This window comes from Quercus robur, chromosome 11 (assembly GCF_932294415.1).
Source record: "Quercus robur chromosome 11, dhQueRobu3.1, whole genome shotgun sequence".
NCBI classification, from domain to species: Eukaryota; Viridiplantae; Streptophyta; class Magnoliopsida; order Fagales; family Fagaceae; genus Quercus; species Quercus robur.
The window spans coordinates 22,250,433-22,322,521 of record NC_065544.1 but is presented as its reverse complement, the minus strand read 5'-3'; the positions used below and the strand labels follow the sequence as shown (position 1 = coordinate 22,322,521).

Genomic DNA, 72,089 nt, shown 5'->3' with positions numbered 1-72,089 from the left:
AGAAACTAGAATGCCAAGAAGAAATTTTTTTAAATTATTAAAAAAAAAAAGAATAAGAAGGGATAGTAAATGTTAATGACAATGAAGAAAATTTTAATGAAGAAATAGGTTTGCAAAATTTTAAACATGATGATGGCATTGACTTTAGATGGGGTTGATTAGCCAATATAATGAAAATAAATTATTATTTTTGGGTAATTTGTAATATATTATCACTTTTGAATTTAAACAATTTGAATGTATATGTTATAAACAGGTGCTAGTTTGATTTATTTAGTTAGCTTGCTAAATATTATTACATAAGTGATGAATAAATTAATCATTAGTTAAATATATTCAAAATTTATAATGAATATACCTTTTATATATGTATATCTATTTTTTTTTATAAATTTTATTAGTGTTTGTGTATCTTTTAATACACGATACAATATGATACATGATACAAAAAAATAAAAAATCGATTCACAATACGATTCACGTTTTGACAACTATGATCGACTGTTTCATTCAATAAATTGATTGTATTGTGTTATTGGGCCTTTATTTGCCAAACATATTCAAATATATATATATATATATATATATATGTATGTATATGACATGTTCAACATTATTAGAGAATAATAACTCAAGTCTTCTCTCTAAAAACATGCCTTCTCAACGCTCTTCTTAGTGAGTTATATTATTGTGCTTTAAAAAAAATTGTATATGTGAAATTGAAAAAATATTCATGAATTGCCAGTAAATTGTTTATAATATTATGGGCTGTACTGTAAGCCCCAATGAAGTAATATTTCTAAATTTTATTTATGTTTTGTGGTTAAATCTACAGCCTACAGAAATTATTATTATTTATAAAATTCAATGTGTTTATTTATTATTGTCCTGAGGAACAATACAACAACTTAAAAGAAAAATATAATAATAATGGTCAAACCATCAATGGCAGACGAAAACCACGAAACTTGATTAGAAAAAAACAAAGTTATGATCTTTTCTTGAACATGTGACCAAACAAGACACAGTGATATGATTATTATTTGTATAATAATATATATATAATAGCCATAAATGCGTAATTACCTAAAACATTCAACTTTTTTCATTGAACAGGCGTAACCATGGCAACAAACCCTTTATTCTTTCTTCGATTGACATGGAATGCTTCGCTGCAATAGTTGTTTTTCCCTTTTATCTAGGCCAAAAAGAAAAAGAAAGCCAAAAAAGAGAAAAGAAAACAAATAGCTAATAGGAAAGAGTAACAAATCTGCCAAAATTATGTGATCTGGATAGAACCTCTACCAATGGAACCAAAATAGTTGAACTGGTAAACCCACCTTGCGAGATTGTATGCGGCACTATTTGCAGCTCTAACTAGGTGTTTGAGATTGTTAAAAAAAAAAAAAAAAAAGAATTGAAACATATATAACTCTAATATCCTGATAGAAGTATAGAATTGTTATTGAGATTGGGATTGAGATTCTTAAAAAAAAAAAAAAAAAAAAGAAGAATAAAAGAAAAAAAAAACAATTTTTGTTTGAATTATTTTTAGGATTAATGTTACATCAATTTGTAAAGTTTATATTGTAAAATTTATAATATCTCAGTGACACTCTTCATTTATTATAAACTAATGTGTAATCCCGTACATATGCACCGATACATTTAAAAACAATCACAATTACATATATATAATTTAGAATAAAATGAGATCTAAACTCTTTTGTTTTTGCATTCAATAATTTAGTTGCCACAAAAATTAAAAAATTAGATGGAACATATGTGCAAAATTGAACTCTAATTAAAATTCAATTTAGAATCTAATTGAATTTAGACTCTTTAATTTTTGCATCTAATAATTCACCTGGCACACAATTAAAAATTAGATGAGACACGTGGTGTAAAATTATACTCCAATTTAGAATTTAATTGGATTTTCTTTTAACTTTGGCTATTAATATATATATGACTTATAAACCTTTTTTTTTTTTTTTTTTGAGAATCATATGACTTATAAACTTGAATTGTTTTTATTTATAAAAAAAAATTCATAAATATAAAATCATTCAAAAATATATTTTTTATGCTTGACTTATGTTGGACTTCTCATTTTTTAAAGTAAATTAACTCATTTGACACAAAAATTAAAAAACATAAATTAGATGGAACACATGGCACAAAATTAAACTCTAATTGAAATCTAATTTTTACTTTGAATTAACTCTCTTGGCACAAAAATTTAAAAACTTAGATTAAATGGGACACATGGTGTAAAATTCGATTCTAATTTAACTCCAATTTAAAATCTAATTGAATTTTCTCTCAGCTTTACTTATTATTATATACCTAGATATGGGTAAATTACAAAGTTGATTCCTGTCGTTTACATTAAATGTGAATTTAATCCTAACATTTTAATTGCGTCAATTTGGTTCCTGACCTTTTAATATTGTGTTAATTTGGTCCCTGTCATTATTCTTTAGATGAAAAAAAACTGATGTGTCAAATAGAATAAAAATAAATAAATTTTCATGTTACATCCATATTTGTCAAAATGTGAATCGTATCGTGAATCGATTTTTTATTTTTTTTTTGTATTGTGTATTGTATCGTATGTGTATCGTAAGATACACAAATACTTAATAAAATTTATAAAAAAAATATAGATATACATATATAAAGGGTATATTCATTATAAATTTTGAATATATTCAACCAATGACTAATTTATTCATTATAAATTTTGAATTTAAGCAATTTTGAATATATTTAACAAGCTAACTAAATAAATTAAACTAACACCTATTTATAACATATACATTCAAATTGCTTAAATTTAAAAGTGATAATATATTAGAAATGACCCAAAAATAATAATTTATTTTCTTCATATTGGCTAATCAACCCCATCTAAAGTCAATGCTATCATCACGTTTAATATTTTGCAAACTTATTTCTTCATTAAAATTTTCTTCATCGTCATTAACATTTATTATCTCTTCTTATTCCTTTTATTTTAATAATTTAAAAAAATTTCTTCTTGGCATTCTAGTTTCTTTCACTTATAACAATATTGACAAAAACAAAAAAATTATTATATTTTTAATTAATATCTTAGTCATAGTATAGAAATAAATTTGTAAATATTAAAGTGAAGTGTAAGTGTGTACAACATAGTCCAAATTTTATAGAAGAAAGAGAGGAGAAAAAAACTTATGAATATGTTATTTTATTAGGTTAAATTAAGTAACCTAATAATTTGATGTTCAAAACAAGTCTAACAACTTGTTAAATTCAAATAAAAGTACAAATTTTAATAAAAAAAATCTCATTTTAAAGCATTTGTGTATGTATCATATAATACGTACGATTTTACGACACAATAAGCTTCATACGGCACACATACTGTATCGTATGATTCATGAGCATTTACAATACATCGATACAATATGAAACTTTTTACACACGATACGATACGTATCATGTATCGTACGATATTGACAACTATGACAGGATCCTACTGTTGAGACTCTTGTCGCTCTTTTTGTTTTCTTCTTTTTCTAGTTCTGTTTCCTGAGGTTGCTTACCACGGAGTTGGCTGTCTTTGTACAAATTCAAGATTATGGGACCTGTACTCTTTTTTCCTCTTTTTAATATATTTCTATAGTTTAAGTCAAAAAAGGGAAAAGAAAATATAAATCCAAAATATATATATATATATATATATTCTTTGGAACCTTTATAGAATAGTGATATTAAGGATATTATAAAATTTACTATCTAAGTTGTACAAATTAATGTCACAAATTATATAAAATTTATTTAAACATTTATTTATTAAGTGTTGAGGTTCACCAATCACTTTCTTTATCACGCCAATTTGTAAATATTTTGTAGTAAAATTTGTAATAATTATAACATTTTCTTTTATAAAAATAAAAATAAAAAATTTTCTTTAATATATGTTTTGTTAAACTATACTGCGTCAGAATAAATTATACATGGAAACAAATGGAGCCCAAGTTTAAATGAATGCGAAATTTGTCATTCTTCCACAACGATCATAGTAAAAAACAAAAGGACGTTTTATTCAATATTTCAACAACAGTTTGAAACATGCAGCCAATGCAAAGCAGCTGTTAATACTGCATTTTTTTTGCAAAATGGAAAATCATAAACGTTTTTATACAACCAACACTTATTATTTTACGCATATTGCATATTACCTTTTGTTTTTAGAAGAATTTTACACATATTACCTAAAAACTAAAGAAAGGGTAAATCTCATATCTTATGTTGCAACTCCCAGTGACAACTCTTCCTCCAATTTTACCATTACAACAATTCGGAAGTTCACCAATTATACCGTCAAGACATTTGAAGCAATCACTGTTAGAAAGATCCCTGGTTCATTGTACCAAACCATAGAGCTTATTTGAACCACCAACTGCTACGTCTAGTTCTCCAACTGCATAGAGTTCTGGGGTGAGTGTTGCTTCTACAGCTAGAAGGGTCAAGAACTCGCTTGTTTGATTGGTAAATGTTGTGGAATTGCTGGCGTTTTGAGGGTTCCACATTGAGAACTGGTTTTGATTATCAATTTGGTGAAAGAAGTCAGTGTTCAAGTACTTCAAAAGACAATTATCGTACCATATAATTGCACCTTTATTATACGGGCAGAGGAGAGGAATTTCACTGCTAGCCTCATTAACACAAGTCTGGCAATCTGTGGCACTAAGATCACCTCTACAAAGTGAAAGCCCATAAGCTTGGTTTGGAGAAATACCAACTGAAATGAGACCAAAACCCTGTGGAGGGGTTTGGTTGTAAAGATTTCCCAAGAGATTGTTGAGGTTTAATTCATATGAGCTATTGGAGGCGAAGTTCCCAGCAGAACTTGAACAAATATGGAAGATAGGGCTAGCTCCAAAAGTGGTTTGTAGAAAGAAAGCAAAGGTTAGAAGGCAGATGGAGAAGGTGAAGTGTGAGGAAAACATTTTTAGAAGGAAATGGGAGGACGATTATGAGTTTAAGGTATGGAGTCTATGGAATATGGATCACGTAGCAGTTATTTATAGTAAATCTCAACCACAACCTAATAGGAAAATTAATATCATATGGATTCTAAAAAATTATTACATAACTAGTTAATTTAATAAGTTGATTAATTGAGTTGTAAAATTAACGAGAGGTTTAAAAATAATTTTTATTCGGAAAAAATTTAGTAACAAAATTAGTTGTAACTTAAGGTTATAACTTTACTTAACATTTTTTTTATTAGACATGAATTTTGACAAATCTACCATTGGATTACTTATTCTTTTTATATCCCCAATACTTGAAAAACTTCTAAAAAATTAAAGATTAATAGCTATGCCATTAATAAATTATTTAAATTACAAGTTTTTGTAATTTAAAATTATGCATAAAATATAAGGTTATAGATAAAATATAAAATTATAGATCATATAGTAATATTTTTTACTTAATATTTTTATATTAGACATGAATTTTGACAAATTTACCTTTAGATTACTTTTTTTTTTTTTTATATCTTCCATACTTGAAAAACTTCTAAAAAATTAAAGATCAATTTTACTTAATATTTTTTTTATAAGACATGAATTTTGACAAATCTATACCATTAGATTACTTCATCTTTTTATATCCTCCATACTTGAAAAACTTCTAAAAAATTAAAAATCAATAGCTATGTCATTAATAAATTGTTTAAATTACAAATTTTTGTAGTTTAAAATTATTTATAAAATATAAGGTTATAGATAAAATATAAAGTTATAGATCATATAGTAATATTTTTTACTTAATTTTTTTATATTAGACATGAATTTTGACAAATCTACCATTAGATTACTTTTCTTTTTATATCCTTCATACTTGAAAAACTTCTAAAAAATTAAAAATCAATTTTACTTTATAATTTTTTATTAGACATGAATTTTGACAAATCTACCATTGGATTACTTCTTCTTTTTATATCTTCCATACTTGAAAAATTTCTAAAAAATTAAAAATTAATAGTTATGTCATTAATAAATTGTTTAAATTGTAAGTTTTTGTAATTTAAAATTATGTATAAAATATAAGGTTATAGATAAAATATAAGGTTCTAGATCATATAGTAATATTTTTTACTTAATATTTTTTTATTAGACATGGATTTTGACAAATCTACCATTGGATTATTTCTTTTTTTTATATCCTCCATACTTAAAAAACTTCTAAAAAATTAAATATCAATAGCTATTTTATTAATAAATTGTTTAAATTGCAAGTTTTTATAGTTTAAAATTATGCATAAAATATAACGTTATAGATAGTATAGGGGCTCAAATTCGTAACGACCCCAAACTGATAGTGGGCTCGTACATAAAAGGCCCAAACAATATAATTTGTAGAGCGTGGGTTTGAAAGGCTAGACTTTGGTCACCGGACGGTGGTTTGGGTGGCCTCGATCGGTGAATCTCGTCCGAGGAGTTTGTGAAGCTTCGTGCTCTCCATATCCTCTTTTTTTCTAGGACTCCATCGCCTGGGAGACTGGTTGTCCCCCCCTTCTTATACTGCCTCTTTTAACTTTTTATATGGGCATTTACCCTCTCGCCAGCGTCCATGTGTAAGCTCAATTTTCTAGTGTTTAAGACTTGTCCTGTCAGCCCATACCTAGAGTGATTAGGGGGTGATTGCAAAAGCTGAAGAGTATGGTCCTGTCAGGTGCAGAATGCTTTACCGCAGTACTGGCAGCCTTTTACTTGGGCTGTTTCTGCACTGTGCTCACTCTTCCTTTTAGGGGCATTATGGGATGCCGAGCACAAGTTCGTCCTCGGCCATTTCCTTAGGCCATCCTAGACTTCCATGGTGCGTCCTCGGTATTATCTCTCCTCGGCACAGGCCTTGGGCCTTAACATGAAATGGGTCGAGGTCATAAATTCTCTGACTCCACAATAGCCCCTCAAAATCTTGCTGTCCGACCTCTTAGTCGAAGAGGAGGGTTTTGGTGATGCCACGTCTTTATTACGGTCTGCTTAACTCTACCCTTCATCAATGTGGGTGTCTCTTCATCTACCTAGGAAACACGCCGAATTACGAGACATTCTTCTAGATTCACTCACGATGCGCTCCTACCGTTTCAGTGTTCGAGACGCGTCTTTAATGATTTCCCTTTACGAGACCATTCAAATCCGACGGTTATTGACGGCGTTAGGAAGTGGAGTGGGTATATTCTCGTTTACAGATCTTCTTGGAAATTTGTATAGATTAAATGCCACCCATCTTGCCTTCCATATAAGAAGAAAGGCAAGAGGTTACTTCCTTCACATAGAGACCCCTTAGCTCCTCTAAAGTCTTAAACTTCTAGCTTCGCCCAAAGTTTCCCTTATCCGCACACTCAAACCTTGGGTTGTGATATGTCTGAGGTAGAAGCGGGATGAAAAGGCCACATCCTTCCCAGAAGCATTATGTCCCTTCGAAGCCTAAGATGGCTCGGTCAAGGCAGGGTTGGCAGAAACTCAAGATACTTCTTACCCTCCTTCAGCCAGAATCTGAAGCAGGTGCTAGTCGCATCAAGCTTTTGGTGCGACTGAGCTGGGGTTACCCATTATCAGTACCAGCCGCTCTCTTATGAGCATAGCTAATATGGCACCAACGTGTTAGGAGTCAGGGCTGACGCAGGGACAAAGTGTCCCTGCTTCTTCCTCTCTTCCTTCACTGGTGCCTCATTTTGCCTCCCCTTCTTCTTCTTTCCCATCACCAGATCCATCTTGGTGCTTTTACTTCTTCCTCTTCTTCTCCTCTTCCATTAAAGGGGGTCCTCCTCTCAATATGATTGCTACTGGAGCAGAGTTTAGAAAGACTTCTTGTTTTTTTTTTTTTTTTTTTTTTTTTTTTTTTTAATTCTTGCTTTTGTAATTTGTTTCCTATATAGGCTTGTTTAAGCCCTTCATTGTACGCTGTACTACCTCTTTATATTAATAAAAGTCGACATTGCTTTATTCTGTGTATTCTATCTTTTCTGCAATGGTTATGCCGTGAATGGATGTACTACCATATGACTTCTTTTTATTTTTTTATTCTGAACGATGCTTAGGGCCGAAATCCCTGTTAATAAAAAGACCTTACTCTGTGCTTATTGAAACTATCCGGCACAATAATGCCGACTTGAAAAAATGATATCTAGGGCAGAGGCCCTTATTAAGAGAAAGGTATTATTCTGTACTTATCGAACTATTCGACTCAACAATGCCGACCTGAAAAAACAATACTTAGGGCCGAAACCCTTGCTAAGAAAAAGATGTTACTCTGAACTTATTAGAATTGTCCGGCACAATAATGCCGACCTGGGAAAACAATACTTAGGGCCGAAACCCTTGCTAAAAAAAAGATGTTATTATGAACTTATTAGAACTGTCCGGCACAATAATGCCGACCTGAGAAAACAATACTTAGGGCCGAAACCCTTGCTAAGAAAAAGATGTTATTATGAACTTATTAGAACTGTCCGGCACAATAATGCCAACCTGAGAAAGCGGTACATACCCCAAACTAGCCGAGATGAAAGCTGAATGCTCGGTGCAGTGTGGGAGGTAATCATCCGAGGACGGGTAACCCAAAATAAACTGTCCACGCGGGTTGCCAAGTACTAAGGTGCTTTGCCGCTTTCCCGATGACTTTAATAGTTTTAGCCTTTTTTGGCATCCGATCCGAGGACTGAGGTACGACCGTACCAAACTCAAACACTCGTTTTCACCAGTTCCCTTAGAACTAAGAACCTGAGGATAGGTCGGGATCTTTACTCCGTCTAGGGTTTAACCCGACTTTTAGCGAATAGTCTTCCCGTAGGACCGAGCAATCTAAAATCCTCCTTAAGTGGTAGGACCCTGCAATACCTCGGTTCCGTCCAAAACTTAGTTTTTTTAAGTAATTGGTTTCCCCATAGGTTTGAGTCCGAAGACCATACAGTACCTTGGTTCTGTCCAAAACTTAGCTTTCTTTTAAGTAGTTGGTTTCCCTATAGGTTTGAGTCCGAGGACCATGCAATACCTTGATTCTGTCCAAAACTTAGCTTTTTTTAAGTAGTTTGTTTCCCCATAGGTTTGAGTCCGAGGACCATGCAATACCTTAGTTCTGCCCAAAACTTAGATTTTTTAAGTAGTTGGTTTTCCCATAGGTTTGAGTCCGAGGACCATGCAATACCTTGGTTCTGTCCAAAACTTAGCTTTTTTATGTAGTTGGTTTCCCCACAGGTTTGAATCCGAGGACCATGCAGTACCTTGGTTCTGTCCAAAACTTAGCTTTCTTTTAAGTAGTTGGTTTCCCCATAGGTTTAAGTCCGAGGACCATGCAATACCTTGGTTTTGTCCAAAACTTAGCTTTTTTAAGTAGTTGGTTTCCCCATAAGTTTGAGTCCGAGGACCATGCAATACCTTGGTTCTGTCCAAAACTTAGCTTTTTTAAGTATGGGAGGGGTTAGCCCCCTGGGGGATTAGCCCCTCGGTCAAGGCATAGGACATTGATCCAACGTTGAAAGCCCCTAGAACCGTCTGCGTTCCTAACGTTTCGACGCGCAACCCCTAGTGGAACTTTACGTTAAGACACAACAACGGTCTGCTGGAAATGATGGAAGGACTTCTCGTTTCGCCGCCTGGGCCAACGCACAAGAATTTCCTACAGACGGTGCCAATTGTAGGGGCTCAAATTCTTAACGACCCTAAATTGATAATGGGTTCATACGTAAAAGGCCCAAAAAATATAATTTGTAGAGCGTGGGTTTGAAAGGCTAGGCCTTGGTCACTGGTTGGTGGTTTGGGTGGCCCCGATCGGTGAATCTCGTCCGAGGAGTTTGTGGAGCTTCGTGCTCTCCATATCCTCTTTTTTTCTAGGACTCCATCGCTTAGGAGACTGGTTGTCCCCCCCTTCTCATACTACCTCTCTTAACTTTTTATATGGGCATTTACCCTCTCGCCAGCGTCCACGTGTAAGCTCAATTTTCTAGGGTTTAAGACTTGTTCTGTCAGCCCATACCTAGAGTGATTGGGGGGTAGTTACAAACGCTGAAGAGTATGGTCCTGTCAGGTGCAGAATGCTTTACTGCAGTACTAGCAGCCTTTTACTTGGGCTGTTTCTGCACTGTGCTCACTCTTCCTTTTAGGGGCATTATGGGATGTCAAGCACAAGTTTGTCCTCGGCCATTTCCTTAGGCCATCCTAGACTTCTATGGTGCATCCTCGGCATTATCTCTCCTCGGCACAGGCCTTGGGCCTTAACATGAAATGGGCTGAGGTCATAAATTCTTTGACCCCACAGATAGAATATAAGGTTTTAGATCATATAGTAAGTGACATCCGATTGGCACTAAAGTTGGCATGTATATTAAGAGTGTAAAGAACATGCATCTCAACGGTTAAATTTTCAAAATATGTAGTAGTGTTTATTTTATTGAGTAAGGTTGTAACCTTATGATACAAACAATTTTGTAGTTAAATTTTGTCATTTTTATTTTTATTGAAATATTATGATACACAATTATTACATTATGAACTTGATATATACTTCATGTGTTGTTAGATATGAAAGAAGTTTATTTACGAAAATGATGAATCATGATAAGAAACTTTACTGGTGGATACATGTGTGCTAAATGTAATTATTACAAGTTGTATGACATAATTTCGCTTCATGACTTATTATAAGTACATTAAAATTATTAACATAGTTTACTATAATTGAAAATTGCGTAGGCAAATTCTTGAAGATCTAGAAGTCAATTTGTATTGATTAAAAGTCAATTGTCAATAGATTCAAGTTAGCTCAATTGGTAAAGTTTACGATGGTTGAATAAGGAATTTGAGGTTGATCGAATCTCTATATAAAAGAAAGAAAAAAAAAGTCAATTGTCAATAGTTTTAAGATATTTAAAAGGAATTTCATTGTTTATTTTACATTATTTTAGAAATCTATAATAATCTTTATTTTTTTAATTAAAAATATTTTTGACTTACATAATGTGTATTACATCATGTAATTAAAAATAATTTTTCTCTTTTATTTTCATTTTCAATTTTATTATTCAATTTTAATTATATAATTAAATATATTTTTAAAATTTACATATAATTCCCATTAAATATGAGGAAGGTATGAGAATAATACTAGTTTACTATTCAAAATTTTCTATTTTGGTTTTTAGAGTTCAAGAAATAAATATCAAATCCTTAAATGTTGTAAAATGTTCCAATTCAGCGCATAGGCAAATTTAAATGTTGATGTATCATTTGATTGAGAATATTTATTTAAATGTTCATGCGCCCATGCGCCACTTGATTGTGCATATATATAAGTAATTCACTTTCCGATAAGGGTGGTGCCAATGGAGATAAGAAGAAAGACACAACAAAGGAAGTATCGAAAGGCTTGGGTAGAGAACGCAATACCACTATTACCAGCCAGAAAAGAATATATATATATATATATATATATATATGTAGTTACACTTGATGTAACTCTAAACAAATGTTACACTACCTAAAAGCCTGTTATAGAATTCATATTTTGAGAATCCCACCGTTGATTTATATGTTCTATATGTTCTTAATATGCATGCCAATTGGATATAATTTACCATTCGATCCATAAACTCAACTTTTATGCATTATTTTAAACTACAAAAACTCAAATTAAAACAATTGATTGATGACATTGTCATTGATCTTTGATTGTCTTAAATTTTGCAAGCATTGAGAATATACAAAGATAATGTAATCTAACGGTAGATTTGTCAAAATTTACATCCAATTAAAAAATATTGAGTGGTGTAACATTGTTTAAAGTTACTCCATTGTGTCTCTAATCTCTTTTTAATTTTGGTGCCAAATGAGTTTTTCAACACAATTTACGAGGAGTTAATTTAAAAAAAAATTAATGTATAAATTTACACCATTGTGAGAACCGAGGGATTCAACATGTTAAGACTTCAAGAGAAAGATATAAATTAGAGTCAAAGTTTAGAGAAAATCTAATTAGAATTCTCAATTACTGTCCAATTTTGTGCCATTTGCCTCTAATTTCTTCTGAATTTCAATGCTAAATGAATTGTTCAACACAAAATATGAGGAGTAATTTTTTTTTTTTTTAAATTTTAATGTATAAATCTACAACATTTTGATAATTGAAGGGCTCAACACGTTAAAACTTAAAGAGAAAGATATAAATTGAAGCCACATCTAAGAAAAAATCTAATTAGAATTTTCAGTTATTTTCCAATTTTGGGTCATGTGTCTCTATTTTCTTCTTAATTTTGGTGTCAAATGAGTTGTTCAACACAAAACACAAGGAGTTATTTTTAAAAAAAAATTTTAATGTATAAATTTTCACCATTGCAAAAACCGAGAGGTTCAACACATTAAAACTTAAAGAGAAATATATAAATTAAAGTCAAAGCTTGTAGAAAATCTAATATTTAGAATTCTCAATTAGTGTCCAATTATTTGTCATGTGTCTCTAAAATCTTCTTAATTTTGGTTCCAAATGAGTTGTTTAACACAAAATACGAGGAGTTAATTTTGTTTTAATTTTAATGTATATGTTAGGACATATGTGTTTCACTTGTTAAGAACATATGTCATGATTTTATATAATTGGCTTATCCTTTGACGAAATGCACTTTACTTATATTTGGGTAGATTTAGGGTGTTTTAAATACTTCAAGAAACCTTGTTTCAAGATCACGTATTGAAGCTTTCAAGTCTATTCAAGAAAACAAGTTCAGAGTGCAAAATCATTAAAGCTCGACAGCTGGTCAACAGCTGCATCTATTGATCTTAAGGAAGCTATTCTTCATTCGGTGTACTTGACACCTGCTCGACAGCTGCTATCTATCGAGGTTTAAGATTTTCAGAATTTCAATATGATTTTCTTGGGATCCGTGAATGTATCTTTGGGCTTTCTTTTCTCCTAACCCTAGACATATAAAAGGATCAGTTTAAAGGCTGTCAAACTGTTCACAAGTTGCACAAGCTTTGAGCAAACTCTGTTTAAGCAAATTGTGACCGAAGATGAAGTTCTTGCCCTAGTTCATCTCTTTCTCTTGCAGAAGTTGCTGTGTATGTACACCATAGGGTTTTGTGACCAAGCATCTTCTTGATCTTCATTGTTTGGATGAACTGAAGAACTTTGCGACCAACAACCTTCTTAGTTGGTGATTGAAGTTGCGTACTGGGATCCGCGTAATTGGTTAGTCACGTACTAGGAGTCATGCATCTGAAAAGGGAACTGTCACTACAGAATAAGTCTAATTGGGTATTGGGCAAGGTTTCAACTGTAGGTTGGTAAGGTACTTGGATTCCTTTACTTGTAACCGCTTGTTATGATAATAGTAGAGTTTCGAGAGTGGTGACCTGAAAATCACCCACTGGGGTTTTTACCGTTAAGTTTTCTCCATTCATAAAAAAATCACTGTGTTATTTATTTTCCGCTGCATATTTAGTTTATTGGTGATTTGTTTACGTTACCACGCGTTTGCATGATAAATTGATTAATTAACAACTTGAATAATTAATTAGTTAATTTCTATCACAAGAGGTCATTCAGTTTGTCGCCTATCAAGTGGTATTAGAGCGGGCACACTCTGATTAGGGTTTAATCTTTGCTGTGTTGATCCATTGACCCCTGTTTGTTATGGATAGAGGATAGTCATTAATCATACCTCTTTTATTTGATGATACTAACTATGCATACTGGAAAATACGCATAAGAGCTTTCTTGTAGTCTTTAGATGAGAAAGTGTGGCAAGCTATGAGTTAGGTTGGACCAAGCCTATAGAAGCGCCAGCCGACTAGGATGATGCCAAGATTAAGGCGGCAAACTTCAACAGCAGAGCTTTGAATGCATTGTTCAGTGCTGTCAGCAATGTGGAGTTCAAAAAGATATCCTCCACTGAAACTGCCAAGGAGGCTTGGACCATTCTCCAGACAACCTATGAGGGTACTAAGGTTGTCAAAGACTCAAAACTTCAGAGGCTCACTATAAGCTTTGAAGAAATAAAGATGGAGGAGGATGAGTCGGAGGATGAGTCTTTTGATGAGATCTATACCAAGCTAAAGGACATAGTGAACTCAGCCTTCAATCTTGGGGAAACCATTCCTGAACCCAAGATTATGAGGAAAGTGCTCAGATCTCTGCCCGAGAGATTTCATGCCAAGATTACAGCAATAGAGGAATCAAAGGATATTGACAAGATTCCTCTAACTGAGCTGGTTGGAAACTTACAGACCTACGAGCTAAGGTTGACAAGAATAGGCAAGTTGGATAAAAGCAAGAGTATGGCACTGAAGGCCAAGAGCAGTGAAATAGGTGAATCTTCTGATGATGAAGATTCCAAGATGAAGTCCTACATCACCAGGCAGTTCAAGAAGTTCTTGAAGAACGCCAATGGAAAGGGTTTCGACAAGGATCCCAGGCAATCCAATTCTTCTAAATTTAAAGGCTAAGACAAAGGGAAGAAGGATGCTAAGGAAGACGGTCAGTACACTGTTCCCTCATGACCTAAGTGCTTTGGGTGTCAAGACTTCGGTCACTTGAAGCATGAGTGTCCTACATACCTCAAGAGCATTGGGAAGAGCAAGGCACTTGCTGTTACCTAAAGCGACATTGAGCCTGAGGATGATTCCGATAATGACGATGATGGAATCTTAAATGCCTTCAAGGCCACGATTAATCCTACTGATGGGATTGTTGAAGATGTGGTTGAAGAAGAGGAACTGGTGGAATCTAAGTTTGAGAAGATGGATGATCAAGATGACATCCATATTGCCTATGAGAAGCTGTATAAGCTTTTTGAGAAGCATGAGAAATTATATAGGCTAACCACCAAGAAGCTCAGTGATGTGGAACTTGATTGTGAGGAGCTTTTCACAAAATTTGATGAAGCCAATCAGACTATTAGAGCACTGAGATTCGAGAACAATTTCTTGGCTGAGAAGACCAAGAAGCTTAAGTGGAGCTGTTTCAAGTCAAAGCTCAATTGGAGAGGACTTCAAGCACAAAGCCAAATGAGATGCTGAGCATTCAAAAATTTGCTTCAGATCGAACAAGTTTAGGGTATGGTCTTTCTTCTTCTAATACTACTTCTTCTAGTACTACTGTTTTTGTTCCTCTTACTAATAATGTTAAAACTGAGAACAATGAGATTAAAACTGAATTAGCTAGTGAGAACTTAGATAAGGGTAAATCTATCTTAGGAGCACCCCCTAAGCTTGAGAAGAAAGAAGTTAAAAATCCTAGTGCTAAAAAGGCTAACTCTCAAAAGCCTAAACAAAAGAAGTAGCATCTCTCTCATCATTGTGGCGCTGCTAGTCATACTCGACCAAATTGCTACAAGTGGCTTGCCACTCAACAGAGCAACGGCTTGATAGCATCTGGGAACTAGAATCAGCTTCAATCCTCTTTCGCTCCCCTTGGTGATCTACTCAAAGCCCTCATGTTCCTTTCGAACTTGAATGGGTTTAATTCTTCCCTTTCGCCGCTGGTTCAAGGGTTTGCTAGACGGAAAGGTTCTTCCAAGGTGTGGAAGGAAAAGGGCTCCAAGTGATTCTATCATTTTTCTCTTTCTCTTTTTTGTGTGCATTACATGTGTTTGGCTTTCATGTTTTGAATCAGTCTAGTTTTTATGCTTTGTTTGTTTAACATGTTTTTGTTTGGTTATTTTTCAGTTTTTGCTTTGTTTTGTTTTTCTTTATAAAAATAAAAAAAATTTTGAAAAATCAGAAAAATACAAAAACAGTGTGTGTTTTGTACATTGGTACTTGTGTACCTTGGATGGCCATTGAAACAAAGTTTTTTGAACTTTGTATCATTTGTAGCTTAAATGAGCATCTCTATGTACAACTAAGCAAGTGAGCTTTGTGGCTCATGTTTGTGATGAGTACGATTAAGTTGTCTCTTAAACTTAACATGCATATCACTCTTTTTGACGGGAAGGACTAAAAATCCTGAGAGAAAGCATAAATAACCATCTCACCACTGTTGCCCGCCAATCATAATATGACACCTGTATGCTTCAACATAGCAAAAGTGCAGTGTCAATGACATTTGTGTGCTTAGGCATAGCAAAATTTGAATGTCAAATATCATTGAGTATTTATTTTCTCTCTCTAATAAGCTCATGCATGATATGTTTAAAAGAAAAATATGCAAAGAAAATTAAAAGCAAAAAGATCAAAAATGCTTTAAATATGATTGCAAGTATGTATTCTAGGAGATGTGGGAGTTATAGGATGTACCTCAAAGGTGATAGTCCTCATCAAACAATTATAATTATGTGTGAGTTAAATTGATTTTCTCATATATCAAATCGTCGTAACATGCATACACTTATGCAATCTTGCGATGTTCTTCACATATAACACGCAATATTCTTTGCTACTCTTGATACATGTGCAAGTACAATGTGATTTGGCCATCACGAGGTTTTACATGTATTAATGTATGCTCACTAAACTGTCTAGACTTGTTTTTGAAATATAAAATTGGTTAGACTTGTTTAGTATGTGTGTATGTTTGTGGAGATCCATGTGCTTAAATTTTCATTTGAGAGATGATTTTAAGAGCTTAATATGTTGATTGGATCGTTGGCTGAGTTGCATGTTGGATTACATTCATGTTTGTGTTTTTCACATCTCGAAAAACTGCTTTCAAAAGCTGGCTCGACACCTCCTCAATAGCTGGCTATCTATCGAGTTTCCTTAAGCTTTTTCTTATCACAATCTCGCCTGCACCTCGATACTTGGTGGATCTATCGAGATTGGATCTGTATGCTCAATAGCTTCTCGATACCTAATGGATCGATCGAGTTTTTGTTCTTAAATTTGATGTGTTGATCCTCGATACCTCCTCGACACCTCAGTTGTCGATGTGTATTTTCTTGACACCTCCTCGACAGATCTCTCAATACCTGTCGATAGTTGCATTTGTCGAGAATTACTGGCTTTCCTATATAAAGCCCATGCTTGATCCGGTCTTCATTTCCATCGATCTCTCTCCCAATACTTCTCTATTTCTCTCCCAAAAACTCTCCAATCTCACTCCTATCTTGGTTCTCAAGGATTTTCCAAGGTTTTTCAAGTTTTTCTTCACTTGGTAAGCTTCTAATCCTTTCTCATTTATGCATTTCATGTTTTGAAACCTAGGATTTGGGGTTTTTGGAAATTTTTGGGGTTTTTCAAAATTGATGAGATTTCGTTAAAATTTTGTGTTGGAGTTTCACTTAAATGTCTTTAAAACCTCATACATTGCATCACATTAGCATTATAATGGTCTTGCCATGCATTTAGATGTGTGCTATATGATTGTGTGCTGGTAGATTTGGATTGGGCTGAGCCCATGATGAAATTTCTTTTGCATGTCACATGTTCATGCATTTCCCATGCATATGTACTTCTTTTCAATATATTTGATATATTTGAAAATGTTTGGGACTTTTCTGATTGTCTTTCTTTTTCTCCCTCTCTGTTATTTAAGTTAGTTGTGTCTATGGCACATAGGCATAAATCCACTTCAACCCGGAACCCTCTTCATTCTGGTGATTCTTCTTTGTCTGATCCTACCTTATCTCATATCCGGTTCCGTGATGATGATGCCTTTAAGGCATTTTCGGAGAACTTCTCTCAACGAGGCATTCATTTGGAACACCAAGTCATCTTGTCAGATTTTGCTGACACCGACCTTCCTTCTGTCATTTACAGTAGGGGATGGGAGTCACTGTGTGACGCCATGGTCACCTGTCCTCTTGTGCTGATCCAGGAGTTCTACTCCAACATGCACGGGATTGATCAGTCTATACCTCTTTTCTTCACTCGCGTTCGAGGTACGCACATTCCTATCACATCGCAGCTAGTTGTGGATGTACTTCGGGTTCCTAGGATAGAGTTTCCTGATTATCCTGGTTGTGAGCGTCTGAGGGCTATGTCCAGGGATGAACTCATGTTCGCTTTTTATAAGTGCCCTACTTCTTGGGGTAAGCATCCTTTTACCCTATGTCGACTTTTTACTAAAGGTCCTAGATTCATGAACATGGTGATGACTTTTGTTTTGCATCTCCTCTCTCACTATAACTCCATCACAGAGCCTTGTGCTCGGTTTTTGTTGTCTCTTCTTGAGCATCTCACCATAGACTTCCCTTCTCATTTCATTCTATCTATCATAGATGTTCATCTGGATTCGGCAACCCGTGATAAGCTCATCTTTCCTTCCGCTATCATGAGGATTCTACGCCATTTTTCTGTTCCTTTTCCCTCATCCAACCATTTCACCGTCATGTGTGCCATAGATTATGCTACCGTTAAATGTAGCGAGGCCCAGCTTCGATTGCGGCAGTTGAATTTAGTGGCTCCTTCCTCTCGTTCCGCTCCATCCTGTTCGGCTCCATCCACATCGACTCCTCCTTCCTCTTTGAGCGATGTGTCTCTAGGAGATATTATGGCACAGTTGCAGTGCATGGATGCTCGCCTCGATACACTCTCTATGGAGTTATATCAGGTGAACGTTTGTGTCGGTTGTATTGCTCGACGACAGGCGTCTATGGGTGGCTTTGCTCCTGAGGCAACTCCTTCACCGCCTTCTCCTGTGGCTTTTGCTTCTGAGGATGAGGATGATGATGATGGTGATGACGATGATGCTTCAGATGAAGATGATAAAGATGCTAGCTTTGCCGATGAGATATCTACTTGACACTCTTACCCTTTGTCATTCGTGATAAAAAGGGGAAGTAGTTTTGGTATGAGAGTAGTCTATCTTAGGGGGAGAGTTACCATAGGATCATTTTGTTAGGGAGAGTATTGATACATTTTTGAGGGATGTAATAAAGGTAGTATGTATCTTTTCTTTTCTTTCTTTTTATATACATTACTCTTGTACATGAGGTCTTGTAACAATTTCTAGACGTACATTGTACTTATTTCCTTATTTATATTGATGTATGTTTTTCTTTCACCTACCCCTTCATGTGTTGTTTCTTTTCGCTCTTTATACACATGTTTTTTATAATTGTATGCAATCTATTATTTCTATTTCACACAAAAATGCCTTGATGAGTTTTGTTTAAAGTATTTCAGAAATACAGGTTGTCAAAGTTTACTTGTCATAAACTCTCTTCTTGCAAAGTTTTTCAAGAGTTTATGTTAGGATAGATTTTATTGTAGTCAACAAGTGAATATGAGTTGAGTGATTTGTGACTTCTCTCATATGTTCATTTGTTTGTTGTGGTTTTGTCATGGATTGCCAAAGGGGGAGATTGTTAGGACATATGTATTTCACTTGTTAAAAACATATGTCATGATTTTATGTAATTGGCTTATCCTTTGACGAAACGCATTTTACTTGTAATTGGGTAGATTTAGGATGTTTTAAATACTTCAAGAAACCTTTTCAAGATCACGTATTGGCTTTCAAGTCTGTTCAAGAAAACAAGTTCAGAGTGAAAAATCATTAAAGCTCGACAGTTGGTCAATAGCTGCATCTATCGAGTTTAAGGAATCTGCTCTTCATTCGGTGTGCTCAATACCTGCTCGACACCTGCTATTTGTCGAGGTTTAAGATTTTCAAAATTTCAATATGATTTTCTTGGGATCCGTGAATGTGTCTTTGGGCTTTCTTTTCTCCTAACCCTAGACATATAAAAGGATCAGTTTAAGGGTCGTCAAACTGTTCACAAGTTGCACAAGCTTTGAGCAAACTCTATTCAAGCAAATTGTGATCGGAGATGAGTTTCTTGCCCTAGTTCATCTCTTTCTCTTGAAGAAGTTGTTGTGTATGTGCACCATAGGGTTTTATGACCAAGTATCTTCTTAATCTTCATCATTTGGATGAATTGAAGAACTTTGCAACCAACAACCTTCTTAGTTGGTGATTGAAGTTACGTACTGGGATCCGCGCAATTGGTTAGTCACATACTGGGAGTCGTGCATCTGAAAGGGGAACTGTCACTATAGAATAAGTCCAATTGGGTATTGGGGTAAGGGTTCAACTGTAGGTTGGTAAGGTACTTGGATTCCTTTACTTGTAACCGCTTGTTGTGATAATAGTGGAGTTTCAGGAGTGGTGACCTGAAAATCACCCGGTGGAGTTTTTGCCATTAGGTTTTCCCCATTCGTAAACAAATCACTGTGTTATTTATTTTTCGCTGCATATTTAGTTTATTGGTGATTTGTTTGTGCTACTACGCATTTGCATGATAAATTGATTAATTAACAACTTGACTAATTAATTAATTAATTTCTATCATAAGGGGTCATTCAGTTTGTGGCCTATCAGTATAAATCCTTTCCATTATAAGAATCGAGGGGTTCAACACGTTACAACTTAAAGAAGAAGATATAAATTAAAGTAAAATCTTAGAGAAAATTTAATTAGAATTCTCAATTAGTGTCCAATTTTATGTCATGTGTCTCTAATTTCTTCTTAATTTTGGTGCCCAATTTGTTGTTCAACAAAAAATACAAGGAGTTAATTTTTTATTTAAATTATAATGTATAAATTTACACCATTGTGAGAACAGAGGGAGTTCAACACATTAAAACTAAAAGAGAAAGATATAAATTAAAGTCAAAGTTTAGAGAAAATCTAATTAGAATTCTCAATTTGTATCAAATTTTGTGCCATGTGTCTCTAATTTCTTCTTAATTTTGGTGTCAAATAAGTTGTTCAACACCAAATATGAGGAGTTATTTTTTTAATGTATAAATCTACACCATTGTGAGTATCGAGGTGTTCAGCATATTAAAACTTAAAGAAGAAGATATAAACTAAAGTAAAAGTTCAAAGAAAATCTAATTATAATTCTCAATTAGTGTCCAATTTTGCCATGTGTCTCTAATTTCTTCTTAATTTTCGTGCTAAATGAATTGTTCAACACAAAATACAAGGAATTAAGTTTTCTAATTTTACTGTATAAATTTACACCATTGTGAGAATCGAGGGGTTCAACATGTTGAAACTTAACGAGAAGGATATAAATTAACATAAAAGTTCAAAGAAATTCCAATTAGAATCCTAATTTTGTGTTCAATTTTGTACCATGTATCTCTAATTTCTTTTTAATTTTGGCGCCAAATGAGATGTGTGGGTGCCTAAGGACCGAGGAGGGATTTGAAGGGTTGCAATATTATTGTGAGGATGTCATAGTCCATGGGCCCAAGGAGGAAAGATGCCTGAGGAAGGAAGGAGATGAACCAAAGTATTTTAAGGGGTTCCAAGTGGGTACGAGGTTCTAGAGAGAGAGAAAGAAAATCAGTGGCTATAGGGGAAGTTTCTAGCTTGGGGTAGCTTGTCTCCTCTGCATTAAATGGTGGGCAACAGTTTTAGCAGCTGCATTGATGAGGAAGTGACCTAAACAGTGCAAGTCATAGCTAAGCAAGTTCCTTCCACCATCTTCTTCAAATGTAGAAGAAGACAAGTGTTAGGAGAGGAAGCTAGTTAGGTAGGGATGGATGGTTGAGATAGAAAGAAGGGAGACGTATATAAAGAGAGGGGGTTTTGACAGAAAGGGGGATCGAGACACAAGTACCAAAAAAAGAAAAGAATAGAGATTAAAAGAGGACAAAGAGTGAAGAGGGCCTTTTCTTTTTATGTAACATTGCCTTCCTCAGGCCAACTGAGAAGAGGAGATTGGCTTATCCATTGAATAAGATTAGCCCTCTCCCCTTTTTTCATCCTCGGGCTGAGCCCCCCTCTTGTTGTTTGTTTCCCTCTCTTACAAAATTCATTGATTTAGGCCTAGGCTAGACTGCATAACTCACTAATTGAAATGGGCTTGGGCTATTGGTTACTTCGGTCCTTACAATTGGCACCGTCTTTGGGAATAACAAGTTATGGTGGATCCGTCCTAACTACTTATGGCTAACATAGGTCAAGATAGGGAGGAGTCAGTTGGCTCCCTGAGGGAGAACCAATTTGTTAACTTGGACTGTAGGGGAGATAGGCAACATACACCAAGAGGAGTGGTGGAGTCTTACCACACTGAGCATACTGAGCAGAGTCAGTCAAAGTCTAGGAGTCATACCTATCATGATCTGGAGACGCGGAAGCTACAACAGGAAATAGACCGCCTGCGTAGCAAGTTGAGGGAAAGAGAATGTAAAAGGAGAAGCCCCTCTCCCCCACTAAGTGATGGTTCTAGAGGAAGCAGAGATAGTTCTTACCACTACAGGTCTGGCACTCCATCTAGTGAGTCCCATTCAGCTTCTTTGCACGAGGATAGGTGGGAGAAAAGCAGTCATGAACGTAAGAAAAGAGCTTCTCACCATGGCCTGGGGAACGATGCAATGAGTAAGGCCTTACAACAGATCTCTAAATCACCCTTCATTAGAAGGATCAATAGTGCCAGGCTCCCTTATCAGTTTTCTTAGTTGATGTTCGCCATTTACAATTGGAGGACTGATCTCGTGGACCACATCAACCACTTTAATAAAAAAATATGGCGGTTCATGCCAACAATGAGGCCCTTATATGTAAAGTTTTCCCCTTTAGTTTCAAACCTGTGGCAATACCCTAGTTTAATGCCTTGGGGGAAGGTTCAGTAGGGTCTTTCGAGGAGCTGACAAAGGCGTTAAGGCTAGATTTATAACATGCAAGTAGGGTCCCCAAACCACTAGACTCGTTGCTATCTATGTCCATGAGGGAGGGAGAGACCCTCAAGACTTACTCAGATAGATATTAGGAAACATATAATGAAGTTGATGGAAGCTTTGAGGATGTGGCTGTGAGGAATTTTAAGGTTGAGATCCTTGCCAAGAAAGAGTTGAGGAAGTCGTTGACGATGAAATCTGCTTCAAACATGTGCCAACTCATGGATCACATAGATAAGTATAAACGGGTGGAAGAGGACCAAGTGCAGGGATAAGGGAAGGCCAAGATCTTTCTAGAGAAAAGGGATCCTTAGGGAGGTGGATGCCAGGGTAATCACCCCCAAAGGGAGTTTTCTAATCAAACGTCACCCTCAAGAACTCAATTGGTCAACTCATTGTTTAAAGAACCAGTATATCACATATTGGAGAAAATTAAGAATGACCCTTATTTCAAATGGCCCAATAAGATGGGCAGGGACCCATCCAGAAGAAACCAAAGCTTTTATTTCCATTACCACAAAGATCGAGGGCATACTATGGAGGATTGCAAAACCCTACAAGATCACTTGAGTCAGTTGGCGAGGATAGGGAAGCTCAACCGATTTCCACATCAGCCTTCAAGGCAGTTCGGCCATTTAGGAGAAAAATTTCATAAAGGTGGTTCCCCTTCACTAGCACAGGGCACTATCAACGTAATTCTTGCTAGGCCAAAGAACAATGGGACCTTGGGCACTGAGATTATGTCAGTAGGTATTGGTTATGACATTGAGGCTAATGATCAGGCTCCCAAAAGATCAAGGGTGATAGTCACCCCTAACTTGGGTTTTTCCAAGGAGGATAAGTAGGGAACTCTCTAACCATATGATGACGCTCTAGTGGTTACTGTTAGGATTGAGGGCTATGATGTGAAGAGAGTATTGGTTGACTAGGGAAATAGAGTAGAGATTATGTACCCAGATTTGCACAGGGGGTAAACTTGAGGCCCGAGGACCTAGACAGTTATGATTCACCACTGATGGGCTTTAATGGTAGAATGGTGGTCCCCCGAGGAATGATAAGACTACCCGCACAAGTTGGTGACGTGGAGGTCCAAGTTAATTTCATAGTAGTAGAAGCGTTTTCCCTATACACAGCTATCCTGGCTAGACCCTGGCTTCACTCGTAGGCGTCATGCCCTCAACATTACATCTGAAGGTGAACTACCTTACTCAGGGGAGAGTGGGAAAGTTGGTAGGTGATCAGGCCATGGCTAGGTAATGCCTGGTGTCAGTAATAACGCAGCAGCCCTTAGGTCCTGCCACGGTGACTGAAGATCTAGTCCCATAGCAACTAAAGGGGCCTGCAGGGGGATAGCAGACCGAGACATCAGGAGAATTACCTGAGGAGCTAGAAAAGGTGATAATAGGGCTGTTGTGAAGTTCCTAAAGGTAAACATTGATGTTTTTCCATGAAATGCTTATGACGTTCTAAGAATTGATCCCAGGTTGGCGTGCCAACAGCTGGACATAAATTCCAAGGTTGTACTGCTTAAACAACCTCCTCGGCGATCATCCAAAAATCACGTCGAGGTAGTTAGGATAGAGGTAAACAAGTTGAAGCAGGTTAGGGCCATTAAGGAGATTTTCTACCCTAAGTGGCTAGCCAACACAGTAGTAGTTAAAAACAAAAATGGGAAATGGCGAGTGTGCATGGACTTCACGGAATTGAACAAAGTCTGCCCAAAGGAAACGGCCTTTTGTGCTCCCAATGGGAACTATCATTATCAAGTGATGCCCTTTGGCCTAAAAAATGTAGGATCCACGTATCAGAGAATGGTGACATGGATGTTTGAATCGTAGATTGGGAGGAACATGGAAGCATACATTGATGACATGGTGGTTAAGAGCAAACAGGTAGAAGAGCATTTGGCCGATTTAAAGGAGATTTTCTCAATTTTGAGAAAGCATGAACTACGCTTGAACACATCTAAGTGTTCTTTTGGGGTCAGCTCGGGAAAATTTTTGGGTTACATGATTACTCACTGTGGAATTGACCAAAGCAGATTAAAGCTATTAACAATTTGCATCCTCCTTGCAATCCCAAGGAGGTGCAAAGGTTGACTGGGATGGCAGCAGCCTTAAACAGGTTCATCTCTTGGTCTATAGAGATGTGTCGTCCTTTTTTTCAGTTGCTTCACAGGTAGAAGGATTTTCGATGGACCAAGGAATGCATAACGGCTTTCGAGGACCTTAAACAGTACTTGTTTAAGACACCAATACTTTCCAGGCTGAATAAGGAGGAAGTGTTGTATGTGTACCTAGCAGTCATAGACTACGTTGTTAGCCTCATCCTGGTCAGAAACGAGGAAGGAATTCAAAGGCTTGTCTACTATGTTCGCAAATCCCTACAAGAGGCTGAGACGCGCTATCTTCCCTTGGAAAGGGTAGTGTTGGCCATAATGCATGACACTAGGAAACTTCCTCATTACTTCCAAGCCCATACCATTGTGGTGCTCACCTAGCTTCCATTGCAAGCTCTATTGAGGAAATCGAATTATACTGGTAGGATTGCTAAATGGGGAACCAAGCTGGGAGCCTATGTTGTCAAGTACATGCCTCAAATCACCATAAAAGGATAGATCCTAGCAGACTTTGTAGCCAAGTTCACCGAGGGTGCCCTTGAGGAGGAGAAGGCAGTTATGGGGGTATTGGTCATGTTGCCCACTGTTGTTCCCTCGTGGAAAGTTTATATGGATGGAGCTTCCAATCGAAAGGGAGTAAGAGTAGGGATTATGTTGGTCACCTTCGAGAAGCTGATAATGGAGAAATCGTTACGATTGGGATTCTTAGCCACCAATAATGAAGCTGAGTACGAGGCCCTACTAGCAAGAGTAGCTATGGTTAGGCAACTAGGAGGAGAAATGGTTGAGTTGTACTCGGATTCTAGACTAGTTGTAGGCCAAGTCAATGGAGACTTTGAAGCAAGGGATGAGAGGATGTAGGGGTTAGGGGTGTGCATGGGTGGGGTTGAGGGGATTTTTTGACCTAACCCACCATGGTTGGTCAAAAAAAATTCAACCCAACCCAACCCAACCCATCACATAAGTCCAACCAAACCCAATCCAACCCAACCCACATGGGTCGGGTTGAAGCTATGAGTTTGACAAATTTTTTTTTATTATTAATAAATTCAGTAAAAAAAATATAAATATTAATATATTAAAAAAAATCTAAAGATTAGTATCAATGTAACTCCTTAAAGGCAAACAACACTAATGACTAAATAACAATAGTAATTTATTAGGGTTTGTGTGAATTAATTTGCTTTTATATAGGGTAGGAAGAACTGGTTATTTAAAAAAAATTTATTAATTATATAATATTATATATATATATATATTAAATTAGTATTAGTAGAAGGAACCCAGATATATATATATATATATATAAGTGCCCCACAACTGATTTAAAAAGAAATTATTAAATATATATATTTTAAATATATATTATATATGGGTGGGTTGGGTCAGGTTTGTAATTTTATGACCTAAACCCAACCCGACCCGCTATAATTTTTTTTTTGTAACCCAACCCAACCCAACCCACCAGGCCTTCAAAATCGACCCAACCTGGCGAGTTGGGTTGGGTTGGGTTGGGTTGGGTTTGGCAGGTCGGTGGGTTTTCTGCACACCTCTAGTAGGGGTACCTTGCTAAAGTGCAGAATGCCAGGACTTAGTTTAAGGGTTTTATCTTGAAGCAAATTCCTAAAGGACAGAACTCTCATGCAGATTCTCTAGCAATGTTGGCCACTTCGCTGGAGTCAAAGTCTTCCTCGGGTTGTTGTTGTTGAAGACATGAATAGCTCAAGTCTCACAAAGGTATCCTTGGTTGGGATGTATGGCCTCCATGTGGGGATGAGCTGCATGGACCCCATTGTGACCTTTCTAAAGAGAGAAGTGCTGCCTAAGGACAAGTATGAGGCAGAAAAGCTGCGTAGAAGCACTCCTCGCTATTGGTTATCTGAGGAGTAGAAGTTGTACAAGTGTTCTTACACGAGGCCATATTTGCTGTGTGTGCACCCCGAGGCAGTGGAGCCTTTGTTGGAAGAACTACATGAGGGCATATGTGGGAGTCATACATGAGGTAGGTTGTTGGCCCATAAGGCCCTGACTTAGGGATACTAGTGGCCTCGCATGTAGAAAACCTCCTAGGATTATGTGAAGAAGTGTAATTAGTGTTGGAGGTATGCCCCAAACATTCATCAGCTAAGGGGAGTCCTGAATCCATTATCTAGCCCTTGGCCGTTTGCTTAGTGGGGCTTGGATATAGTAGGACCCTTTCCCCGAGCTATAGGAAACTAAAGATAGCTCCTCGTCGGCACGGACTACTTTACCAAGTGGGTGGAAGTCAAGCCTCTTGCCAATATCAGGGACGTGAATGCTAAGAGGTTCATCTGGAAGAACATTGTCACCAGGTTTGGAGTGCCTCACACCTTGATCTCAAATAATGGTCTTCAATTTGGCAGTAAAGCCTTTAGAAGATATTGCGAGGAGTTAGGGATTAGGAACGGGTATTCTACGCCTGCTTATCTTCAAGGGAATGGGTAGGTCGAGGCCACCAATAAGGTTATAGTGTCTGGGCAGAAGAAAAGGTTGGATGATGCTAAAGGAAAATAGGTGGATGAACTACCTCACGTGTTGTGGACTTATCGTACCACACCTCGAAGATTAATGAGGGAGACCCCTTTTTCAATGACTTATGGGGTAGAGGCAGTAATTTCCCTTGAATTTGGATTCCTAACTATGAGAACTGATCAGTTCAATGTTGAAGAGAACAATTATTTACTCCTAGACAGCCTGAATGTGGCTGAGAAAAGAAGAGAGGTGGCAACGGTAAAAATGGCACATTACCAACAGAGACTTAAGCAGAGGTATGATAAGGTGGTGAGTTCAGGCCATTGGCTCCCGGAGACTTGGTTTTGAAGAAAGTGGTGAGGATGACCAAGAATCCTGCTTAGGGCAAGCTGCGTCTTGACTGGGAAGGGCCATACAGGATCACTTCCGTTGCTAGCATTAGGGCCTACTACTTAGAAGATTTGGATGAAAATGTAATTCCCCGCCCTTAGAATGTAAACAATTTACGACGTTATTATTATTAATAATTTTTGTTACCATTTATATATTGCTTGGTTAATATCTTATTATAGGTGTGTTTGCTAAGATAGTTAGTTTGTTAAAAATTCTAAGTGTTAAACATTGCAGAAAAAATTCTAAGCCTAGGGTAAATTAACATTGCAGAAAAAATTCTAAGTGTTAAATAGAACCTAGGCCTTGTCTGGCTCCTCGGGTCACAAACCTAGGGTAAATTAACATTATTCAAGAAATGTCCTAAGTGTTGAAATTCTTCTCCTCAGGCTTTGGTACCCTTACTAATGGTTTTGCTGTGAGATTCCAAGTTCAAGTTGAGGTAAGTATTAATTGAATCTCTTCCTAAAAATTCTATAAATCAATCCAGATTATGTAGATGGATATAGAAATTCCCCAAGTAAATCATAAGTTAATACACTGATATTGTTATTAAGAAAAGGCAGTCACACAAGATATAAATTGACAAGTATGAATTGACTAAGTGAAGAAACAGTAAATAAAAATTCTGGGTCCTCTTCATTAATTTGCAAAGAATTAAACACAAAAATGGGAGGCATCATATGTACTTTAGCCTATTAAAAAATTAACCATGTATCTCCTGGTCCTAGGCTACGTTACACGGAGGGCTCTTTTTCCTTTGCTCCCTTTTTCTCCTATTCCCTCTCTTTCTTCTTCCTCTTCAATTGTGACACTTCGGTCACTTCTTCTTCAGTCTCCACATCCAGCTTCTCAGTTGGAGGTGGCCATTCTTTTTCCTGTTCTTTGCCCTTAGCTGGAGTGGAAGAGGGAATGGAGGCAGGTTGGTTCGAGGAGACGGGGGAAGCAAATGTGGGATCTGCTAGAGGCTATTGGGAAGCGGGTGCCAAATGTAATGCTAAGGGGTAGTAAACCTTATCTAGAGCCCTAAGCTCTGATTCGATACTGACCCCAGTGGCGCTCAGAGCCTGGCCCCACACCTCCAGGCGGAAGGCCCGAGCAATATCCCTAAGTTGGACAGTAAGACTTTCAGTGGTCTTAGTCATGCCAGCATCATAAGTTACCTGCTCGACCTGGGCCATTTTAGCAACTTTCCAGCTTCTTCTTTGTTTGCTTAAGCTCCACCACTATCACAGCCATTTTATTTTTGTCTTTCTTCTAGGCCTCCAAGGCGTCAACCGCCTGCTTTTCGTAGCCCTTAAGGGTGGACTTAGCATTTCTGCAAGCCTTCTCCATTTCGACAAGCTGGGCAAGAGTCTCCTTGAACTTCTTGTCCACATCCACGTGGGCCCTCTCGGCAGCCTCCAACTTAGTCTTGGCATCCCTAGCCACCTCCAGGGAATGGTCCACCCATTCCTTGGCCATGAAGGCAGCTTGGACAGACTGCAGAAAGGAAAAACGCATAAGTGTTATACAATTGTAGAATTTTGTCAATTAATCAAATGAGAGCGGTCATGTACCTTGGTTAGATCTTATTTTAAGGCGAGGAAGACTTCACGCTTCCTGAAAGATCTCAGCTCCTCCATGTCCTCTGGCAGACATAGGGCCTTTTCCAAACACTCAGCCACTAGGCCTTAACTACCCTTTATGGGATCCCTCAAGTTGGCATCATCCAAAACTGGATTGCCTAAACTTAGAGTCGGCTCTTGGAAATAGAGGAGCCTAGAGGCTAGAGGGGCTAGAAGCTAGGTGTCCTGAGTCCCTTCCGAAGGAGACTCAGATAGCAAGAACCCTGTGATTGCTACGTCGATTAAAGCCAAGCGAGGGTCCTTGGCTCTAATAATGTTCTTTGAACTTTGGAAGCATTTGGTGGATTGCTTGTACCTAAGGATGACGTGAGCTGCCCTAAGCTTTCCGTCCTTATGTAAAAATATCTCTGACCTACATAGATATATGAAATGAGAAATTATGGAAAATAATTAAAAATTTCTTTTATAATTATTATTTTTAAATGATCCAACTAGTATTTTGGGCTAGTGTATGAGATTTAGTGGTAATATATATTCCTTTTGTCCACCAAGTGCAAGAGTGATATTGAAAAAATATATGTTCATATTTTTATTAGCTATATGTGTTGTTTTGAGATGGTGGGCAGGTTTTTGAAAATTTGAAATAAAAAGACCTTGTAAATCCTAGTATAGTACATAGTAATTTGGAGGATTTAACATACCCAATGACTAGAGATGGTAAGAGTTTTTATGTAATCTTTGTTGATGATCATTCATTTTTACTTAGCTTTGTTTATTAAGAACCAAAGATGAGGTTTTGAAATTTTTTATAAAATATAAAAAATGAAGTTGAAAATGGCGTAAGCTTAACTTGGTATACCTCAAATTATGTGGGTGGTTGGCTAAGATGTTACCCAAATCTAAAAGGAGAATACCTCAAAGTGTGGGGCTACTTGCCTAAAGTCATGCTACATGAACCTAAAAGGAGGAAACTTGATTCTTAGATATATGCTTGTGTGTTTATTGGTTATGTTTGCTATAATTCATGATATAGAATTATTTTCATCATTAGTGATGTATTTAGAATTTAATAGTACTAGCGTTTAACCTGCGCAATGCGCGGGATCATTTTATGAGTTAGAAAAAAATCAACATAATATATTATACTTAATGTGACGGTAAAATATGGAAGGGGGTAGATGCTTAGTTGTTTAGATAATGATGCTAATGTGCAGGTGCTCTTCTAAAAGACAGACATAACCTAGCATCAACACATAATCTAGAAAAAAATGTTAATTGAAATCTCATAAGATATAACTAATTGGTTCAAGGTTTTTTTAAAGGTTGTGGGTTCGAGAGAATAAAGTTATTGATGTATGAAATAAGTAGGAGAGAAACTTGGCTAATAAAGTCAATCTGTAAAAATTTTCCTCTTGTATTAAGTGTTGTCCTAACAACATTTATTTGAAACTTAATCTCTTCCCTTGGTATCTCTATCACATAGGATTAAAAATTCTTAAGTTAGATAGCATTCATTATTCCTAGAATTGGTCCAATATTTTCCAACAGCTTCACTTTCAGTCATCACAATCCAAAATTTGGTGGTATTTACAGAGGAGCTTGACAAATTACATTGAATTAAAACAGATATGTCTTTTCACAATTAGTTGGAGCCAAACAAACTAACCTTTGATGCAATATAATCGCAATCATGTTGAAATAGTCTTTGAAGGCTAGAGTTACAAAATAAAACTTGAACATAATTAAATCAACGGCTAAACTCGTATTCACCACCAACACCATTGCAATTTTTGTGCATAGGTGAATCTAAATGTTCAAAAGTTCTACACATTCATTTTGTCACATTTTTAACCCATGGTACTAACAAAAACAAAAAATACCAGACATAGAATTTCATAAATTTAAAAAATCACAAAAAAAAAAAATACATATAGAATTTCATAGACTTGATAGAGTGTGTTATCATTCAAATTAATGCATATAGGTTGAAACAAAGACACATTTTTAAACCCAACCAATATTTCTTGTGATTTGTGACAACTGTGTAACAACAACCTGCCATTTGTCAATATTTATCTATAAGTTGATTTGGCTGAAAATATAAAACCATAATATTAGTTAGAATGCCACAAAGATGTAATATTAGCCCAACAAAGATGTAATGGTTTATGGGATATTAGCACTATGATTTAAGTCATTGGTGTTTCAAATACAATCTGATAGTAAAAACATAAAGTAAACTTAGAACAAACAATTATCAATAGAAATCTACCAAGAAAGCCACTAAATATGGTCTTTTTTTTTTTTTTTTAGTGAGTAACTAAAATATAATATAGGTTCTGCTAATGACAAAATTCCTTGTAATCCTTAAAATATCATTTGTTGGAGTAATATCAAGACACATAAATACTTCTAGGACTTATAAATGTGATTCAAACTCAGGATGATTTTTGCAATTTCTATGACACCTATAACAACTATTATTTTGTCTACCCTTTAATTTTTCATCTTCTTTTTCTTTCTTTGACTTTCCCATATTTGTTTTTTTTTTTTTTTTTTTTCATCATCTTTTGATTTTCGCAATTTTTGACTTTATTAATAATCAAAGAAATGGAATTTGTGACCTAGGAATAAAATTATATAACCAATTGCTACACAAAAATGAAACTAGCAACGTCATCTTTATCTAACACATATATTAGGTAACTTTAATGCAATGCTTTATTATGTTAATAATGAAAATCTATACAATGCTAACAAAAGAATTATAAAAAAGACAAAGAAAAAGATAGAGATAATTTAGTAGAAAACAAACCCGAAAGAGAAAGGACTTAAAGCAATATCACAATCAGAGTAAATCTTTTCCTTTCACTTGTGGCTCAATTGACCTGAAATTTCATGGAATCAAATAGCTAAACATAGTGATAAGTTACTGAATTTCATGCTCTTTCTAAGGATGACACCATCATTGCCCAACATTTTCATTAATCTTTGACCTATATCATAGTCAGAGTTAGTCTCTCTCTCCCACCCTCTAATTTCATAGTGATTACAAAATTAAGAAAACAATTATAATATATGAAGTACATTACTAATTGCATAAAAACAAAAGGAAAATATAAAACAAACTAATACAAGCCCGAAGGAGAAAGAAGAAACGGAACAAATTGGCAGATTTTTAAGTGGGGAGTTTTCCTACATGTTGCAATGGCCTTAATTGCAAAGAAAGGTTTAAGCCCCCCTATCATTGGCCTTCTTAACCAAAATTCTCAAAAAAGAAACAGTACTCAAGGCAGTTTCATATTCTTAAACACTTCTACCTTTTGCACAACTTTGATTTTTTTTTTTTTTTTTTTTTTTTTTTTTTTTTTGGTTGAGCTACCAACCATGGTGCTCAAAAACTTTCAAAAACTACAACATGGCCATACAAATGAACTGCAAGCAGTAGGAAGGGGTAATCACAAATTTTAAAATAGTTAATTTTTTAAGGACCATGCTATCAATAACTTATCAAGGAAAACTCATAGCAAAATGAATTGCATGGTTAACATTGGGAATAAGGCCAAAATCTAACTCTAACATTGGTCCCATAGGCCATGAATTCAATCATGTAGGCCATACTTTGTAACTATTAAATCAACACATATAGCTAATTACGTACATACTTTCAGATCAATCCTCATGCCCCAATTATACAAATATAAATAACCATATATCTTAGGCAACAAGCTTAAGTGGACCTCGAGGCAGCTTGTACAAAACTTGAACATAAGTCCATTATTAGGACCTAACAGTTGCATCCACTGCAGAAATGCCTATGTTGGATAAGTTTGATTGGATCAATTTCAAGCTTAGTTTTTCTTCCAATTAAACACTAACAATCTATTATTAATCCAATAAGTAAGCATTTCATGCACATACTAATTTGATTTCAAAAAAAGTTGTAGAGAATTACTACAATAAGTAAACCATTTAGCAAAATATTCTACATAGTATAATCTTTTCAAGGCAGGCATTTTATCAAACACACATCATGCATTATTGTTGCAATCGCTGCTGCATATAATCTTATCAAAGAACTACCTACAAATACATTCAACTCAAAACCCAGCAACTAAATCCTTTGGTAGACTAAGTTCTCACCATCAAAAACTTTCAAGGATAAAAGTAATAAGGCACGAGAAAATGAAAACCAACCATCTCCGTTGCTTTCGCCAGACAAATGATAATTAAAAAAATTACAAAATAAAACAATGGTTACAAACTTACAAAGCTGAACTATTTTGGTTTTATTTTATTTTAAAATTATAGATAAATCTGAACTATTTGGGTTAAAGAAAAAGAATATGACAAGTATTAGAATAACATGTTATTATCGACATCATGTGTGATAATTTTAATTTGCAATCAGTTTTACATATATTAAAAGTTATAATTTACAATAGGTTCCAAAAATGTAAGAAATTTCAAGGAATTAAATCAATTTATATACTCAAATAGATTCATATTCTTCTTCTTATTAAAAGAAAAAAAAAAAAAAGGATTCATATTCTTAGCTATCTTACGTGACTATGGTCATACTATATCCCCGTGACTAAGTATCAAATTAAAATGAAACTAGTTTCGTGCCATTGTATATCTCCTATTAGCTAGGTCTAGAAACACAATAGGCTTTTAATGCCCAAAATAAAACTAGTTTTGATACTAATGTATAGTCCTCATTGGCTGGGTATTAGAGTATAGTAAGATAGTTCAAAATCATATATATTAAATCATAGTTCAAACAAAAGTATATATCTCTTTCAAATATTATATACACTTGAGCCTAGTTTGTAAAATATAGAGTTTATGAATAACCAAGTAATTCAAATACATTTATGATGTTTATTCTTTACTTTAAGTCAATATAGCTAAAACATGAAATAAATTTTGTAATAAAAAACAAAGGAATTATTTAATAGCTAAAATAAGGTTGCTTATGCAAAATATAACTAGCTAGGAGAAAGGTTAGCTCTATTGGCAAGCTAGAATGATACGAATGCTTCTCTCTAAACCTTCTTCGTAAGATCCACAAGTCCCACCTAAATCGATTATATGATGACCCAAAAGCATCAGTCCATTTAATTGACAATATTACCTAGCAATTAAGTAACAAATGTAGTTTCAAGTGTGTAACAAATGTAGTTTCAAGTGTGTAACTAAAAATATCTAATGCACTAAACGGTTGCTACTAGAATAGGTTTTGGCCATGAACCTACGGAAGGAAGTATACAGTTCTCACTCATAAAATGCCATGAATAATTTACACCCATGGTCCCAAACAACTATTATCAATTATGGTGTAAGGATTCCCTAACTACTAGAAGATCCGGTCTTTCAAAAGAACCCAACAATAAAAGGATCTCTACTTAGTTACATTTTTTTTTTCAAGAAATAAAACTAAAAGTGAAAAAAAAACCCTCTTGTAGTAATTGGATTTCATTGAAAAAGGAATTTCTTGGGTTCTTACCTCATGAAAGTTTTCCGTCGTCTTCTTCTTCTTGAAATCCTTGAAGAGTCTCCTCCTTTGAATATGTGGGTAATAGTGTAATGTGCTTAAGTGACAAGTCTAATAACGGCTAGGTTGTTACAATTTTTTTTTTTTTTTAAGAAATATATAAATAGCGGTAAATTCGAAACGGTACACTGGTATCAATCGGTATCGAAATATTTCGTTCTCCAGTCCAAACCGAAATAGCCTTTGGTACGAAATTGTCTTCAATCCATACTCGATTATCTTCTTGAGTTAATAGAGCTTATTTGTTCTTGTAGACGGCCTCTTGAACTTGGGGGTTTTAAGGAGACATTTTCAATTTTAGGGGAGCTAGCTATGAAATTTTTATATTATACAATATCAATATGATAATTACATTGAGAAATTTGATGGGGGGATGCATACTTTCCTAGTGAAGTGGAGCCAATTTGAAAAGGCTAAGTTGTTTAGAGTAAGTAGGGTTAGGCTAGCTCTTCAAAAGACACATTCTTAGAACAATATGACTATGATTGGAGTTCATTTTTCTTTAAAAATACTAATTACACTTTCGGACATGTACTGAGTTAGTTACTAAAGGTCGCTATTTGATTGGCCAAAGCATAACAAATTACTCTAATTGATAAAGCTAAAGTGCTTACAATTAACTACTCTAACAATTAATTAAGAGCATTAGCATTAGGTTTATCCAAAAACAAAAAAACAAAAAAAGAGCATTAGCATTAGCCTCTCCAAATTAGTTTTTCAGCCAAAATATATAGCTAAAGCCTCCCATAACTCTTGTGCATTAATCTCACTATTTGGTCCTAAAAAGTTACAAATGTAGTGTCCTCAATACTATTGTTGAGACACTATTAATTGCCAAACCAATTTTCTCAAATTTTATATTTGTTCCTCTCTCTCTCATCTCCCTCCATTAGACCAAAACTCTAGATCTTGCTTGTGCCGCTGTTTTTGAAATGTTTCTCACTCTTTATTTTGATATGATTTATAGGTTGTGATCTAGTTGGTGGGTGACGGAGGGTGTGTGGGTTTAGTTGGTGGGTGATGACGGAGATGGGGTGATTTGGGTTTTTGGCAAGGTGTTGAATCTGTGAGATGATAGGTTTTTGTCGGGTTGCTTTGTCAACGATGGTAGATGTAGTAAATTAATTTCTTATTAAAGATAGGCAACTGTCACAATGACGACTTATGACTTGCATTTGTAACCACATGTTAAATCTTTGAAACATCAATCACATTCACTTGATCTAACTTCTTTGGAAAAAAAAATAATAAAAAAATATTTCATTTCTTTTTGTCAAAATTCATTCTTTAGGATGCAACACAAATTATTTTTTGCACCAAGGTTGAGGCTACATGAATATGTAACTAAATATGTAGTTGTACTGAATAGAACATTAATTTAACCAAATTAAATAAATTTTAGGAATTTATTAAAGATTTTATATGAATATTTAAGAGTAAAAAAATACAATTACCATCCCTGAGGTTTGGATTAATTCCAATAAGGTTCAAGACTTTTCAAAACTAACTAAATTAGTTCCTAGACCCAGCTTGATCTTTAAATGGTTACTAATGTTCATAGTAATTGAGGATCAAGTTGGCTAAATTTGAAAAGTATTGAACTTAGCTGGCATTAGTGCAAACATCAAGAGTGTTAACTATATTTTATCATATTTAAAAATATTTTATATATCAAATGAGACTGGGAGCGCAATTGCAGTAAATCTAGAAAGTCTTCTTTGTTTGATTTAAACATTTCTAGCTAAAAGAACTTCAGCAATCAATTTGTCCACATTTTGGTACAAAGAACCACCACGCGTGGTAGCATCCTCTGCCTTTGTCTTCCACTCCATTATCTTATTCTTCATTTCTATACCTTTTTCACCGTCCATCAACTCTCTGACAAGCTTCTCCACTTCATCTCTTTGAACATTATTATCTATCTCCATCCCAATTCCCCACTCAACACAACAGTATCGACAGTTTGTCTGTTGCTCAGCAAAGAAGGGCCCACTATGAGTTAAAAAAACCCCCAATTGATGGATGCTTTAGGATTTCTTCTTGAGGACACCAACTTGCTAACATGCCCCTATCTTTAGTTTTGGTAACAAATTCAAAAGGAACAATAACTGAATCACCTCCAACAAGATCGGGCCTTATAATCCACAAGAAGGGGTTTTCACTTTTTGCTAGCCCCCAAGCAAACTCAATGAGTTGCTGGGGTGTCATGATAGTTATACTACCATAATTTACATACACTACGGATTTGGGCTCTTTTGAATTTAGCCATTCCACACACCCGAGTTCTTCTTTCCATAGATTTGAACCTATTGATTTCAAGTTATCGTCCTTAATCTGATCTTCAAGCAACACAAGTGGTCCAATGGTGTATATACGAGAAAGCATGGAGGATAAAACATTCACCATGTCCTGTTCAAAGAGGTCGAATGTGTTCAAAATGATAGCTGTAGCTCTTGGAGATCTCTCAGATTCACGGATAAGGAAATTAAGCATGATGTCATTCTCATCTATGGTTTTAATAAAACTTGAAAGATCCTTAAGAAGAATATTTTTTATCCTAGGAATCCAATCTATTTCAGTTTCCAAGTATCCATTTGTTAGATAGCTGGCATCCGTAAATCACATGGGATTGACCATTCATGTGAATATCATACTCCAATTAAAATACTTAGAACTGGCATACAAATTTTCAAATTAAAAAAAAAAAAAAAAAAAAAAAAAAAAAAAAAACCTTTATAATTTGATAGACATATGCTGTAATTGGCATAGAGAAAATGTTATTGTTGATCTCCCATCCCATGTACATCTCTTTAGTATGTTTGAACTTTTTTTTGAAATCTTAGTATGTTTGATTTTAAATTAAACCTAACATGTACAGTAATTAAATGAGAGATTAATAATGTAGACGAGAGAGGGATGTGTACACATTAAATAACAATGTCTATGTAAGTATATATGATGATGCAAATTTAGGAGGTTATCCCTATTTAAATCTTTCAATTTCCTTTTATTTTTATTCATACGTAAGATACGTGTTATTTAAAAAAAAAAAAATCAGTAATCATCCAAATCCATATAAACACATAAAATAAGGCTAAAAAGATACGTGTTATACCTATTAAAGCTTAAAAGAATTTTAAAAATTAAAATGGTAGTGGATATTTCCCACAAAATTATACCTTTGAGGGGTATCAAACCTCGTTCAACTAGATGACGGTAATGCATATAGCTCAAGAAGCCACAAGCGCTAGGTGTCCAGAAAAGAACACATGGAATTCTGAACTTGTCAGCAGGACATACAACCATCTGCAATAAGAGTGGTAACAGGAGGCACATTCGAAGACGAAGTGTCGTTGAGTTTGGTAATGAGGTTGCAAAGTGGGACTAGGCAAGTTTTTGGGATGGATTTAGCAAGAGAGGGAATGTGTTGACTGACATCTGCGTCTGAGTGTGGGAGTCCATCGGGAATAGTTTCAAAGTTAAAGCCAGAGAAGCCATCAAAGGAGTTGGGACCTCTAGACCTGAGTAGGCGTTTGTGGTTGTACTCTCTGTTAACAAAACTTACATGAAAAATATGAGGTTTAACATCCGCGCTAATGGAAACCATCTCTCTTTTTCTCTCTGTATCTAAAATACACACTGAGGATGGGACAGTTTTTGGAGAAATTTGGGTAAGTCCAGGCCTTTATATAGGACAAAGTGCCGAACATAACAAAGCTTTTACTCTCTTTTTTATTGTCATAAAGAGATAATATCAAGTCAATAACCTGCCCTATACGTAAACTCAGAACGGGAAAGAAAGAGATAATTGTTATAAAAAATTTTAAAAAAAAAAGAGAGAAAGAAAGAAATAATGTATTATCATATAATTATTTTTTATATAAAATAAAAGAAAATGTCACATTGACAAAATCCCATTAATAACCTATACTATTCATAATTTACCTATCAATTGAAAAAATATATTATCACATTCGATTTTTTTATATAAAATAATAGAAAGTTTCACATTTAGACAAGTCTATTACAATAATATTTAATATCCTATATTCATTATTTTACACTAGCATGTAACCCGTGCTACCGCACGGGAATGGATATATTATTAATCATGAGTTTATTCATGTTTAAAATGCTTAATTAAGTCTAAATTCAGATTATTAAGCAGAAAATTTCATTAACAAAACTTAGCAGTATGTTTTTATAATACTCCCAAAGTATTCAATAATTTTTCTTCTTTTATGGCACCAAAAAGAAAAGAATCATTAAAATTTTCTCATTAAATTAGAGCAATGTTAAATGATTCAAATTTTATGGGATGAAAATGAGAGGGTAGATGAAATCTTAAAAAGTGATTTTTTTTTTTTTTTTTGTTTTTATATTCAATGAAATGTAATGACAAATTTTTGATAATCACAAGGATAAGGTTTATCACACTTTGAATTTTCCACAATCAATAAGCATTCGTTTTTGCAAGCCATGAAGGGAATCATAATTGTAAAACTTTTGCCAAGCTTAACAAACAATTAATTAAAAAATAGAATATTGCATCTTTTTATTTAAGTGATGCTACAATGAGGGAAAAAAATAAAATAAAAGAGAATTAAAGTAGCCTATGCACCAACTTAAACATTTCAAGGTCGATTGAGCATCTTTTGCATGTAACAACAAATTCTTCATAACCGTAAGGATAATGTTCATCTCGATCCAATGTCCCATTCCAATTTTGTGGCATGCTTGAAAGTTTGAAATTTTATACAGTGTGGTTCCTGCAGCAAGTAGTCGAAGCATTTTTCGGCATTTTAGAATCCAATGCTTCCCATGTTCATCATTTAAAATTTCCAAAAGGTTATCAACGCCTTCAGGATTTGACTCACAAAGTAGCATGATTCCATGAATATAAGTTGCAATAAAATTTTCACATGGAAGAGTTTTTTCAATTAATTTTTTTCTTCATTCAAAAAGTATTTGTTGGAGGACTAATTTGTTTTCCGTTAACTTCTTGAAGCGTTTGCAACTAATTAAGAAAAAGGGAAAATTAAATTAATAGACTGCATAATTAAACAAAGTGAAATAAATAAGTAGACACAAATTGAAAAAATAGTTTTTTATACCTTAACTTAATGTTTCCCAGGAGTGTTGCCGAATCTTTGCCCACTTTCGAAAGGATTTCAACCAATATGTCATTAGGAAGTTTTTTTAAAGTATTCAATTTTTTTTTTTTTTTTGAAATAGTGTTATAACATTTGATTTACTATTTGTAAGAAAATGATTTTTTTAAGGTTCATAGTATCATATTTAATAACAATACATAATAATAATGTGTTTTAGAATTTTGAAATGATTATACATGAATTTGATGGTGAAGTGGTTAAATTCATATAGAATTTTGTATTGCAATTGGTTCTTACACTACAAAACGCGGGGGCCTTGGGCCGCGTTTTTTAAGCCGCGGCCATAGAAAACGCGGCCCAAGGTGCGGCTAAAGCCCCGTTTTCAAAAATGCGGCCCAAGGCGAACCTTAAGGTCGCGTTTTATACGCGGGGCCATAGACAGGTTCTGAGGCCGCATTTTTTTGAGATAAAAACGCGGCCTAAGGACCTCCGCATTTTATTTTTTCTGAAACTTTTTTTTTTTTTTTTTTTTTGGTCTTCTTTTACTGTGGCCGCATTTTTAAAATGCGGCCCAAGGTTGAGCCTAAAGCCCCGTTTTAAAAAACACGGCTTCACAAAACCTTAAGGTCGCGTTTTGTACGCTGGGCCATAGACAGGTTCTGAGGCCGCGTTTTTTTAGATAAAAACGCGGCCTAGGGACTGGTCCTGAAGCCGCGCGTTGAAAACGCGGCTCTAATTCTGTTCTGAGGCCGCGTTTTCTTGAGCTAGAAACGCGGCCTAAGGACTTGTTCTGAAGCCGCGTGTTAAAAACGCGGCTCTAGTTCTGGATGGGGCCACGTTTTTGAAACGGGGCTTCAGACTTCCCCTAAAGCCGCATTTTAAAAATGCGGCTTTAGGGGAAGTATAAATACCAATGAGAAACTCTCCAACCCATCTACTCTCCAACCCATCAGATTTCAAGCGCTCCATCCGATCTACGCTCCATCCGATCTACGATCTGACCCCTCATCACCTCCATCCGATCTGACCCCTCATACGCTCCATCCGATCTACTCTCCATACGCTCCATCCGATCTGACCCCTCATCACCTCCGTCCGATCTGACCCCTCATCACCCTCCATCCCCGGTCGATGAAATCACCACCGTGTCCGATCGATCCGAGGTCGCAGATCCAATCTTAGAGAGACTCAAAACCCTCAAATTAGTATGTCTTTTCTTCCCTTTGTTTTTAGGGGTTTTGTATTTAATAATTTTATTGGTTGTTCTCTTCTTCTTATTATTTTTCCTAAGTTGTTTTCGATGCGTAATTTGTAGACAACACCAATATTGACGTCACCACCGGCTGAGAGTAGCTTATCTGACATACTGGTGAGGAAACCTTCGTCTTCTTCGTCTCCAGGTGGGCTTCCTGTCGAATTATATAGCTAAATAAATAAGCTCTCTTTATATTCTTCACTGATCTGACCCCTCATCACCCTCCATCTCCAACCCCTCATCACTAATTATTGAATTAGTGAGAGGATGATTATATGCTAATGACACTACATTTGCTAACTTTAAGAGTAATTTGTGTATTAATTTACTAAAAATGGAAAATAAAAGACTAAGTAATTTGTTTTAATGGATATTAACTAGTTCATAGTAATTTGTGATATAATATTATCTGTTTGCTTTTCTGTAGTTGCTGCCTTTTCAAATTTTCTTTTTGATCTTGGAGTTTATTTTAAGTATATTTTAAAGGTGAATTCTACAGTGTAAAGTATTACTCATTCAGAGACATAATGGTTTTTTTACCTTACCTTTATATGTTTTCCATTTTTGTCTTTGCGTGAATACCTTGCATTTCATGTGTTAGACATAAGAAAATTATCCTGGGTCTAGAATTTTTCCCATTAATTAAGTATTTCCTTCCTATTATATATTATTCCAATCATATATTTTCATGCTTGGGACTGAACAGTACACATTGCACCAGTTCTCTTTCCTGTTTGGTTTGTTTGGTTCATTATGAACTAGAAGTAAATGTGGATATCATAATGACGATGCTGCTTTAGACTTTAGCATGATAAGTAGTTGTGATGTCACCATCGTTTGTTGCCAATGAAAGAGCATTAGATGCATGTCCTTTTCAAACCACATTACTGCTTGTGGCATTTCTGCATTGTGTGGACAAACTTGCAATTGCATGCATTCATGAACGCGCATGATGTACCTGCTTCCGCTGTTATCCTTGTATGGATATGTTTTCAGCTTTGAATTTCAATAGACCCTTATCCAACCTTGTTATCTGTTTTTATCATATTGCAACTTAGTGTCACAGGTTTTGTCTAGATTTTTTGCAGGAATAGATGCAGAATTCTTTAGTCACTGCTTAGATTCGTTGATGACTTATAATGCACTACTTTAGTGCTTGCATAATACTTTTTGTTATTAAACTAATCGGAGAAATTCATTCTGCCTTATGCTCGATTTGCTATTTGTTTATCTTTGTCTCCCTCAGTGTATGCCTTACCGTATGAACTATACATTGTATTGAGTATCTTTACAATTGTTTATTAATTCTTTTTTATCTTGATGTTTTTTTAATTTTACACCTTTTTCATATATAATTTAGCCATAATGTCATTTTGTGCTTACCAGGATGGTTGTTGTCGGATGTTTATTTGGCTTCTGATGATACTTTATTCCTTGAGATGCTATGGTGTGTTGCTTGAGATTCTATGGGTGTATGTGACTGAAACCTTTTGGCTGTGATCCAGCATACAAATGTTGTCTAATCTGGATTAAACAAAGGTGTCCATATTCAATGCTTGCTTGGATTTCTTTTCACCTCACATGCTGTCCGCTTTTGATGTCTGAAAATTGAATTATAATAACAAGGATTTTGTCATGTGGATTGCATTATATCTCAGCAATGCTTATAATGTTATTGGACTAGATTTGTGGCATTCAATGCTTGCTTGGAATTTCTGTTTTAATTAAGAATAGGCCCTACCTTTCTTGCTTTATTAGACGCAGTGCACACCTATGTCCATGCATGTTTATTTTAAGATTATTGGATAGTTGCATGTAGGATAACTCCGAAAAACATATATTCTCTTCCTAATACAGAAATACACACAATTTGACAAAATTTAAAGTTTTACAAGAAAGATGCATTAGCAAGCTTTATTCTTCTTAGTCTATCATTCCTACCTTGACTAGTCTGTTCAGATCCATAGCCGATCCCAAATTTTGCTACTAAGGCTTGTTGTTGTTTGTAAAATTCCATGCTGGCAGTAGGTTTGAGTAACAAAACAATCTCCAACACCACCCCCCCCCCCCCCCCCCCCCTCCTCTCTTGTGAATGAGGAAAATAAAGGGCATTGAGGAATTATCTAATATAGCCTGTCAATGGTTCTTAATTTTTGGGTGTGTCCCTAGTTCCCCAAAGTAGTGCAGGTACGATACCCATTCATAGATCTTAACTAAAAAAAACTTTTTTTATTTCATGCATCTTCATGAACTCATTAGGTTGTTGTATAGTCAATTTTAAATCTGAACTTTGTTGAGGAGTGACTTGTTGCATTTAATCTAACTTTTACGACTGTAAGAAAGAGGGAAGTTTAAAGTGTTTTGCTGAATTTTGATCATATGATAGTTAATCCTAATAAACAGTGAGAATTTATTGTACTTTCCAACTCCACCTCCAATTGAGAGCATGACCTTAAGTCCAAATTTTTGGCAAAACTTTATATCTTCACTAAGAAAGGTGCACCCATTGGATGCTGGGTTGCAATGACCATTAAGGTTGATTTCTGGGGTTTGGCCATTGCCAAATACGTTTAGGAAGGCTAAGTTTACATAGGCATATATTCCAGTGCCACAGGTAGTTGATAGGTTTCCCTCACTGACATTTAGACCCCAGTAGGTGGCGATGCTACCAGCATGAGAGGTTTTGATTAGGGTCATAAGGAATAAGAGGGAAAAGACTAAAGGAGTAAGTTGAAGATTTCTAGCCATTTTCGCTTGTCCCAATCTAAAATCTTGTGTCTCATGTGCTTTCATAAGACAATAAGAGGCTCCATTTATAGAATTCAAATTTCAGAGTTAAGTTTGGAAACGTGACCAATCGTTTCAGTTTTAATACAAAACTTAGTCAAATAGGGTTGTATACTGTCTCAGTTAAAAGTTGTAGGTTTGTTGACACCTTCTGACGTTTTCAACATAAACCTGTTGAATTATCAAATAATAAAAAATAATAAAAACAAATAAATAAATGATCTAGGATCCATCGCTACATTGAACCTACAAAAGGACACATGTATAAGCAATTTTTTTTTTCCTGATATTTTAATTTGCTTTAGTTTAATTTAAGTTTATATTTGTGAAGTTCATTTCTAGAAACTTGAATTCTGACCTTTATTCCTTTCCCCCACATTCCAAAAGTATTCATACTTGTGGAATGATCATAATACCAAAGGAGCGCATTGAAAATTTCTCAATTTTTTTGAAAGCGTAAATTTTGGGCTTTTAGACTTAAATCATGGATAATTATTAGGAAATTAAGAGTAAATTATTTCCTCAGCCTGAATTATATATAGTTCTAATATATATATATATATATATATAACCAAAACCTCTAAAATTACTACAATTTTCTACGTCACCACTATTTTCTTTTTCTTTTTATTTTAGATTTTATTTTAAGTTTTCTATCTTATATATTTATTATTTCTCTTTATTTTAAGTAAAACTCTATTAGATATATGTTTCAAGAGCTTGAAAATTCTACTTCAACTAAAATTCTATAACAAAATTTTCAACAAATATAAACTCCTACCAAGGTTGAAACCCTTAATACTCACTCAAATTTTCAGCATTATTTAAATAAAAAAAACAAAAATTCTAATTTTATATTTGTAACACCATCTTTACTATTTATTTTGAAGAACCTGAGTCCAAATTTTTGAAAACTCAACACACGGTGAAAACCTTAAGCGTCAATTGCTGCCTTCCTTCTCTCTCACTCCAATCCAATCTCTTATCTACCCAAAAAACCCAAACGTAACTATTCAGCTTTCAAATAGTTGAAATTAGAACAATATTTAAATTAGAACATTTTAACATTTGATCTAAAAGTTTTCCGTGTATCACACGGATTAGCGACTAGTTAATTAAAATTTCCTTATTACTAAATTATTACGTAATATTGGTTGGGACAAGAGCTTTGTTGGTTTGTTGGCACCTTCTACATTTTCAACATGATGCTTAGGGATCAAATCTCCTCTCCTAATTATTGAATTATCAAAAAAAAAAAAAAAAAAAAGGGTCCAAGATCCATTTTTGTGCCATAATTTAGGGGAGGCTCCTTTGATCAAGCTTAGGTTAAACTAATAATGCATATCTCTACAAGTTCTTTGTAGGTTTGTTGACACCTTATGACGTTTTCAACAAGCTTAGGGATCAAATCTTCTCTCTTAACTATTAAATTATAAAAAATAAATGAATAAATAAAAAACAAATAAATAAATGGTCCAAGATCCACCACTGCATTGACCCTACAAAGGGACACATGTATACGAATTTTTTTTTGACTGATATAGAACTCTATTTTAGTTTAATCTAAGTGAATGTGTGTGAAACTTCTTTCTGGAGACTTGAACTCCGACCTTTGTCTCCCCCCCCCCCCCCCTAATACCCAACAAGTATTTATATTTATGGAGTGAATCACGCCAAGGAAGCGTAGTGGTAATTTCTTAATTTTTTGAAGGCATAAACTTTGGGCTTTTAGACTTAAATCATGGATTATTATTTAAGAATAAAAAAAGGATATTAATGCCACAGCTTGAATTATATATAGTTGAAGTTAATTAAAATTTATTGATTGCTACATTATTACATAGCATTGGTTCGAGACAAGAGCTTTGTAAGTTTGTTGGCACGTTCTAACATATTCAACATGATGCTTAGGGTTCAAATATCTTCTCTTTTTACTATTGAATTATCAAAAAAAAAAAAAAAAAAAAGGTCCAAATCCACCATTGCATTGACCCTACAAAAGGATACAACATTTATAAGCTTTTTTTTTTTATATAGAATTTTATTCTAATTTAATCTAAGTGTATGTTTGTGAAACCCATTTATAAACACTTGAACCTTGGTCTCTGTCCCTCCCCCTTACTCATACCCCACAAACATTTATATTTGTAAGATCCAATCAAGAGTTAGTCTTTTTATTTTTTTATTTTTTTTAAATCTCTTTAAAAAAATTATTTTCAAGCGCTTTCTCAATATTTTTTTAAAAGGACCCAAAATTATCTTTGATCATGCCATCCATTTTTTTTTTTTCATTTGTATTCGATAGATACTTCCCTTTTTTTCCTTTTGTTGCATTGTATGTAACGTAGTTGTGGTCCTTTATTCTATTATCATTCTTTTTTTTCTTTTCTTTTTTTGATGAGTTCTATTATCATTCTTTGTTGCATACTTAAATAAATGTATAAATAAAAATTAAGTTCGTGCACAAGGCATGTAGTTTAATTCAATTTTTGCGCCATAATTCGTGGGGAGGCTCCTTCAATCAAGCTTAGGTTAAACTAATAATGCATATCTCGGCCGTACGCAACCCCAAAACCTCATCAGCCTATTTAAAAAAAAAAAAAAAAAAAAAACCCCAAAGCCTTATCACAATCAACCAAATTATTTCATCCTTATCAATTTGCTTTCTTGGATATGTTATCTTGTACTAAATTTATCTACAATTTTGACCTAACATGATATTACCCAATGTGAGGCCGGAATAATTCAATTAAAATATAACTATATTTTTAGATAAATATACATTTTTTTTTTTGAAAGGGAAGATAAATATACATGTTAAAATATAACATTATTAGTTAAATTGAGCCTACATGTTCACAAATTTTTTTATAAATATATTATTATGTTTAGGTTTGACTTGTTTAATAGTTGAGTTGAGTCTAAACCTGGACTTGATATTGAGTTGCTTGCTAGACAGGTAAACATAAACAAGCTTCATCTTAATCAAAGTCGAGTTATTCTTAAACAACTGAATTCACTTATGGACCCGTCAATTAAGCACGCTTACTGGCGCAGGCTTTGGTTCCTGGTCTCTTTTGGGCCTAGGGGTTAATATAGCATTGAGTATGTCTAGTCTAATCGGGTATTAGGCTGAGACATGGGCCATTTTGTGTACCAGAAATGATTCTTCATCTTTAAGTGACACCCCTCCCTTTCTTCTTTGTAAGTGTGATACAGCAACTCGCAACCCAACCTGATAAACAACAAATGAAGGACTTCGATGGATTCCCCTCGTTCTTGTTTAGTTCCTTGTCCATCAAGAATTTTAAGTGGGCCTTACAATAACACCTCAATCACCAATTTTCAATCACCAATTTTCTGATATTTGAGTTAGCCTTTTCTGTCATGAATGATTTCTCTGCATTAAGCTTTTCTACTGGGTTCTCATGCTTATTTTGTTTCACAAATACAAGTAAACATAAACTTCCGTAAAATATGGTAGTTTTGACCATCAGTTCCATGTTGAATTGAGGACTTGTAAATGACACATGTTCATGGAAAATGAAATAATGCAATGATTTCATCTTTGAATTGTTTTCAAGAGCCACTACGAACAGCAAGAAAAATTGGTTTTCAAATATAAGTTTGGAGCATAAATTTGCAAGAAGATTCCAAGAATTCAAAACTTGGCAACTTTTCTAGCATTCTTTGTATTGTTCTTATATGCAAAGGTTCACAGCCTTCCTTTTTCTTTGCTGGTTGTTAGGTTTCACCCAAGACAGAAGAAACGGAGTTAATGGCTGCATGCACTTAGCATTTGAGTGTGCATTTGTAATGCTTATATGTCCCGTAACTCCTGTGTGCATCTATGACATTGCGCATTAATTCTAGCACATTTGATGTTGGGAACATGTTTTTTATTTATTTATAAAATGTTAGGAACATGTTAATTGAACTAGGAATCCAATTTCAGCCATGTCTTGAAATGTCAAAGATGGATGACCTAATTGGATTGATTCATTTTCTAGTCTTCCTTGCATTCCACTAAGAGGATCTGTATTTCATCTACTAGAATCCATTAGTTTTGATGGAAGTGTTTATTAAAGTCACATCATCACTATAATAATCGTGGCAGGACTTAATCATTGAAATTCTGAAATATGCAAGGAAGCGTTTGAATAAATGATTGAATAAATTTAGAGGTTTCTATGCAGCACAAAATCATGGAGTCATGCAAATAGTCTATCTCAGCAGATGTTGATGCTGCTGAAATTTATAAGAACTCTACCTGGCCAGCCATACATTAAAAATCATTAATTTTTGGTTTGTTATATAAGTCTCATTATATATGCAACATTTACAACTTCTTATATAAAACTTTTCATGTTCTTTAATATGAATTATTTCTTAATTTCAGGTGCAAACAGTAAACAAGCCGTGTGAAAATTTCATCCAGACTGGGCATCAAAAACTGACATTCGCTACCAGGTTGAAGCTGAACCATAATTTATGCTTATTTCCCGTACAAAGAGAAATATTTTGCGACTTCATGTCACTAAATAGTATGCTGATGGAATGATTTTTATTTTGTTTGGGAGGTCTGAATTTTCTCTGGATATTTAGTTGTCTTTTGTTGTTAAAGTACATGATTTTATGTTAGGGATGGACCTAGTAGGGGGATCGGACCCTCCCCCGGCCCAAATTTTTTTTTTTTTTCGTAGGTATATTTTATGTTATTAATAGTTGGGCCCCTCCCTTCCACAACCTTGGCCCCTGTTAGCCAGCCCCGCCCAGACAACCTATAGGACCCTTTTCAACTTTTTGACGCAAGGGAGAGCAAGGTGATCAAAGAGAGGAGATTGGAGAGGGAAGAGAGTAGAGAGTAGAGACATGAAGCAAAGGGAAGAGAGAGAGAGTGTGTGAGGGAATATAAATCAATATATAGAAAAATAGAGGGTCCACCTAGGTGAATAAAAAAATAATAAAATTTTTTCCACCACGCCACAATGCGGTTTTATTTATAGAACCACATTGTTGCGTGTTGGAAAAATATTTGAGATTTGAAACACCCATGGAACAATGATTTTGGTGTTTGTTTTCCAAATACCAAAAATTTGGCATTTGGCATTTGCCATTCTTTTCTAGAGCATTCACAATTGGCCATGCAAATGGCATATGTAAGCAAATGTTACCATTAAAGTACTAAAAAGGCCCCAGCATTTGGCCTTGTATTGGTCTAGTATCCTAAAAAAATAATAATATTTTTTGTTGTTGGCATGGGGGAGAAGGGAGAGAGAGATATTGAATTATATTATTTTATTAGATAGTATATATTAATTTAATGGGTGGAATAGGAAAATAAAAATTGAGATGTTGAGGGTGTTGTAAAATAGTATGATGTAATTAATAAAGTACCTTTTTGAGATGGTAAAATAGAATAAAATAGGAATTCAAGATGTCAATGCCCTAATAGGAACAATTGGTACTTGAGCTCTTATCTTTTCAATATTAACCAAGTCTGGCGATAAATTATCATCATCAACCAACAATTCTTTTGGACTCGAGTTCCACTATCCAAATCAACAACTTCTACACCTGTTTCAGCACCCTCACAGACTAGTTGCCCTATCTTTACCGCACAAATCTACTAGATCATCCCAATTTGCAATTACTTTCCAATGAAAACTTCTAGCTTTTTCATGGGACTATCAAGCATGAAAACAAAAGACTATGATAGTTCAAATTTTTTTTTTTTTTGGGTTATTAGGGATCATATATACGAACTAACTAGTAGCACTCAAAGCTGCAACATTACAAGTCTTACAAAGTTTTGTACAAATTTGACGAAGGCAAATCCAGGAATGCCATTTTATTATTAAACATAATGCAATTACATAATAATATAAACATTGTTTAATGCCCACAAATGAATACAAAAACAATATGAAAATCCACTTTCAACTTTAGCATGAGTTTGAAATTATTCCCCTGAGTTTGTTCTAAATTATGCAGTAACTTGAGTATTGGTGTACCGTTTCTGTTTTAACATAAGTCTGTAATTGTTATGTACTATTTATTTTCACGAGCATCCATCACATCTAATAGAGGCAGCTAATTGAAGGGATCTTGCCCCTTTTAGCTGCTTCAGCCTCTCCTCTCTCTTTTATATATACATCTTCTGCATTGTAGGTACACTGAGAAAAATTTTAGAGACCGAGAGCAAATAGATATAGAAATGGATAAGAAATTAGATGTTCACAATATCGCACAAATACTTATCATAAATATGATTAAACAATATCGTAAAAAATACACATATATAAGACTATCTTTAATCATTTAATCTTCATAACATTATAATAGATAACGCTGTGAAAATTTGGGATTGATTCACCTATCAATTCCATTTCGAGATAGTTTTAAATTAAAATTCTATTTGAGCACACCACTGGAAATATAGTTTGACCATACTTGCTACTCCAAATAATTCAAGTCAAGACGTTTGATTTTCCCCCCTCATCACCCAAGTAGATTAACTAAGATTTTAAGAATATAATTACATACAAAACCTAGAAAAGCCCAAAATTGAAAAGGATGAAATCAATCTAAAAGCATTAGCACTATCATGCAATATCCAAGACAGCCACTTGTAATAAGCACTATGAGAAGCAAATATACAACAAAAGATCATTAAATAGAACAACTCATCATCATCAACAATATACCTTCTTTTCTTGTTACAAAAGACACATGGGAACTTAAAATTTAAACATTTTATACTAAGACAATACAAAATCAATAATAATAATAATCTTATTTATAATTACTTGCAAGAAAATAAAACCTAAATTGATGGAGTCCTTCATAGAAATAAAAAATCTTATCTTGAAATTTTTTGCTCATTCAACAAAATTATAAATAGACCATTTATAAAAAACATTTAAAAAAAAAAAAAAAAAACCTGTATTTCTTTACCAACCATGCACTCAAGTAGAAAAAAAGTGTTTTTTTTTTTTTTTTTTACTCCAACAATTTATTATTCAAAACATGTTCCGACTGTCCAAAAGAATAACAAAATAAAATTATGGCAGACCAAGAGAGATTATAGGTGTCTTTGTTTTTCGTAGAAGCAAATATAGGCGACTTCGACAAAAAAATAATTAATAATTATAATATTATGATATTCAAATCTTGTAGTATTAATCCATTAAATGCATCAAGCTACAATAGTAAATAGTCTCACAAAATTCTACACCAAAGTAAAATGCAGAGCAACAAACAAAGAAAAACAAGATAAAGAATTCGTGAGTTTTGTCTAAATTGTTCAATATCCATTTACATTCCAGATATTATACCTAAATGCAAACCATTAATTTGAGGTATCATAATTTGTGCGAGGGTATGAAGGAACATATTAAAGTTGAAATCAAGAAGATCTTAATGTTTGTGATTAAGCCCAAGTTAGTACCCCTTAAGCCCCCATTTGCTTTTCTATGACAGAAAGCATTAGTAAACTAAAGTCCACAACATTCTAATAAACTAATGGTAATTTCACGACAGATGGGACCCCCCTTTTTCTGGTCCGAATTGTAAGTATTAGAAAACTATAGGCCATAACATTCGAATAACCTAAACAGAATTTCACAATAGATGAATAAAAATGAAATGCATAGATACTCCTTATGAGCCGAGTAATTGAGCATCATGGTATTATGGACTTAATAATTATTAAGTTTTTAATAATTAGTACAATTACATGAATTTGGTATTTGTTTTCATATTTTGTAAACACTTATGCTTAACTACTTTTACAACTTATCACATTGACTTAGTCTAGGACAAGTGTTATATGTTCTAAGAAAATAGCCGCATACTTGGGTATGTCTGTTCTTAACAAATGACAAATGAATGTAATTATAATAATTAGTATCTTTGTAGTAACAAATCTTGGTGTAGGTAAAATTCCGTAAATATTGTATCGCAATGGACAAAAGTTGGATGGAGAAGCGGAGGGGTACAAGGGAATATTTTGAAGGTGTAAACCAATTCGTGGAATTTGCTGCTCCATCGGCGCGGAATGGGAACATCTTATGTCCTTGTGTGAAATGTGTGAATTTGCTTATACAACCGCTAAATGTGGTACGTGAGCACTGTTGGGCTTCAGGGATGCTTAAAAATTACAAAGTTTGGAAATTTCATGGTGAATCGGCGGCTGCTACGCCAGCTACCGAATGTGGGAGCTCTCATGTGCAAGAAACCCAAAATCCATATGGTGATTTCCATGGGATGTTGCACGATTTGTGCCCCCCGCATGAAATCCCACCCGAACCAATGGAAGAAGGTCCAACAGCGCAATGTCCGGGTGAAGTTCCGAATGATGACGCCAAGAAGTTTTACAAGATGGTAGATGATGTAGACAAACCTTTATATGAAGGTTGTACAAAATTTAGCATTTTCTCAGCCATTGTCGTGTTGTTCCAGTTGAAGACTCTGTGTGGTTGGACAAATAAGTCATTTACTCTGTTGCTTCAAGTCCTGATGGATATGCTTCCTTCAGACGCTAAGTTGCCAAAGGACCATTATGAGGCTAAGAAGATAGTTCGAGATTTGGGTTTGGGTTATGAGAAGATCCATGCTTGTCCCAATGATTGTATGCTGTTTTGGAAGCAAAATGTTAACCTCGAGGCGTGTCCTTGTTGTAAAGCTTCAAGGTGGAAAACAAATGAGGCATCTGTTGCTAGTAAGCATGCTTCATCCAGTAAGGGGAAGAAGAAAGCTGCGAAGATACTACGGTGGTTCCCCTTAAAGCCAAGATTGCAGCGACTATTTCTGTCACCCGATCTGGCTAGTTCTATGAAATGGCATGTTAATGGTCGTACTGATGATGGGGTAATGCGGCATCCTGCTGACTCAGATGCATGGAAAATGTTTGACAGTAAGCATTTACACTTCTCATCTGACCCTCGTAATGTCAGACTTGGATTAGCTGCGGATGGGTTCAACCCCTTCGGAATTATGAGTACTAGTCATAGTACGTGGCCTGTCATGTTGGTCCCGTACAATCTCCCAAATTGGCTGTGCATGAAACGGTCATCTTTGATTCTATCATTAGTTATTCCTGGTCCTACCTCGCCAGGGATTGCTATAGATGTGTACTTGGAACCGTTAGTAGAAGAACTAAGGGAGTTATGGGATGTTGGAGTACAAGCATACGATGCATTTTCAAAAGAAGTATTCCAATTGCGTGCAGCATTGATGTGGACCATAAATGATTTTCCTACATACGCAGATTTGTCGGGTTGGAGTACCAAAGGTGAGTTGGCGTGTCCTTCTTGTGCCGTGAAGACCGAGTCTCGATATTTGAGAAATGGTCGCAAATTCTGTTACATGGGACATCGGCGATGGTTGGATGTTGACCACGATTTCCGCAAAGATGGTCTGTCATTTGATGGATCTATTGATACTCAATTGGCTCCTGAACCACCAGTCACATCTGACATTATTGTGGAAACTGAACATTTACTTGGACGTTGTCTGGGTAGGAAATGTCAGCTTGCTTACAAAAAAAGGAAGAGAAGGGAGGCAGACCAGAGTGGTTGGAAGAAAAGGAGTATATTTTTTACCTTGCCTTATTGGGAGGATCACAAGTTGCGACACAATCTTGATGTGATGCATATAGAGAAGAATGTGATGGACAATATACTAAGCACACTGTTGAACTTGAAGGATAAAACGAAGGATAATTACAAGGCACGCCTTGACTTGGCGGACATGGGGATAAGGAGTGAACTCCACCTACAACGAAAAAGTGATGACCAGTATACCATACCAGCTGCATGTTTTCATATGACTTCATCGGAGATAGATGGTTTCTTGCAAGTTCTGAAGGATGTAACAGTGCCCGATGGGTACGCTTCCAATATCTCACGGCGTGTGAATATGAAAGAACGCAAGATTTCTGGTTTGAAGAGTCATGATAATCACATATTGATGCAGCAACTTTTTCCCATAGCATTACGTGGGTCTTTGCCATCTCATGTTAGTAGGCCTTTGATAAAGTTAGCTTGCTTCTTTAGAGAAATTTGTTCCAAAACCCTGACGGTTTCAGATATTGTGACTAGTGAGGCAGAGATTGCAGTGACATTGTGTGAATTGGAAAAGATATTTCCTCCATCCTTCTTTACAGTGATGGTACATTTGGTCATGCACTTAGCTGCTGAAGCTAAGATTGGTGGTCCAGTGCACTACCGTTGGATGTATCCCATTGAGAGGTAAGATGTGTGTAATATTATTGATCAACTTCCAGTTTCATGTGCGTGTTCGAATTACCATTGCCAATCATTAATCTTATCGTTCCTTTATAGGTACCTCTCACGTCTTAAGTCTTACGTACGAAATAGAGCTGCTCCGGAAGGGTCTATTGCTGAAGGATACATAGTAGAGGAGTGCTTAACATTCTGTTCACGGTATATGGAAGGAGTGGAAACTATATTCAATCGACCCACCAGGATGATTGAGGAGTCAACGGGGGTGGTTTCGATCATGACATTAAACAATAAAGAGTGGACCCAAGCCCATCGCTACGTTTTATTCAATTCTGAAAACATCAACCGCTTTCGTGAGTAAGTATTACATATACAAATATAATTGCACGTCAATCCAATGTACGTAAGGTCTATTAACCCTAATACAATTGCCTGCACAGGATGCACAAAAGATTGATAGAGGATGAACTTCGAAAAGGCCACAATCGTAACGTTTCCGATGCCATTATATATAAGCACCACATGGAGAAGTTTTGTACTTGGTTTGGGGGTCACGTACGTATGACATTTTCAACTTATTAAACTTGTAACACTGTCTCAACCATGATTAACTGTACTGATATGAATTATTTTATTTTGGCCAACTGATATTAGGTGATGTCCCTCATTGGTGCTGATAAGGAAAGGGAGGGAGTTAGTGATACCCTTGTTACATTGTCCAAATGGCCGTATATTTATGTAAAGCGGTTCAAGCATTATGTAATAAATGGCTTAAAATTTAGGAGTGTAAATGATGAGGCAAATAGGAAAACGCAGAATAGTGGAGTTAGTGTGGCTACTGATGGGGGCAATACTTACTATGGTATTTTAACTGATATAATTGAGTTGAATTATTCTGACAATATCAAACATGTGTTATTCAAGTGTAAATGGGTTCATGACCAACATAGGAGAGGATATAGGACTGATGAATTTGGATTTCCTATGGTAAACTTTACACACTTCATACACGGTGGGGATAAAATGATAGATGAACCATACGTTTTGGCATCTCAAGCTACACAAGTTTTTTATGTGGAAGATAAAAGGCACAAAGATTGGTATGCTGTTGTCAAAACTAAAGCTAGGGACGTGTTTGATGCTGGTGTTGGTCCCCAACGGGAGGAGGATGACATATATAGTTTTTCTGAAAATGTTCCCTACAATATAAGTAGTAATGAGGTTGTGAGTGACAACCTTCGTTGGGCTCGGGATGATCTAGAGGGAATGACAATTGATGCCTCCATCATTGCTGAAAGAGATCTTCATGGAGTAAACAATGAGGATGAGTTTATTGACGATGAGTCTGACAATGAAGACGACAACAAGGATGAGTACACCGAGGATGAGTAGTGTAATAATTTAGTAGTGTATTATGTGTTTGGATGTTACAGTTGTTAATGAAAACGTATTCATTCATGAATTAGTTGGAATGCCTCTGTGTAATATTTGTTGAATTTGTTAATTCCTCTTCATATTGTTAATTCCTTTAATTTTTACTTATGATGTATCCAATTCCTTCCCCTCTTCGCTATTGGATTTGAAATTCATTTCTTATGAACTTGGATATATGATCGTGTGGTGTTAGGGTTTCTTTTCGTTGTGGTTGTAGTGTTTGCCAAATAGAAGCTCTTAAACTTGGATAGGGTAGTTTATATATTGTTAGATATTAAAATAAGTTATTTTACCCAAATATTGATATGGCTAGGACTGAAACCATTATTCCGAAACTAGGTTTATATCATACCATATAGATTCGAACCAACTATCATGTTAATAAATAGGTATGGTTAGGATCGAAACTAGTATTCCAAAACTAGGCTTAGGTCATACCATATTGATTTGAATCAACTATCACGATAAGAAGTAAGTATGGGGAGCTAATCCACTCGAGCCTAGTCCTAGTTCAAAAAGGAACACCTGTACAAGTGAATATACCTACCCCTCCAAATATACACACTCAAATCACCTTCGTTTTGTTCACCAATGCAATACATTGTTTGAGCTTAGCGTGTCTAATAATCGAGCTTAAGCTTGTGATTAGATTTGACTTGTTTGCAAACAAACGTTTCCAAGCAGTGTTTTTCGCAAATGTTAATATCAGTAGGCTCATCTACAGTCAAACCTAAACACACACCAAGATTGAGTTTGACAATGAGTTGGCGCGTGGATATCACTGCATCCCTTCTGCTTGTGGTCGGGGTGACCTGTTTTAATTTTTTTATACAGAGGAGTCAGTGTTGAGGTTCTTGACCCAATAAAAAAAATGGCAAAATGAAACTGACTGTTGGTTTTCTACGCAACCTTCCTCTAGAAAATATACTCGCCACGCTCTTCTGTAAAGCGTGTGTAGTAAACAAAGCCCTCTTCTGGGACCTGCCCAAATGGATTTTTCCACTTATGGTGATTTCTACAATTTTACGCTCTTTTCACTGGCACCATAAATGGAAGAGCACTCATATAGAGTCTCGTAAAAATTAATAAACAATGTCAATTTGAACTTTGGCCCATTTTTGTAAGTGAAAGTTTGGTTCACCCCATTAAGCTCATATTTATATTAATTTATTTTTGAGGACTCATGTTTAATGTGTATATCATTTGGTGGGGACATTGTAAAAAAAATAAAAATTTAAAAACATAACCTCATCTTTTAAAGTAATTTTTATACAAGACTACCATGCACTATTATGATGATTGAAGGTAAATGTTAAACAATTATTTTTACATTAATTCATCACTTTAAAGTTGTGGTGATATTAATAGAAACGTCATATCTCTAGACTGTTTTTTCTTTTTGATAAATTGATAGCTAAAAAGAGATTTGAATTATGTACGTATTTGTTAGAAATATCAAGAGATGTAAGTTAAATTACAAATTTCTTATAATAATAGCCTCATTAAGGACTCGATAGTACATATGGCACTGCTTATTGTTGCTACATAACATGGGGTTGATGAGAATAGACCAAAAAGACTCCATTTCTTTTATTTATTTTTTTTTTTTAGTTACAAGGCAACGACCATGACTTTCTCCTCTAAAAATCATCAAAACCCAAGTCATAGAAAATTTTCTCTTGGAAACATTTTCTCTTCATATTCACTAGGAGAAAAACTGTCTTTCTTTTCGAATCACGAATTTATTAGCCCTAAGGTTTTTTGTAGGGGGGTTATTAGCCCTAAGGTCTTTTTTTAGGGGGATTATCATCATAACTATAGGGTAGTTTGATCATAATTATGTCGCACTTATTTATAATGTCATTTTTGAAATTTGGATCAAATGATGTTGATATTGCCAATTGCATTCTTCAAATGCAGATATAGATTGATAGTGATGGTAACCAGCAAGACTATATATTAAAGAACCCGTGTATTAGCAATTTGCTTCGCACTAACCTCCCCTCCAATCAGCCAAGACTATGCCTATTGGCTAGAAATACCGTTTTTGTCTCCGTTTTCCGTGAAACACCCTATCTCTTCGGCATCTTTGGAATGCCCTATCATTTCTCTCTCTTTACCAAGTCTGATATTAGAAAATAATCATGGCTTGTTTTTGTAAATGTTTTTTGTTTTACCTAACCAACTTTATAATATGCCAATCCAAGCTTAATCTTTTTTTCTTTGGATAATTAGATTGATTAGGAAAGAGATTTGAATCTTAAATGTCTTATTTGAAAACACTAATTGAGTTATGAGACTCTTGACAATTTTAATTGAACTTAAAACTGAGAGATATAAAACTGACAATTTTTCTTTTTCTTTTTCTTATTGTATTTATTTACATGAGTTGTAGCAGATTGTAAATATACCAAAGTCTAGCTTTTTATTGGTTCATTTATGGGGGTTTTAAAATCATCTTTAATATCTTACCTTCATGATCTTAATTACCATAGGTCCTAACCCAGCTCAATTCTAACAAAAATTGCGACATTTAATATAAAGTATTCTTCTGGCTATCTTGGTGCACGAAACGTGTATATGGTTGAATTATTGTAAAGGGTGTCAGAACCAAAAAATGTTTAACTTACATTTTATGCAATTGATTGTTGTCTATAGTTAACACTTTTTTTGTTTTGTAAAGTTGTTAGACGCAAGAATGGGTAAGAAATGCCGATTGCCAGTTGTAGAAGTCGGCGAAGGACCCTCGAGTTCACGACAGAGAGGGGAGGAGCTGCAAGCCGCCCATACTAGTGATGCTGGGTCACAACCCACAGGTAGTTTACATATCTTGAAATGTAACGTTTGATATTTATTACTGTTGTAACTAATTTTTCAGTCGTTTGCTGCAGGAAAGGAGAGGGACCATCCATTGACAATTGTGCAAGTTGGCCAAGGTTCATCACGCTCACGAGACATCATGCAGGAGGAGTTAAGGGCCGCCTATGATGCTGAGCACGCAAGATGGGAGGAAGGAGATGATTATGATGATGAGAAGACACAGCCGCCTTCTGCAGGTAGTTATTCGTACAGTGCAAATTATTCTTAGGGTAACACTTTTATGTTTGCTGTTAATGACTAAACACCTATATCTTTAACCTTATGTTTATATGGTTTCAATTTTTTAGTAGTTTTGACTTGATACATACTTTAATTATTCAAGTAAAATGAAATTTACTAATTGAATGAATTAAAATTCACACAATGATCCAAAAATTTAAAATGTATAAATAAGATTAACAATTTTTTATCTCTTTTGGTTCACTAAAGTTCCTTTTTTTTTTAGTAATAAAAAAAAATTCAATAGGAGAAGTTAAAGATTTTGAGACATGAAGAATTTCAAACATTACTACCTCTTCCCCATCTTGCAATTGTAATAAGATACATGATATAGCTCCCTTCTTCGAATGCGTTAAATGATGTCTCATGCTTCCTTGCGCTCTTGTGCATTAGAAATTTCAATGATTTTTAAGATTGAGTCATCTAACTGCACTTTCAGAGAAACTATGTCAGTGCTGTAAAGTAAAACCTAGAAGTTTGATGATAATGTGTAAAGTTCAAACCGTCCAAAATTCTGCTGGTTGATGAATTGGTGATGCAATTTGAAGAAAATCAATTACTTTTAACAGAGCATCAACAACCATGAGTTCTATTGCCTAACAAAGGATCACTGTCAAATTTAATTCATTAAGTGTTCAAATACAGATTAAAGACATCTATGCTGGAACTACTATTTTTAAGTTCCACATTAACAAATGTAGTTGGGATTTCATGACCCAACTATTCAATTCTTGGATTATAACATTAGTATTCCAAACAACCTAAAGCATAGTTTCTGGCAGCAACCACAAACTTATATTGGCATGAGAAGAGAACCTACCTTATAGCCTTAAACACCTGCCAATACTCTCCCATGAAAATGAAGACAATTGAACCTTTCATTTTTAATTGAGGAGACTCAAAGCAAAGAAGCAGACAACTAAGATAGCTTAGCTCAGTTGTACATCTCCACAAGAAGAAGATATAGGGTCAACTATAAATATATATATATATATATATATAAAATAGAAATTCATTAATTATTACAAACAACTGTACATTGGAGGCATTAAGACTTGTGCTGATTATCAAAAATTAAACTGCAATATTTGTGCAGAGTGCACATCAGAAATCTAAGTCATACGCTTAAAAAACTATTCCATAATTATGTTCATTATAATATTTTTCAACAACCTAATAAAACCTATAAGCATATGTAAATGAGTTGATGTGCTGTAGCAAATTTTAGAGTTCCTAACACAATTACGGTTTCATTACCTCCAAATACAAATACAAGTCTCCCTCTTCCCTCACTAAGCTTGAGAAAACTCTTAATTTTATTTTTCATTTTATCATTAAAAATTTCGGAAAATATATTTTAAACTACTGCTCTTACTGTATTTTAATTAACTTGTCCCTTCTGTTTCTAAGAAAAAAAAAAACACACACACTTTTCCCTTGTAAAAATGTGCAGTTTGCACAGTATAGAAATCAGTTTTTAATTTTATGATGGATATATTTAGATGTAAACAAAAGAACACAATTAATGTTGGGGGGACATTACCTTATGTAATGGTAAAGTCACGGGGTGGTCGTAGGGGCGGCACCAAGTGAAGATTAGGGGGTTGAAAACTTTAAATAAACCATCTGAGCTAGCCAAAAAAGAAAAAGAAAAAGAAAAAAAGTATAAGAGCTAAATAAAAAAAAAAGAATTATGTATAATATTTTTAAAATATTTTTTTGACCCTTTGAAATAAAATTTTGAACTCCTGATCCCAAACTTTTTAAATTCAACAGATAAAATGAGCTTAAATATGATTATCTAGACAATATCTTAGCATTTTTAAACATTAAATGCAAAAAGCCCAACAAGAAAGTAGAAAATTTGTTGACCTTAAAATTCAAGAAAATTTTCTGTATGGTTCTCTGCTTTTGAATTTCTTATTTCCTTCTTTGTATTCTGCTTTCATGTCTTGGTATTTAGCTTATGCTTCTGCTCCATTTATCTTTCATTTTTTTTTTTTTTATGCTCTGTTGATGCTGTTTTCAAATGGGTTTTCTGGTTGGTTTGTATGAAGGGATTTTTCTTGGTATCTGATGGAGTTTTCAGTGTTGGGTTTACAGTGGCTATTTTTGGGTCTTCCTGAGAATTGTTAAGGGTTTGACAGTGGGGTTTTGGCTGTAGTTCCAGTGGGATTTTTCTTGGCTTATTCTAGGATATTTGTAGTGAGAGTTTTGGAGGATTTGCTGGGTTATTTTCAGTGGGGGTTGAGATTGTCGATTTTGGGGTTGATTTTATGGGTTAAAACAGGGATATTTATGGTTCTATTTGGGTTTGTAAGGGCGTTGTTTTTGGGTATTTTTGGTGGCGTTCTTGGCTGGGAATTTGGGTGTTTCTCTATAAAGTTTGTAGGGGTTTAGAGCTGGGTTTTTGGTTGGATTTCTATATGATTGAGGGATTCTTGCAGGTTTTGTTTGTGAGAAGGTTTTTTTGTGTATTTTCTGGGATTTGATAGTTTTTGTAGTGTGTCTGGGAGTTTGGGTGTTTCTCTGTGGAGAGGGTAGAGACGTGTGTGAAAAATATTGAGGAAACTTGATTTGCATGGGAGGCCTTACTTATTTTTTAGTAAAAGATGGTGAGGTCGCGTGGGATGGGAGATCGCTTTTTCTTTGGCATTTGGCCAGCTTGCAATTTGTTGAGGGTATGGAAAATTTTTGGTTGTGCATGGAACCAAATTGGCTGTGCAAACTTGGGGGTAAGGACAAAATTAGTTACATCTTCTCCTAGATGGGTTCTAGAAGAAGTGAGATTTAGGGAAATGATCCAATTAAGTACCACCACTTGACATAATTAGGGACCAAATCACCCCTCATCACCCTTCAAATGTGCACTTCTTTAAGAAATTAATAAAAAGCAAGTAATACTAAGGAATTGGACTTGTTCCTCGGAAAAGTAAATGAATTTCTAAGGAACACAAACTCCAATAAAATTGGACTCAATAAATATAGTGGCACACATTTCATGCAAAATCAAGTAATACTAAGAAGGGAAATGGTAATGAGTGTCCTTAAGTAAATTTTACTAAACTTCTTTGGAGTTTGGGTTCATATCAACTAAGTTCAACACTTTTAAAAACAACTAATTCGGTCTCTAAAGGATATTTTTATTCCTAACTCCATTTAGGATAGTTACTTTTATCTCATATTTTGTTCACTGTGGATGTGTAACGTCCTTGTCATCAAAGAAAAAACAAAAAGAAAAGAGGGGGTCAAGTCAGATTTTTAGTTCGCACGTGCCCCCCACCTAACACCACTCCCCATCACTCATTTTCACCCACCTCTCTTCTCTCTTTTGGCTGGCTGTCTCTTTTCTGTGTTTCATTTTCTTTCTTTTATCTTTACTTAAACACACACACACACACACACACACTCACTTCCACACTCACCCACCGGCCTCCACTCCAAAGCAATCAATCCTCACCATCATTTTTTCGACAAGATCACCAGAAAAATACTTAGGAACCCCAAAGCATCTTCATCACTTTATTTGAGGTAAAAGTTCTAATTTCTTTTGATGGGTATTATGTTCTTGTTTGAGGTTATTTTACCCAAGCTGTAATAATGATATTCATGTGATTTACGAGCTTTGGAAATGATATTCAACTTGGCTGTGCATGTACATGACACTGGCAGTAATGGTATTATGGTTGAATTATATGCAACTTACATATATTTTTTGGATAAAAACAGTTTTTTATTTTTGAAAGGGATAAAAACAGCTTTTAGATAGAGACATCGACTTATTTGTTATTATCAGTTTCTTTAAGTATCAAAATCTCCACATTTGCTATATACAGTGACTTCTCTGTAATTGTGAACTTTGAAATTTCATTCTCTCTAATAATGGTTTACTATATGCAGGCGATTTGGTCCAAGAAACCGCACCATCCAATGATGGGCGTGCAGAAGATTCAGTTCGGGAATCCCCAATATACAATAATATAAATAAAAAACGTGGAATAACGCTAATGCAGCGTATATGGGCTCTTCCACCGAACAAGAAACTTGTATGTGGGTTAAATGGGAGCAAGCAACCGGTTGGGGAAAGCGGGCAAACATTCAAAAGGTGGTTGGGCACCTTATGCATCTGCCGCAACTATTGCCCACTTATGCCTGCTACTTGGACGCATGTCGACCGTAAATGCAAAGAAAACGCTTGGGTAGAGATAGAGGTTGTATCAAATTAAGATACTTTTAATTGTTATGTATAGTCGTGTATGTGCTAAATGGCATTTTCAGTAGGGTGAATTATTGCACTATGCTAACTCAATTTTTGCATTTCAGAAAAAATGGATCATTGACCCAGAGATTATTAGCCCAGCTAATCAAATGAACTGGGCAATGCACTTATTAGGAGAGTTGAGAAGGAACCGAAGAAGTAAGTTAAAAAAAAAATGCTACCCAAAAGATGCGTTAAAAGAAGATGTGTATAAAAACAAACCATCTTGGGCTGACGAGCAGGACTACCGCGCACTAGTTGACTATTGGTTTGATTCTAAAACGAAGGTTGCGCTATTTTCTTGCTCTATTTTCTTGCTCTATACCGAGTACAGTGTTTTAACTGATTTGTTTGTTTTAATTTGTTGGCGGGAATGTGTAAAGGAATTAGTGGATACGAACAAGAGAAGTCGTTCGTTTCAGACGGATATAGCGAGGACAGGGCCTATAAGTTTTGCACAAACTGCTGACAATATGGTAAGAAATGCATTATACAATAACTAGCCAAGTTTTAATGCTCTACTATTTTAATTGAACTTGTGACATATTGGTGGTATCAATAAATTCTAGTTGTATTTATTTATTTATTTTGTTGTTGAAAGAACATGGTCGATTCGAATTCATGGAAATTAAAATAGATTTTGCATGGAGATGACAGTAATGGTGGCAATGCCCAACGTTGTCGTAGGGTCCAAACTAAGCAATCCACAATTTCATTACTGTAATAATACAAACTTCTTGGTTTAGAATTAATCAATATTAAAAAATCACAAATGGGTTGTATACATATTGTTTGGTTGAATTAAAATTATTATGTGTGATGAATCTGAAGAGTTTGAAGAAACTAGTTTACTGAAATTATTATGTTTGCATGTTTATGACTGTTAATAGACATTTCTTGTGATGTTTCCTGTTTTTGATTAGTGATTTCATTAATATTTATGTTTGCCACTTTGTTAGCAAGAGTTTAGTTTGGTATATAGCAATTGGGATGCATATAGGCAGGGGGTTGTAGCTGCGTTTCAAACGTGGCTATGGAGTAATTGTAAAAATATTTAGGGGGTTGTAGCTGCGTTTAAAACGTGGCTATAGACAAATTCTAAAAATAGTGCTATGGTTATAGCCGCGTTTTAAACGTGGCTATAGGTAACAGATATAACCACATTTAAGAAACGTGGCTATAGACAAATTCTAAAAATAGTTAGGGGGTTATAGCCGCGTTTTAAACGTGGCTATAGGTAACAGATATAACCACATTTAAGAAACGTGGCTATAGTTGTGGCATATAGTTATGGCCACACTTTTTCAAACGTTACCTCTTATAAAATGGCTATTTTATTAAATCTAATATTATAAAGAGTGTTGGTACCAAAAACCGCTTGATACAAAGCATTCACATGAAGAAAACAACTCGTCTTTTTGAACGTAATAAACTACATGTTTACGGAATTTGTTTTATGGTTATATTGCATGTTATGTTTGGTTGTCGCTTCATACCGACATTAATTTTCACTATTGTAATGAGACTGTTGAATATGATGTAGGCAAAAGAAAACGGCCAAGCAGTGGAGCGTGCAGATGTTTTCATAAAAGCATACTGCAAGAAAGATGGGACTCCTATTAGTAATGAAGTGCGAGACAAGATTGTAAGCCTATATCATAACCTATTTATTTTCTAATTTGTGCGTGAAATATTTATAGCAAATAATATGTTATTTGGTTCTTATATGAAAACAGGATAAAATGAAAGAAATTTTAAACAACGGGGGCAAGCTAGTAGGAGACCATCGCGATGGAATTCTCTGGGCAAAAGATGATGCGTTCGCTCAAGTGATGGGCAAAGAACGTTCTGGACGTGTCCGTGGGGTTGGTTTTGGACCAACCCCATCAGGAAGAAGTGGGTCCAACCTTCCATGTGTGCTTGGGCCGTCGTCCACTGAAACGGTCCAACGAATGATTGCATTGGAAAATTCGATGAGGGACCAACAAGCTGACTCAGAGCAAAGGCATCAGCAGCAACTGGCCGCAGCACTGGCCGAAGCAAAGCGGGAGTCAGATGCACGGCATGAGCAGCAACTAGCCGAAGCACTGGCTGAAGCAAAGCGGGAGTCAGATGCACGGCATGAGCAGCAACTGGCCGAAGCAATGCGCGAATCAGAAACACGGCATCAGCAGCAGCTGGACGAAACAAAGCGGGAAATGGCCGATACAAAGCGGAGAATGGATGAAATAGTAGCCTTCTTCCAAAAGAACATGCCACCATCCAGTTTAACTGGATATTCAGGTAATACAAACTTTGCGTTTTAGTTAATGAAACTTGCGTGTTTATTGCAATATTATGTGCTACTAATTTTGCGTATATAATATTTTCAGGATATAGCGCAACATCATAGTATAATATCTTCGTGGACTCTTCATGGACTCTTCATGTATAATTGTTTGGATATTCGGAATATTGTAACTTCGTGGATATTGAAAATATTGTAAACATAATTGTAATATTGTTTGGACTCTTCGTGGACTCTTCATGTATAGTTGTTTGGATATTTATTTAGAGAAAATTAATGCTTGAGAAAATTCTTACTTGATATTTTGTTGGAATTCTGGGTTGTTATTAGATATATTTTGGGTTGTTATAGGACTGGTTCTGGGTTGTTTGACAGGTTTGTAAAAATCTGCCTAGCAAAAGGAAATAAAAAGGAAAAAAAAAAAAAATACTATAGCCACGTTTTTAAAACGATAAAAACGTGGCTATAGACCAAATTCATAATAAGAATTCGGGGGGCTTAGGCCGCACTTAAAACGCAGCCTAACGTTGTAATCTTGGGCCGCGTTTCAAGTGCGGCCTAAGACTGAACCTTAGGCCACGGTTAAAACGCGGCTTAAATGAGTGTAACAGGCCGTCACAATGGGAGGTATGGCCGCACTTTTTAAACGCGGCCTAAGGTTGAACCTTGGGCTGCGTTTTAAACGTGGCCTAAGGTTCACCCTTGGGCTGCGTTTAAAACGCGGCCTAAGGTTCAACCTTGGGCCGCGTTTTAAACGCGGCCTAAGGTTCAACCTTGGGCCGCGTTCAAAACGCGGCCTAAGGTAAAGGCGTAGGCCGCGTTTTAAACGGGGCTATAGGGCCCTGGCTTGGGCCGCGGTTAAAAAGTGCGGCCATAAGACCATCAGTCCTATAGTCACGGGTTTTAGGCCACATTAGAAACCGTGGCCTAAAAAAACGTGGCTATAGGCTATAGCCACGTTTTTTTGGCATGTAGCCGCGTTTTAAAAACGCGGCCAGAGGTCCTTTTTTTTGTAGTGTTAATGAATTTAATTGTTTCTATCCGTTAATATACAATCAAAATAAGTTTTAAAATTCAAAATAGTAATACGTAGCCTATTAGATCAAATGATTGGAGTGGTGCAATTGCACAAAGGTTGTCACTTCAAATTTTAAATCCAACAATGGCTATTTCAATTTCTTATATTTTCTACATAGTAAATTTGAAAAAAAAAAAAAAAAAATCAATGGACAACATGATAATCAATTAATCATATACAATTTAAAGGCAACATTTTAGGAAATTGTTTGTGTTTTACAAAATTTGGACAGCTATAATAGCAATGATCGAAATGAAGTACATGGCTTAACCAAAATATGACCAAAAGTCAGAGATCATCAAGCACTAAAATACGAAAATGTAGTGACTAATTGAAAGGGTTTATGGGAAAAATATGAAAGAAAGAAATAATAGCACACTTTTTGGGCTTTGGGATTTTCCAAAAAGGGGCAAAAGTGCACACTTGATGTGCGCTTCATTGAATGCTTCTTGCCTATGGGGTTTTGCACTTCATGCTTTAGGAGTGGTAGAAGTTTATCGTAATAGTAATTTCACAAACTGGTAGTTTCATGCTAAGAAGGCAACGTAAATAGTACTTTTTGCTATTCAGGTTTTATCATTGCAGTACAGATCATTTTGTGGAAAATAAAAGAGGCAATAGTAGAGTTATCTGGTACACGTGTATCCCTTTATGTTGGATGATTTTAGTACTGTTAACTACTCTAAATTTGAAGAATAGTAGTCCGGAATGATTTCCTTAATTGAAAAAAAAAAAAAAAAATCCATTCTAATGTAAAAACCAATGGAAATTAGTTTGGTTTTTGAAGGCATTCCAGCACCCTAAAATAATGAGGTATGCCAAAGCTTTCACATGTTTTCTGTTCCCTGTGTGGATAAGGCCCATGTTATAGTACATATACATGGATCAATTTCTAGTTGGACAGCATCATGATAATTCTATAAAGCTTTTGCATAATTTCCTTTTATTATGAGCTGCCAAATATCCCTCACATTATTCCAATAAATTACAAGTTCTTCCATTGTAACGATTAGAAACCAACAGAACAAAAGTGGACCTAACTCATTGATTTATGACTATATTCACTATTCTGATACTAAAATTAGATAGGAATGAAATTATGCTCTGTCAAACTATTCTCTCCGTTTCCATATGGACCATATCTCTAGTTTTTCTGAACAACAGGTTCAGATATGCTTTTACTGATGTGGGATTATGGTACTGAAGGACCTATATACCATTTTTATTATTGTAATAAAAATGATATGGATGCATCCTAACACGTCTGAAATTTTGCAGGTGTTGCATAAGGCTATGAAGGGTTTGGGGACTGATGACACCACCCTTATAAGGGTAATTGTGACAAGGACTGAGATTGATATGCAGTACATAAAAGCTGAATACCTGAAGAAATACAAGAAGACATTGAATGATGTACCTGCAATTACATATATGTACTTACATATTTGTATTGTAAGAATTCCAATTAAAACAAAGTAGAGATTAATTATAGTAAAAAGTTTCTTCTAAATGTGATATAAAATCAATTGAAATGTAAACAATCATAATGCATCATGAAATGGTACAGCTGAAATTCTGTGGAGTTCAAGCAACTTATAAGAAGCTGTCCATAAAAACAAAAATGTTAAAAGCTCTAATGAAAACCCAATTAGCAAATTGCAGAAAGAATGTATTGAGCATTATGTGTTCACCCATCATATCAAAAAACTACCATAAAACCAAGAATGGCTAAAATAAAAATTAACACTTGCTCATAGCTTCTTCACTAAAATCAACCAAGACCCAGATAGGGAAATTGCACAATAAACTAATAATATCATAATCCAACCATAAAGTTCAAACATTTATGAAGTGGGTATAAAAAAAAAAAATATATATATATATATATATTTTTTTTTTTTAAAACCCACAAAAAAATTATGCATTCCCAATATACCATTTTTAAAACACCAGGAGTACCAGCGCCTTTGGGTGAGGTCTTGTACTTGGCGCGTTTAATGACATGCCCACTGGTCATCGATCAAAGTAAAATTCATTGCTGAGCTAAAATCCAAAACCCCCGAAAAGAAAATTGTGAAAGCATGATTGGGAAAAAGGGTTTTTTGTGTTGTGTATGGACGAATAAGAAGAAGGGAATCAAAAATACAAAAAAAGAGAGAAATTTTTTGCTTTTAAATGGGTTTGCTTGGAATGATATGTGTGTGCGTTGCTGGCTTTGGTTTTGGGCTTTGAGAGAGAGCGCCAATGATGAAGGTGGAAGTTTTTTGTGTGACAAAAGGAGAAACTAATGAAACAGAAAATAAACACGCGAAAACAAAAAAAACTTATATAATTAAAGAATAAAAATTATTCACAAAAAAGAAGGAAAGCATAGGCAGATGAAAGAAATGAGTAATCAAACCTTAGGAAGAATTCGTTTTGCAGAGCATAAACCAGGACCATTAAAATTGTGAAGAAAAGTACCATCGGAATAGATGCAGAACCACCAGGACCATTAAAATGGTGAAGAAAAGTACAATCGGAATAGATGCAGAACCTCTTCCTATATAAGATATAGAAATACCAAAAGGCATGCATTATTGATACCGAGATATTCTTTTGAAATTCCATAGCATTCATTGAAGAAGAGGGGAGCTGTATATTGAAGGAGAGGAAGGATTTTGGGTTTTGAGAAGGGGAGGTGAACCTGAAAATACGCGGGTGTGAAGAGCAGAATGTTTTATTCACCCAAAAAAAAAAAAATAGCACAGCGTTAATTGACTGAAATTGGTGTGTACACGTGGCATACAATTAGAGTTCTAATTTAGAGTTGCAATCTGGACACGTGGCACAAAATTAGAGTTCTAATTTGAAATTGCAATTTGAGTTTCTCTCTGCTTTACCTATTATTTTATATATAGATTATCAAATCTTAAAAAAAAAAAAAAAAAAATTGGCGTCGGCAAAAATACGATCTCTACCAGAGGGAAAGCTCAGGGAAACTTTATATAAAATGTGCACAGGTTGTCTTTACGAAATTAAGAAAATGGGAATCGACCCCAATTTATATTTAGCTGTTGTGGCGTCGTGAGTTACGTTTTTGATAGAAATAGTGATAATTTCTATATATAAAAAGCGCTAATGCGCAAACATGAGGAATCTAGGCAAATGCCCTTTTCATATAAATTATACAGTCTTCCATCCTCTTTCCCAAACTAATTAGGGAAATGTCCCTTTTTTGTAACTTGATTTGTAAAAAATCGAGTATGGGGCGATCAAACTTAAAAAATAAAAATAAATAAATAATTGCATGAAACTCGAGTTCCATAAAAAATGCCACTATAGGCCTCCATGAAATGCTACTATAGGTAAAACTTTAAAAAAAAAAACAAAAAAACAAAAAAATTGAATGGAACTCGAGTTCATGAAGCTCGAGTTCCATAAAAAACGCCACTATAAGTATTTAAAACGCAACTATAGGGCTCCCTAATGGAGCGATCAGACTTAAGAAAAAAAACTTGCATGTTAAAATGCCACTATAGAGCTTTAAAACGCCACTATAGGGCTCCATATGGATCGATCATACTTAAGAAAAAAACTTGCACGTTTTAAAACACTACTATAGGGTTTTAAAAAATTGCATGGAACTCGAGTTCCAGCCAATTTTTTTTTTTTTAATTTTCAGTTTGTTATAACTCGATTGTCCAAAAATCGAGTTTTAAGTTGAAACTCGATTTTTAGAAAATTGAGTTACAAAAGAGAGGCATTTCCCTAATTAGTTTGGGAAAGGGTGGGACTGTATAATTTGTGCGTAAAGGGCATTTGCACATTTTGCCCGTGCAAAGACTACCACTTTGGTTTGTTCAATGGCTAGCTATAGCTTTTTTTTTTTTTTAATAAATATTTATATGAACTGATATATATATATATATATATATATTGTTATACTGACATAACAAATTTCACAATATTTTCATAATTATTGAGGTGTCAGTTTTTTATAAGTCGAAATAAAATAATAAAATATGAAACTGTAACCAACTACAATTGAAAACAAATGTTTTGTAAAAATGTTGTGACACTTGTTCGGTAAATGTGTAAAAGTTACAGTACTTTTGGTTTGTTCAATATGTACTACTCATTTTATTTTTTAGTCATCAATTTGTGCTCTTTTTTTTTTTTTTTTTAATATTTATATAAGCTTGCATATATATTGTTATACTGACATAACAAATTTCATAATATTTTCACAATTTTTGAGATTTCAGTTTTTTATAGATCAAATAAAAAAAATACTAAGTCCACAACATTTTCACATTAATTTCACAACAAATCATAGGTAAACTGCTATTGATAGATAAAAAGTGATATCAATCATGGGTCTATTTTAGAATCATTAACAACTTGCCAACTAGAATTTGTTATGAAAATATTATAGAGATAGCATTTCTATAAAAATAAATAATAATATATCAGACTGATACTGACAACGGTTGAAAATAAAGGTATTGTGAAAATATTGTGACAATTTGTTGTGCTCATAGACTCTTTTTTTTTTTTTGGTTTAGTCAAATTTGGTGAGCAAAAATTCCTATTTCATGCACAATTTTATTTTGTTGGTTTTTTTGTTTGTTGTTTTTTTAGTGCATAGTTTAAAGTGGTTGTCCCAATTAAAACCAATAACAATTTACCACCTAGAATTTGTTGTAAAAATGTTGTGGATGTAGCATTACTCTAAAATAAAATTATAAAATATCATACCAGGGCTCACCATAGATAAAATAAAGGTATTGAGAAAGTATCGTGACATTTATTGTGTTCCCAACTTATTTTTTTTAGCCAATTTTTTGAATCAAAATTCATAGTTTTATAGACAGTTTTCTTAAGCTGACCTTTTTTTTTTTTTTTTTTTTTTTTTACATATTGTTTAAAGTAAAAAACACATAGTTTTACCAACAAAAAAAGAATTATGGAAAAAAGTATTTTCCCCCTTTATGATTGGGGTAGTTTTATCCCCTCCAATTTTAAAGTTCAATATTTCTTACTTTATATTTTGTAGACAATTTTATAGTTCCTACTATTACTCTCTTAGTTAAACCCTAACAAAATCTTATGATTCCTAAAATATTTCATTGTGCAATAACTAAAATGACACATTAAATTTTAATGTCCCAAAAATTTTCTTCATATATTTTGAGTTTTATATGTTAGACATACTTAGAAAGTAAAAATGATGATGTATGGTATTCTATTTGTTACCTAGAGAACACTAATTTATTAGTGGTTTAAATCTTCTAGATTTATAATTTTATCTAATAAATACTTTAATAACATATGTCTTTTGTTCTTTTGTTCTTTTTTTTATTTGTTCTCTTTCTTAAAAAGGTGTTCATTAAAAATTAAGTAAGCTAAGCATCATAGTTATACTCATAAAATAAAATGGTAAAGAAGGAAGTATGAATAACAAAATATTCATTGCAAACGGTTGTAGGTATTTAATTTGATGAAGAGTTTCAATTATAGCATATGTCATCATTTATTGCGAAAATTTAGATATTGTGACAATGCTTTATCAAACTTAGTTGCTAATTGTTGAAAGATGACAACATTTGTTATCATTCTTAGTAGATTTTTTTTATTTTTAAATTTTTTTTTTTTTGGTGAATAGATACTGTCTTTAGTAAATAGGTTCTCAGAAATGAAAAAGTATTTTGTATCAAATGATACCATGTCATCCATATTAAAATTCAATAAACGAGACACATGTATGCAAAAATAACTATCTACTAA

The 72,089-nt window shown here is 34.7% G+C and overlaps 3 protein-coding genes, 2 long non-coding RNA genes and 1 pseudogene across 5 annotated transcripts; 2 read left to right on the top strand and 4 right to left on the bottom strand.

Moving 5' to 3' along the window:
* Positions 1-4,088: 4,088 nt before the first annotated feature.
* Positions 4,089-5,061, bottom strand: LOC126705944 (cysteine-rich repeat secretory protein 38-like). Its single transcript, XM_050405181.1, has one exon. It carries the CDS (start codon positions 4,998-5,000, stop codon positions 4,413-4,415), a length of 588 nt encoding a protein of 195 aa, XP_050261138.1. The 5' UTR covers positions 5,001-5,061; the 3' UTR covers positions 4,089-4,412.
* Positions 5,062-31,081: 26,020 nt separating this feature from the next.
* On the bottom strand, positions 31,082-32,339 carry LOC126707253 (uncharacterized). The gene is made up of 2 exons (XR_007648875.1): positions 32,020-32,339; positions 31,082-31,296 (listed from the first exon to the last, which is right to left on the bottom strand). It is a non-coding gene; the product is annotated as an uncharacterized LOC126707253 (long non-coding RNA).
* Positions 32,340-36,462: 4,123 nt separating this feature from the next.
* On the bottom strand, positions 36,463-38,429 carry LOC126707164 (7-deoxyloganetin glucosyltransferase-like; annotated as a pseudogene).
* A 13,453-nt stretch (positions 38,430-51,882) lies between these two features.
* Positions 51,883-55,556, top strand: LOC126704844 (uncharacterized). The gene is made up of 4 exons (XM_050403837.1): positions 51,883-54,170; positions 54,264-54,521; positions 54,605-54,719; positions 54,819-55,556. Exons 1-4 carry the CDS (start codon positions 51,883-51,885, stop codon positions 55,554-55,556), a joined length of 3,399 nt encoding a protein of 1,132 aa, XP_050259794.1.
* Positions 55,557-62,677: 7,121 nt separating this feature from the next.
* LOC126704843 (uncharacterized) lies at positions 62,678-65,034 on the top strand. The gene is made up of 6 exons (XM_050403836.1): positions 62,678-62,908; positions 63,021-63,242; positions 63,339-63,431; positions 64,499-64,600; positions 64,692-64,960; positions 65,028-65,034. Exons 1-6 carry the CDS (start codon positions 62,705-62,707, stop codon positions 65,032-65,034), a joined length of 897 nt encoding a protein of 298 aa, XP_050259793.1. The 5' UTR covers positions 62,678-62,704.
* A 2,198-nt stretch (positions 65,035-67,232) lies between these two features.
* LOC126707269 (uncharacterized) lies at positions 67,233-69,034 on the bottom strand. Its single transcript, XR_007648878.1, has 2 exons — positions 68,722-69,034; positions 67,233-67,737 (listed from the first exon to the last, which is right to left on the bottom strand). It is a non-coding gene; the product is annotated as an uncharacterized LOC126707269 (long non-coding RNA).
* Positions 69,035-72,089: the final 3,055 nt, after the last annotated feature.

Excerpts from the sequence above, each read along its gene's own strand:
- LOC126705944 (XM_050405181.1), bottom strand. The coding sequence starts at position 5,000 with ATGTTTTCCTCACACTTCACCTTCTCCATCTGCCTTCTAACCTTTGCT.
- LOC126704844 (XM_050403837.1), top strand. The coding sequence starts at position 51,883 with ATGGACAAAAGTTGGATGGAGAAGCGGAGGGGTACAAGGGAATATTTT. Across the intron at positions 54,171-54,263 it reads TGGATGTATCCCATTGAGAG|GTACCTCTCACGTCTTAAGT; the intron begins GTAAGATGTGTG and ends GTTCCTTTATAG. Across the intron at positions 54,720-54,818 it reads GTACTTGGTTTGGGGGTCAC|GTGATGTCCCTCATTGGTGC; the intron begins GTACGTATGACA and ends AACTGATATTAG.
- LOC126704843 (XM_050403836.1), top strand. The coding sequence starts at position 62,705 with ATGCAGCGTATATGGGCTCTTCCACCGAACAAGAAACTTGTATGTGGG. Across the intron at positions 62,909-63,020 it reads ACGCTTGGGTAGAGATAGAG|AAAAAATGGATCATTGACCC; the intron begins GTTGTATCAAAT and ends TTTGCATTTCAG. Across the intron at positions 63,432-64,498 it reads CACAAACTGCTGACAATATG|GCAAAAGAAAACGGCCAAGC; the intron begins GTAAGAAATGCA and ends AATATGATGTAG.